This window comes from Aquarana catesbeiana, linkage group LG07 (assembly GCF_042186555.1).
Source record: "Aquarana catesbeiana isolate 2022-GZ linkage group LG07, ASM4218655v1, whole genome shotgun sequence".
Taxonomy (NCBI): Eukaryota; Metazoa; Chordata; class Amphibia; order Anura; family Ranidae; genus Aquarana; species Aquarana catesbeiana.
Genome location: NC_133330.1, coordinates 5,158,667 through 5,230,755, shown reverse-complemented (window position 1 = coordinate 5,230,755; position 72,089 = coordinate 5,158,667). Strand labels below are relative to the sequence as shown.

General features: G+C 43.5%; 3 protein-coding genes and 1 pseudogene across 3 annotated transcripts in view; all 4 read right to left on the bottom strand.

The window, feature by feature from the left end:
• Positions 1 to 14,477: 14,477 nt before the first annotated feature.
• LOC141102336 (olfactory receptor 1J21-like) lies at positions 14,478 to 16,538 on the bottom strand. The gene is made up of 2 exons (XM_073591293.1): positions 16,507 to 16,538; positions 14,478 to 15,455 (listed from the first exon to the last, which is right to left on the bottom strand). The coding sequence occupies exon 2, from the start codon at positions 15,423 to 15,425 to the stop codon at positions 14,478 to 14,480; it is 948 nt and encodes a 315-aa protein (XP_073447394.1). The 5' UTR covers positions 15,426 to 15,455; positions 16,507 to 16,538.
• A 17,791-nt stretch (positions 16,539 to 34,329) lies between these two features.
• Positions 34,330 to 35,652, bottom strand: LOC141102335 (olfactory receptor 1J2-like). The gene is made up of 2 exons (XM_073591292.1): positions 35,639 to 35,652; positions 34,330 to 35,304 (listed from the first exon to the last, which is right to left on the bottom strand). Exon 2 carries the CDS (start codon positions 35,278 to 35,280, stop codon positions 34,330 to 34,332), a length of 951 nt encoding a protein of 316 aa, XP_073447393.1. The 5' UTR covers positions 35,281 to 35,304; positions 35,639 to 35,652.
• Positions 35,653 to 48,571: 12,919 nt separating this feature from the next.
• Positions 48,572 to 49,528, bottom strand: LOC141102470 (olfactory receptor 5A2-like; annotated as a pseudogene).
• Positions 49,529 to 71,212: 21,684 nt separating this feature from the next.
• Positions 71,213 to 72,089, bottom strand: part of LOC141102334 (olfactory receptor 1G1-like) — a 954-nt gene continuing 77 nt past the window's right edge. The window contains exon 1 of the mRNA XM_073591290.1: positions 71,213 to 72,089. This exon is cut by the window's right edge and continues 77 nt beyond it. Coding sequence (XP_073447391.1) covers positions 71,213 to 72,089 — 877 coding nt within the window.

Sequence of the window (72,089 nt, the reverse complement as noted above, 5' to 3'; positions counted from 1 at the left end):
GCTTCAAAAATTGTAATTACACGCCCCTGTTAGACAGGGGCAGAAAAATTGGGCCTTAGGCACTGGTGCTGGTGCCACAACACTGCAACCCCTCACAGACACTCTAGTTGGAACGCAGGAACGAGCCCTGCTGCAAAGTATTGCATCAAAAATTGTAATTACACGCCCCTGTTAGACAGGGGCAGAAAAATTGGGCCTTAGGCACTGGTGCTGGTGCCACAACACTGCAACCCCTCACAGACACTCTAGTTGGAACGCAGGAACGAGCCCTGCTGCAAAGTATTGCATCAAAAATTGTAATTACACGCCCCTGTTAGACAGGGGCAGAAAAATTGGGCCCTAGGCACTGGTGCTGGTGCCACAACACTGCAACCCCTCACAGACACTCTAGTTGGAATGCAGGAACGAGCCCTGCTGCAAAGTATTACATCAAAAATTGTAATTACACGCCCCTGTTAAACAGGGGCTGAAAAATTGTGCCTTAGGCACTGGTGGTGGCGCCCAGAACCAAAAATGTTCTTACAAGCTATCAGCGTGATGATTGAGGAGGAAGAGGATAATTACTCAGGGATAGTCACTCAGCATCAGCATAGGCAGTCTTTGAAGGGATCTGAGATTTCAAAAAAAATTATTCGGTTACATCAGCATCAGGTGCTTGGTAGCTGGTGGTGATCCAAGACTCATTCATTTTTATGAAGGTCAGCCGATCGACCGAGTCGGTGGACAGACGCACCCTGTGATCGGTTACCACGCCTCCAGCAGCACTGAATGTGCGTTCCGAAAGAACGCTGGATGCAGGACAGGCCAGTAGCTCAATTGCATACTGTGCAAGCTCTGGCCAGTGATCCATCCTCAAGACCCAGTAACCCAGAGGATTTTCGGTGGGAAAGGTGTCCAAGTCTGATCTTGCCCCTAGGTATTCCTGCACCATGTAAAACAGACGCTGGCGATGGTTGCTGGAACCGATCATACCTTGGGGCTGCGGACCAAAAAATTGTCTGAACGCATCGGTCAGACGGCCACCTTCTCCACCGCTCCTTCTTTGACTGACCGAAGCCTCAGCAACACGTTGTCCAGAAACAGGAGTTTGTAACCTCCCAGTCTCTGGGAACGCGTTGCACAGACCTTTCTGCAAGGCCTCCCGAAGATGTTTCATCCTCTGCTCCCTCTGCGATGGCAAGATAAGGTCCGCAACCTTACCCTTGTAACGTGGATCAAGGAGGGTTGCCAGCCAGTATTGGTCCTTCTCCTTGATACCACGAATACGAGGATCCTTACGCAGGCTTTGCAGGATCAGGGAGGCCATGCAGCGTAGGTTTGCTGAGGCATTCGGTCCGGAGTCCTCTGGGTCACTAAGAACGACATGGTCCGCAGCCACCTCCTCCCAGCCACGTACAAGTCCATGTGTTTCTTGGGACTGATCCCTTAAAGACTGCTGCTGATGCTGAGTGCCAGGCTCCACCTCCATACTGACACAATCTTCCTCCTCCTCCTCTTCCTCCTCGTCCTCTTCCTGTGTGATCGGCGGGCACGCAGGAACACTGTCTGGATAAAGGGGGCCTTGAGAGCTAAGGAAGTCCTCCTCTTCCTGCCTCTGTTCTGCCTCAAGTGCCCTGTCCATTATTCCACGCAGCGTGTGCTCCAACAGGTGGACAAGGGGGACAGTGTCACTGATGCATGCACTGTCACTGCTCACCATCCTCGTGGCCTCCTCGAATGGTGACAGGACAGTGCATGCATCCCTGATCATGGCCCACTGGCGTGGGGAAAAAAAACCAAGCTCCCCTGACCCTGTCCTGGTGCCATAGTCGCACAGGTACTCATTGATGGCCCTCTGCTGCGTGTGCAGCCGCTGCAGCATGGCCAACGTTGAGTTCCACCTGGTGGGCATGTCACAGATTAGGCGGTTCTTGGGCAGGTTAAACTCCTTTTGGAGGTCCGTCAGCCGAGCACTGGCATTATATGACCGGCGGAAATGCACACAGACTTTCCTGGCCTGCCTCAGGACATCCTGTAAGCCCGGGTACCTGCCCAAGAACCGCTGCACCACCAAGTTAAGGACGTGAGCCAAACAGGGCACATGGGTCATTTGTCCCTGTCGGAGGGCAGAGAGGAGGTTGGTGCCATTGTCGCAAACCACCATTCCTGCCTTAAGTTGGCGTGGCGTCAACCACCTCTGAACCTGCCCCTGCAGAGCTGACAGAACCTCTGCCCCAGTGTGGCTCCTGTCCCCCAAGCACACCAGCTCAAGCACCGCATGGCATCTTTTGGCCTGCGTACTTGCGTAGCCCCTTGAACGCCTACGGAGCACCGCTGGTTCCGAGGAAGAGGCCATGGAGGAAGAAGAAGAGGAGGGGGTGGAGGAGAGAGGTGTGTCACAATCAGCATTTTGGAGGCGTGGTGGCGGAACAACCTCCAACACTACTGCACCTTGTCCTGCATCCTTCCCAGCTGCCAGCAGAGTCACCCAATGCGCCGTGAAACTTAGGTAACGTCCCTGTCCATGCCTGCTGGACCATGAGTCAGCGGTAATATGCACCTTACCGCTGACCGCCCTGTCCAGCGAGGCATGGACATTGCCTTCCACATGCCGGTAGAGAGCCGGAATCGCCTTCCGTGAGAAAAAGTGGCGTTTGGGTACCTGCCACTGAGGAACCGCACATTCCACAAACTCACGGAAGGGGGCAGAGTCTACCAACTGAAAAGGCAGCAGTTGAAGTGCTAGCAATTTTGCCAAGCTAGCATTCAACCGCTGGGCATGTGGATGGCTGGGAGCAAACTTCTTTCGGCGGTGCAGCAGCTGGGGCAGGGAAATTTGCCTGGTACAATCTGACGTCGGTGTACCAAAAGCAGATTGCCCACAAGTACTTGGCTGTGACACACCTAATTCTACACCTTCATTCCTCTCACTGCAGGTCTCAGAGAGGACTGAAGGTCTAGTGGGGTTGGAAATCTCAGCTGATGAGGAGCAAGGAGAGATCCTCTTTGTTCTTTGGTGTGGGTCTTTTAGATACGCTTGCCAACGAACTGCATGGCAGGTCAACATATGTCTGGTCAAGCATGTGGTACCCAAGCGGGAGATATTTTGGCCACGCGAGATACGCTTGAGACATATGTTGCAAATAGCAGCGGTGCGATCTGATGCACTCGTCTCAAAAAAGGCCCACACCAAAGAACTTTTTGAATAACGCGCAGAGACTGCAGCGCCCTGCACATGTGGAGCTTTGGGGTGTGATGCAGTCAATGTGCTGCCCTTAGGCTGGCCCCTGGAGGGCATCCTGCCTCGTTGGTGATGTGCTGCCGCCTCCTCCTCCTCCTCCTCCTCCTCCTCCTCCTCCTCCTCCTCCTCTCTCCTATCAGGCACCCACGTTGAGTCAGTGACCTCATCATCCCCTCCCTCCTCATCACTGGAGCAAACCTGGCAGTATGCTGCAGCAGGGGGAGCATGACTGCCAGATTGCTGTCCTTCTTGGGCACCCCCTCTGTCCGCGCTCATGTTACTGCCTTCATCGAGCTCAGTATCGTCATCAGAGCCTTCCAAACGCTGGGCATCCTCCTGGAGCATGTACCCAACACTGTGGTCAAACAGTTCGAGGGAATCCTCATGAGGACATGGTGGAGCTAGGGAAGGAGTCACTGATGACATTGAGCTGAGGGAAGAGGCCGCTGCTTTGCCAGACAAAGCACCCTGGGCATGGGTGAGAGAGGATGAGGAGGATGAGGACGGCTTGGTCATCCACTCGACCAAGTCTTCCGCATGTTGCGGCTCAACATGGCCAGCTGCCGAAAAAAAGGCCAAGCGTGTCCCATGGCCACGTGCTGATGAGGATGCACCGTCTCCACGACCAGCACTAGACACAGAGCCTGCTTGCCCTCTCTTATTGGCTTGTGACTGTCTGCCTCTCCTTCTTGGCCTTCCAGACATACTAATGGCCTGTAGCTGCACTAAGCTGGGATAGAACACCTGTAATTTTCTTCAAGTAGCTTTATATACTGTAACCAGACAAGCCTGCCTGTCAGTAGGAAGATAACAGGAACGGATCTAGCTGAACACTGTGAGCAGGACGCACTGTACTAAATGTAAATAGTCTAGCTGCCTGACCGTGGTACTAATAGGATCAAATAGAACACCTGTAATTTTCTTCAGGTAGCTTTATATACTGTAACCAGACAAGCCTGCCTGTCAGTAGGAAGATAACAGGAACGGATCTAGCTGTACACTGTGAGCAGGACGCACTGTACTAAATGTAAATAGTCTAGCTGCCTGACCGTGGTACTAATAGGATCAAATAGAACACCTGTAATTTTCTTCAGGTAGCTTTATATACTGTAACCAGACAAGCCTGCCTGTCAGTAGGAAGATAACAGGAACGGATCTAGCTGAACACTGTGAGCAGGACACACTGTACTAAATGTAAATAGTCTAGCTGCCTGACCGTGGTACTAATAGGATCAAATAGAACACCTGTAATTTTCTTCAGGTAGCTTTATATACTGTAACCAGACAAGCCTGCCGGTCAGTAGGAATTTAACAGGAACGGATCTAGCTGAACACTGTGAGCAGGACGCACTGCACTAAATGTAAATAGCAGGAACGGATCTAGCTGAACACTGTGAGCAGGACGCACTGCACTAAATGTAAATAGTCTAGAAGATAACAGGAACGGATCTAGCTGAACACTGTGAGCAGGACGCACTGCATTAAATGTAAATAGTCTAGATAGAAGATAACAGGAACGGATCTAGCTAAACTGAATACAGTGTATATATATATATGCAACACCTGGGATGCATATATATACACAATACACTGTAAGTGCAGCTAACTGACTGACTGTTCTGCCTAATCTATCTAACTCAAATCAAATGACACTGTCTCTCTCTCTCTCTATCTCTCAGCACACCGGAACACACACTACACAGGGCCGCCGTGCAGGCGGCCTTATATAGTGTGGGGTGTGTACTAAATGCCCTGAGCCGTAATTGGCCAAAGCCACCCTGGCTTTGGCCAATTACAGCTCTCTCTACTGACAGCGCTGTGATTGGCCAAGCATGCGGGTCATAGTGCATGCTTGGCCAATCATCAGCCAGCAATGCACTGCGATGCCGCAGTGAATTATGGGCCGTGACGCGCCACACGAATTTAGCGCGAACGGCCCATAACGTTCGCAATTCGGCGAACGATCGAACAGCCGATGTTCGAGTCGAACATGGGTTCGACTCGAACACGAAGCTCATCCCTAATCCTGAAGTATAAGTAAAGTCAACAAAGAAAGAGAGAAAGGGGGGGGGGGAGGAAAGTAAAACTGTTGTTAGAACTAGGAAACAGACATCCAGCAGTACACAACATGTTAGTAGTTGATACTGTAATGGAAAGTACCTGGATATAGTAGAAAGGAAGCCTGTGGCATATGATGTCCTCCTGGGGCTGGAGCGGAACGCACACTGTATTAGGACGCTGTCCTATTTGTGTGCCCGTCCCGTCCGTCGTCGTCCAATTGGCAACGCCGACGTGACGTCATCCGGACCGGCCGAATACTCACCGTGCGCATGCGCCCCGACCAGCCGGAAGAGCCGTCAATCCAGACGGTGCCTCCAGTAGGAAGGCGGCGCACGCCCACCGCGAGCTACATCAGCTGGCTGAAGTAGCCAGCTGATGCGCGCGTCACATCAGGAGAACCCGATGCGGCGCTGGGCGGCCGCATAGCAGTCAAGAGTGCACCACCAGGTGGCGCTGTCACAAACCGCACCTCCAGAGCTCAGCACACAAAGGGAATCATTTACATTAAAGAGGGTTTTTGTTTAAAAAACACACATTTTATACAATAAGGCAATACAGATATTTCTATTATTGCATGTAAATACCTCCATATCTATGTTGTTAGTATGTTTACTGTGTACAGAAGCATAAATGGACCTCAACTCCAGTCTGTGTATCTAAATGGACCTCTATATGAATACATAAATGGAAAAAAGGGGTTTGTGTGTGTCTTTGCCTTGGCCCATTGTTCCTAAAACACGTAGACCCACCTAGATTATCCTCAGAGCCTATACCTCTAGCCTATAGCCCAGTAGTTGTCACAGAAAAGGTTTATAGGACTGCGACTCATTGATGCCAGGGGCCCGAGTCGCATTCAACCGTTCTATCCAAAAAGTTTCCTGTCTTAAAATTTGTTTGTCCCAGTCGCCACCTCGGGGGCTCCTTGGAATAACCGCAAGGGCAAAAAAGGAGACCACCGAGGTGTCGAATCTGTGGTAAAGGTCCAAGTGTCTACTCACAGATGTGATCATTTTTCCTCCTCCAGAGTAATATACATGGTCCTTAATACGTGAACGGAAATGTCGGATGGTTTTTCCGATGTAGAAGGCTTGACACTCACATGTCATAAGGTAAACTAGGCCCTGAGTTTCACAGTCAGCATGAAAATGGGGAGTGAATATCTCACCATTGGGAAGTTTGAAGCGGGTCCCTGTATGGATCCAGGGGCAAAACGAACATCTTCCACATCTAGTCATTCCTTTCAGGTGGAACTGTGTTCTGGAGTCATTACAAAAATGACTAGATGTAAGTCTATCCCTAAGGGATCTGCTTCTCCGAAAGGTGATGGTAGGGGTAGGGGTTATATATTTGGCCAGGATCGGGTCTTCGCGTAGTAACGACCAGTGTGCAGTTAGAATATCACGTAATTCTAAATGATGTTGGGAGTATTTCGTGATGTATCTAACCGTCGTGTTTGATTTAGGAGCTTTATTTTGGTATAACAGTGTATTCCGTGACTGACGTAATGCTTTATTGTATGCGCGGCGAAGAAGTGATTTACTGTATCCTCTTGCCTTCAAACGTTCGCGAAGTGCTTTAGCTTGTAGTTTGAAGTCCTCCGTAAAGGTGCAATTTCTACGGAGTCTAAGGTACTGAGCGTATGGTATACTACGTATGAGGGTGTATGGGTGGGCACTTTCCGCATGTAGCAGAGTGTTGCCTGCTGTCTCTTTGCGGAACAGAGAGGTGGCCAGTTTGCCATCTCTATCTTTGCAGATTGTAAGGTCAAGGAAAGTGATGGTTGAATAATCGCTGCATACTGTAAATTTCAAATTAAATGAATTGCAGTTGAGTCTATTGACAAAAGTATTTAAATTTTCCATAGACCCTGACCATACGATGAAGATGTCATCGATAAAGCGCATCCAACACATCACCTGGCTGGTCAAATGTGATATACTGTCATCCGAAAAAACTGAACGCTCCCACCCCCCCAGGTACAGGTTGGCGTAGGTGGGTGCACAACAAGTGCCCATAGCCACGCCCTGTACCTGGAGGAAGTGGGACCCATCAAACGTAAAACAATTATGTGTAAGAATAAAGTATAACAGTTTTAGAATGAATTCACAATACTCCCAACGATGGTACGTTTGTTCACGAAGGAAGGTACGTGCTATCCCGACGCCCTGCTCGTGAGGGATGCTCGAGTATAAAGCCTCGACATCCAGAGTCACGAGCAGGGCATCAGGAGGCACGACCATCCCCTCGATCTGTTTTAATAGGTCCATTGTGTCTCTAATATATGAAGGTAAAGACAGTACATGTGGTAAAAGTATTGAGTCCACTAATCGACTGGCATTTTCTGTTAGAGACCCTATACCTAACACTATCGGTCTTCCCGGGGGTGTGGTCTGATTTTTATGCACTTTGGGAAGTGCATAGAATGTGGCCATCCTGGGATGGCGCACATTCAAAAAATTGTAGAGGTCCTGATCAATAAGGCCCTCCTGATGGGCAGAACCAATGACGCTCAAGAATTCTGCTTTGTATTGGTCGATTTCCATCGAATCAATGCGTTTGTACCATGTCTTGTTACATAAGATATTCATGACCATCTGTTTGTAATCAGCTTTGGTCATGAGAACAATATTTCCGCCTTTGTCGGCGGGTTTTATCACCAAATCAGGGTGATTTTGTAGTTGCGTAATTGCTAATGTTTGGGCTTGAGTTAGGTTCTTATGTTTAGGTGTTACATTCATATTCTTGATGTCATTGATCGTGCCCATCAGGAAGGCCCAGATACTGGGGTTGATCTTCAGGTCAGGGAAACGTTGAGATTTAGTTTTAAACAGGTTGATTGGGGGAGCCTCTGTAGGAGTAGAGTTAGAGGCCGCAGGAGTCTCTCCATGGCTCGTTTGGTCATTTTCATCAAGTAGTAGCATTAAATCTCGGAGGGCTCGAAAGTCCTCCATAGTAAAATGTTTGACTTGTTCGGAGATCTGTTTGTCCTGTATGGATCGCGCCCGATCCCTATCGAACAAAAATTTGTATGTGAGATTCCGAGAGAATAAGTATAGGTCCTTAATGGTTTCATACTTATCTATTACAGCAGATGGACAGAAACTCAGACCGAGCTGAAGGACCTCTACTTGCTGAGTATTAAGGGAGTAGGGGGTTAGATTGCAAATATCCAGATTCGCATTCACGTGAGTGGTAGTTTGTGCTCTGACACTTGAAAATTTTGTGACGGATTCCTGATCTGTGAGACGTGTGAATCTAGTGTACTCTGCCTAAGGTGTGTGCCTTGTGTGTTGTTACCAGGAGTGTTTGGGAGTGTAAGCAATGTACTCTCAGCGGTAGTGGTCCCCTGTATCAGGGGTCTGCCCGTATCACTGATTGTAGAAGATGGAGTCGCGGTCATCGACAGAACATGTGATTGTGATTGTGAATTGAGAAGCTGGATCGCCTGTAAGGCCGTAGCTCCCAGGTATTTACCGGGTGGGTGTCCATTCGTGTCAGTATTAAAGGAGGTGTCTAGTGAAGATTTGTTGTGAAAGGAAGAGTTATCAGGAGGAGGAAGTTTTTTGAAATACGGAGTAAAAGACCCACCACCAAGATCCCGCTTACGTGCTCCTAGATGTGAGTGATGAGTCGTGGGGTTGGTTTTCCTGGAAGGAGGCTGTGAAGAAAACAGAGAAGAATCAGATTCAGTATCATCGTCTGTTGTGTATGGTATATTTCCTTGATGTTTCACAGTGCGATTTCTGGTTCTAGACCCTCTGTTTTGAGCAGGTAGCTGCCAATGATACGCAAAACCATCCATGAAAGCCAATCTATCTTTAGAAAGTTTATTTTGTTTTTTATATATAATATCTTTAGTGATTTTAGTGACAAAATCTTTAATATCCTGCCATCGTTTGGTGTATAAGGCATGGGTTTTTATGCTTTCGTTGGAAGATTGTAATGTTACAATCTCTTGGTCAAGTGTGACCAATTCAGATTGGTATTGGGAGATAAGTAATTTCATCAAGTTAATACTGCAGGTTGTAAGTGCACCTTCCCACGCTACCTTAAACTCAGGAGTTGTAGTCTGAAATGAGGGATATACTTGTACCCTTAGTCCCAGCGGACTGATGTTTTCCCTGACATACTTGTTAAGGAATTCTATATGCCAATAGAGGTTGGCCTTCTTTTTCAAAAGGCGTTTCATTTTAGCCATAAATTGATTGATCCCAATTTCTTGTTCCGTATCGACATTGCAATTGGTCTGGATTTCAGACATATATCCCGTCCATGCTGTACCTACAAAGTCCATGGGTCAGTTCCCTTTAAATGTTAAGCCCGATCAACTGAGAAAGAAAAAACAACAAATATAGATTTATAGAGGTAAATAGAAAAATATTTACTAGTACAGATAAAGGGGTCTATGATATAAACCACTAATTGGTTCCCAAAATATGGTCACCAAGGGCTCGGGTGTTCCCACCCAATTCAATCAATTAAGAAAAATGTGAAAAAAGTGTATCGTCACACGGAGTGGTGCCGTGGATACACATAAAATAATACTGTGCCACGTCCTAGCAATTACATATACCAAAAAAGAAGAAGAGAAGGGACTTTTGGACTTTTTAGGCACAACAAAATTGTAGATAAAAATTCTTATTTTATTAATATCGAAAGACACGTAACAAAAAAGACGAAAATATTATTAAAAACACAACATATGCCTATGTTTAGATAATTGCTATACAACACCATCTACAGTATATGGTTCTTCGGACATCTGAAGAGTGGCTTCAAATATGGATCAGTCCGAAGAGGTGGCTAGATAGCAATTCCATAATCAGTTCATATGTTGAAATTGTTCGATGCTCGACATGTTTCGCGTATGGACTGCGCTTCCTCAAGAGCGATAACAATATATGTTGTAACTATCAAAGTATATAACATTACAGTTAATGGTTAGTATATACATACATATAAAGAACAGGCGTCTACAATGGCGCCACATATATTGTACAGAAAAAACAGTTGTGTGCTTGCTCAAACAGGGTGGCAGTGGGCGTCAGTACCCAAGCGGTGCTGGAGGACTGCTATGGGGGCGTGCACAACATAGTTTCAAATAGTATTTAAGTAACAATAAGACGGATTTGTGACCCAAATCGGATTTTAGTAGCCTTAACGTGTGAAAAAATTCTTGAGCGTAATTGGTTCTGCCCATCAGGAGGGCCTTATTGATCAGGACCTCTACAATTTTTTGAATGTGCGCCATCCCAGGATGGCCACATTCTATGCACTTCCCAAAGTGCATAAAAATCAGACCACACCCCCGGGAAGACCGATAGTGTTAGGTATAGGGTCTCTAACAGAAAATGCCAGTCGATTAGTGGACTCAATACTTTTACCACATGTACTGTCTTTACCTTCATATATTAGAGACACAATGGACCTATTAAAACAGATCGAGGGGATGGTCGTGCCTCCTGATGCCCTGCTCGTGACTCTGGATGTCGAGGCTTTATACTCGAGCATCCCTCACGAGCAGGGCGTCGGGATAGCACGTACCTTCCTTCGTGAACAAACGTACCATCGTTGGGAGTATTGTGAATTCATTCTAAAACTGTTATACTTTATTCTTACACATAATTGTTTTACGTTTGATGGGTCCCACTTCCTCCAGGTACAGGGCGTGGCTATGGGCACTTGTTGTGCACCCACCTACGCCAACCTGTACCTGGGGGGGTGGGAGCGTTCAGTTTTTTCGGATGACAGTATATCACATTTGACCAGCCAGGTGATGTGTTGGATGCGCTTTATCGATGACATCTTCATCGTATGGTCAGGGTCTATGGAAAATTTAAATACTTTTGTCAATAGACTCAACTGCAATTCATTTAATTTGAAATTTACAGTATGCAGCGATTATTCAACCATCACTTTCCTTGACCTTACAATCTGCAAAGATAGAGATGGCAAACTGGCCACCTCTCTGTTCCACAAAGAGACAGCAGGCAACACTCTGCTACATGCGGAAAGTGCCCACCCATACACCCTCATACGTAGTATACCATACGCTCAGTACCTTAGACTCCGTAGAAATTGCACCTTTACGGAGGACTTCAAACTACAAGCTAAAGCACTTCGCGAACGTTTGAAGGCAAGAGGATACGGTAAATCACTTCTTCGCCGCGCATACAATAAAGCATTACGTCAGTCACGGAATACACTGTTATACCAAAATAAAGCTCCTAAATCAAACACGACGGTTAGATACATCACGAAATACTCCCAACATCATTTAGAATTACGTGATATTCTAACTGCACACTGGTCGTTACTACGCGAAGACCCGATCCTGGCCAAATATATAACCCCTACCATCACCTTTCGGAGAAGCAGATCCCTTAGGGATAGACTTACATCTAGTCATTTTTGTAATGACTCCAGAACACAGTTCCACCTGAAAGGAATGACTAGATGTGGAAGATGTTCGTTTTGCCCCTGGATCCATACAGGGACCCGCTTCAAACTTCCCAATGGTGAGATATTCACTCCCCATTTTCATGCTGACTGTGAAACTCAGGGCCTAGTTTACCTTATGACATGTGAGTGTCAAGCCTTCTACGTCGGAAAAACCATCCGACATTTCCGTTCACGTATTAAGGACCATGTATATTACTCTGGAGGAGGAAAAATGATCACATCTGTGAGTAGACACTTGGACCTTTACCACAGATTCGACACCTCGGTGGTCTCCTTTTTTGCCCTTGCGGTTATTCCAAGGAGCCCCCGAGGTGGCGACTGGGACAAACAAATTTTAAGACAGGAAACTTTTTGGATAGAACGGTTGAATGCGACTCGGGCCCCTGGCATCAATGAGTCGCAGTCCTATAAACCTTTTCTGTGACAACTACTGGGCTATAGGCTAGAGGTATAGGCTCTGAGGATAATCTAGGTGGGTCTACGTGTTTTAGGAACAATGGGCCAAGGCAAAGACACACACAAACCCCTTTTTTCCATTTATGTATTCATATAGAGGTCCATTTAGATACACAGACTGGAGTTGAGGTCCATTTATGCTTCTGTACACAGTAAACATACTAACAACATAGATATGGAGGTATTTACATGCAATAATAGAAATATCTGTATTGCCTTATTGTATAAAATGTGTGTTTTTTAAACAAAAACCCTCTTTAATGTAAATGATTCCCTTTGTGTGCTGAGCTCTGGAGGTGCGGTTTGTGAAAGCGCCACCTGGTGGTGCACTCTTGACTGCTATGCAGCCGCCCAGCGCCGAATCGGGTTCTCCTGATGTGACGCGCGCATCAGCTGGCTACTTCAGCCAGCTGATGTAGCTCGCGGTGGGCGTGCGCCGCCTTCCTACTGGAGGCACCGTCTGGATTGACGGCTCTTCCGGCTGGTCGGGGCGCATGCGCACGGTGAGTATTCGGCCGGTCCGGATGACGTCACGTCGGCGTTGCCGTTTGGACGACGACGGACGGGACGGGCACACAAATAGGACAGCGTCCTAATACAGTGTGCGTTCCGCTCCAGCCCCAGGAGGACATCATATGCCACAGGCTTCCTTTCTACTATACCCAGGTACTTTCCATTACAGTATCAACTACTAACATGTTGTGTACTGCTGGATGTCTGTTTCCTAGTTCTAACAACAGTTTTACTTTCCTCCCCCCCCCCTTTCTCTCTTTCTTTGTTGACTTTACTTATACTTCAGGATAAATCGCCTGAAGTCCATCTTGGATAACACAACACTTGTGCTACGGTCTATGTCTGCCTGCATCCCATGGTGGAACTCAGAGGCACATAGACTATAAATCCCTACCTGTAAGATAAATAGTGGTGAGTGTCCCAGACTATAGCAAGGAATAGGACTACCTAAAACCCATATGTTTTATGTTCAAAAAACTTTCCCTTTTCCCTCTTCCCTTTAAATTTTATCATTTCTTTTTTTAGGAACAGGTCCATATATATATATGAAAATAGTTAATACCAAGAATATACCTACCCTGATGCGCATATTTATTATATTGCCAGCCATCTGGTTCCTCCTCACTGGCGGACTATTACCTTTTTCCATGGTTTTATAATTGTTCTAAATGTGAGTATCCTTCCCTGTATTATGCTTCCACCGTTTCCTTCTTATCTGGGTGTTTTCCTTGTTTCTTTTACTTCCTTCTCCCCCCCTTCCCCCCCCCTTCCCCCCCCTCCCTCTTCCCCTTCCCCTTCCTCCCTCTTCCCCTTCCCCTTCTCCCCTCCTTTTCCTTCCCCCCCCCTCACCCCTCCCTTTTCCCCTTCCCCTTCCCCTTCTCCCCTCCTTCTCCTTCCCCCCCCTCCTCCCTCTTCCCCTTCTCCTTCTCCCCTCCTTCTCCTCCCCCCCCCACCTTCCCCCGCTTCCCTTTTCCCCTTCCCCTTCTCCCCTCCTTCCCCCCTCCCCCCCCTCACCTTCCCCTATTTTTTCCTCCTCTTTCCCCTTCCCCCTTTCCTTTCCTTTTCTTTTCTTATCTCCCCCCCCCTCCCTCCTCTTTTCCTCCTTTTCCCCCCCTCCCCTCCCCCTCTCTCCCCCCCCTTTTTTTCACACGTTAAGGCTACTAAAATCCGATTTGGGTCACAAATCCGTCTTATTGTTACTTAAATACTATTTGAAACTATGTTGTGCACGCCCCCATAGCAGTCCTCCAGCACCGCTTGGGTACTGACGCCCACTGCCGCCCTGTTTGAGCAAGCACACAACTGTTTTTTCTGTACAATATATGTGGCGCCATTGTAGACGCCTGTTCTTTATATGTATGTATATACTAACCATTAACTGTAATGTTATATACTTTGATAGTTACAACATATATTGTTATCGCTCTTGAGGAAGCGTAGTCCATACGCGAAACATGTCGAGCATCGAACAATTTCAACATATGAACTGATTATGGAATTGCTATCTAGCCACCTCTTCGGACTGATCCATATTTGAAGCCACTCTTCAGATGTCCGAAGAACCATATACTGTAGATGGTGTTGTATAGCAATTATCTAAACATAGGCATATGTTGTGTTTTTAATAATATTTTCGTCTTTTTTTTTACGTGTCTTTCGATATTAATAAAATAAGAATTTTTATCTACAATTTTGTTGTGCCTAAAAAGTCCAAAAGTCCCTTCTCTTCTTCTTTTTTGGTATAACGTTTACAATGATATTTTCATCATGACGCCTGGATCAACTTTAAGTGATAATAAGACCTCATAAGTGCCTCATTGAGATCTTTGTTCCTCAGGCTGTAGATCAGAGGATTCAGCAATGGGTTAATGAGGGAAGATATGACTGTAAACAGTTTGTTTAAATTGACCATATTGCTGGAGGAGAGAACAAAATAAATAAAAAGTATGGAGCCATAAAAGATGAAGACCACGGTGAGGTGTGATGTGCAGGTGGAGAATGCTTTCCTCTTTCCAGTCTTGCTACAGATTCTAAGGATGGTACTGAAAATAAAGACATAGGGAAGAAATGTCAAAAGAAAGACTCCCAATAAAATACTACCACTTAATAAGAATACGGCCATTATGTTTATGAAGGGGTCAGTACATGTAATTTGATATAGGTGTGGAAGGTCACAAAAGAAGTTGTGGATGGAAGATGTTCTGCAGAAGGACAACCTGAGCAAAAGTAAAGTATGAACCAAAGGGAGAGAACATCCTCCAACCCAGACCAGAGAGGCCATATGAGTACAGACCCTCCAAGACATAATTAGTTTGTAGTGTAGAGGGTGGCAGATGGCAATGTAGCGGTCGTAGGACATAGCCGAGAGCAAGAAAATTTCTGAGCAAGCAAAGGAGGGGTAGAAGAAGACTTGGGCTATACAGGCAGGAATGGATATTGATCGGCTTTTTGTGACCAAATCAAAGAGCATCCTTGGTGCCGTCACTGATGAATAAGACATGTCCAGAAATGCCAAGTTGGCAAGAAAAAAATACATTGGGTTGTGCAGATGGTAGTCAGTGAGGACCAAGAAAAAAATAACTAGGTTTGTGATAAGAGTCATCAGATAGATCAGAAGAAAGAGCACAAAAAGTGCATTCATGGTCTGTGGATGGTCTGATAGACCCACAAGAGTGAAAAAGGAAATCTTTGTCAGATTCCTCATATTACACATTTTTTTCTTTGTTTAAATATATCACTATAGAACGATAATAAATTTATAGATCTGAGGATTTAATAATGGGAAAACCTGTATGGTGTGTTCACACATTATACCCAGATTTATATGTAAGTATTTGTATCAATTAATATTTTATTCTTATATAAAATGTTGGCATTCCTTCAGGACCATCTGCTGTGTTGTAAAAACACAAAGCTGAAAGTTTCATTAAAGGTCTCTTAAGATATAATTTATAACACCTCGAGAGAGTCTTTTTCTATAATTGTGTACCGTCTTTAACATCGAATTGAAGATACACTGAAAGTGTTTTTATATTTTTTCTCAACTCTATTACTGATTGGTTAGTGGACAGAGTGACCTAAAATACAATAAAAGGAACATTGCTTTCCTTTTAGCTTCCATCATTTTATAGTTACATTTTTATAAATCAATAAATGGTAATAAAGTGATCAGTTGGGCTTACATTAACCTCATTTACCCATTAAAATAGTGAAAGAAGAAAATAAAATACTAAAAAGTGCCTCCAAATAATCTTAATCTACAAATGCTTTCAAAATTAAGTTAAAATAAATAAATAAATAAATAGATGAATAAATTAATCAATCTAATCCCATCATTATGCATATAATTAACTCATAAAGTGCATTAGTGATAAAACTTGCTCAAATGTGCATGTGCTTTTCAACATATCTATTATTCATATTAAATACATGGCATGTGTCTGATTAAATATATAAAATCGTGCTGCTTCAACTTCCAAAAATACAATAAATATAAATGTGCCAAGACTGTGCAAGAAATCTTACTTTTATCTGAAAAACCTTCCTGTGAGTTCTGGCCAATACAACAGTATTATGTAACCAAAACCTCCTTAGTATCAGATATAGTGTGAATTTGAAACAAATTATATAAACTGAGTGAAAACAAAATGTGTTACTTTCCTTTTTTTTCCCTTTTTCTTAAATCGCTCCTCCACTCAGATTGCGGGCATGTAAAAAAAGAAGAAATTAAAAATCCATTGCGCAGAGATCAACCACTGGTTTAAATACCATTTATCAGATAAGGTTGTTCCACTCACATAACCACTTAATGGGGATCGCTTTCATTGATCAGCTGCAGAGAACCGAAGCACAGCGGTGAGACACTTCATTCACCGCTGCTGCTTCTCACACACTGCAAATACAAGGGACTTCCAAGGGTTCCTCCTACATGTTATGTCACTGCCACGTGACTTTTTCAAGGATGCCCGTCCACTTCATCTGCTAGGTATTTATAGTGTGTGTGTGATGGTTGCGCTATTGAAGTGATGATTGCTATGGCAACCATCACACACACACTATAAATACCTAGCAGATGAAGTGGACGGGCATCCTTGAAAAAGTCACGTGGCAGTGACGTAACATGTAGGAGGAACCCTTGGAAGTCCCTTGTATTTGCAGTGTGTGAGAAGCAGCAGCGGTGAATGAAGTGTCTCACCGCTGTGCTTCGGTTCTCTGCAGCTGATCAATGAAAGCGATCCCCATTAAGTGGTTATGTGAGTGGAACAACCTTATCTAATAAATGGTATTTAAACCAGTGGTTGATCTCTGCGCAATGGATTTTTAATTTCTTCTTTTTTTACATGCCCGCAATCTGAGTGGAGGAGCGATTTAAGAAAAAGGGAAAAAAAAGGAAAGTAACACATTTTGTTTTCACTCAGTTTATATAATTTGTTTCAAATTCACACTATATCTGATACTAAGGAGGTTTTGGTTACATAATACTGTTGTATTGGCCAGAACTCACAGGAAGGTTTTTCAGATAAAAGTAAGATTTCTTGCACAGTCTTGGCACATTTATATTTATTGTATTTTTGGAAGTTGAAGCAGCACGATTTTATATATTTAATCAGACACATGCCATGTATTTAATATGAATAATAAATATGTTGAAAAGCACATGCACATTTGAGCAAGTTTTATCACTAATGCACTTTATGAGTTAATTATATGCATAATGATGGGATTAGATTGATTAATTTATTCATCTATTTATTTATTTATTTATTTATTTTAACTTAATTTTGAAAGCATTTGTAGATTAAGATTATTTGGAGGCACTTTTTAGTATTTTATTTTCTTCTTTCACTATTTTAATGGGTGGATGAGGTTAATGTAAGCGCAACTGATCACTTTATTACCATTTATTGATTTATTACCTATTTAGTTGCAGCTATATTATTTGATCATCTTATCTTATCCATTCGGTTTCCATATCAGTATTTTAGTAGCAATCTTTAACCACGTCAGCGCTTGAGCCTTTGTATATACATTTTTATAAAGGTTGTTCATTTAAAACTTTTTTGGATTGCCCAGTTTATAGCCAGTAAGGAGCTATAACCTTTAGGATTGGGTGGGTACAAATTTTCCAGGGTCACCACAGTTTGGTAGCTAAACTGACCAAAATACAAAAACACAAAACGCAGGTAGCTGTCTTCCTGTAGAACATTGGATCTTCAGCTCTTAGATTTTGGTGGCTAAAAATTTGCCAGTGACACTATAATTTGACTGCACCACCAACAGGTCCTAAAGGAGAGACACAAGTCACAGGGAGGTGTCTATCTAAAAATACATAGAATGTAGTCCTTAGGTATGGAGGGGTAAAAATTGGCCAATGGCACCATAATTTGAAGGCCGCACTGGCAGATCCAAATGTTTAGCCAGAGGTCATAGTCAGCAATCTTCCTAAACATACTTTAAAGAAGAATTGGCATAGTATATTTTTACAAAGTTACATCGGTCCAACTGTCAGGACACTACCTAGAACAGAGACTCACAAGTGCCAATATGAAGGCCAAGCACTTCTGCCATTATCCTTTGTAATCATGGTAGTTTTCACAAAAACATGCACAGGTGCAATCTGTCTGTGCAAGTGGGTGCGCGTGCACACCTATCCGATTCCAGAACTGGTGCCAAACACCCTTTTTAAAGAAAGAAGCAGTGACAAATGGTTGCCGGATGATCTTTAGCTTGTCGATGACCCTCGCCTCTGGCACATCTTTGTAAATATTCTCACTTCCTGTTACTGATTCAGCTTATCTCTGAATTGCCCCTCTACCTAACCTCTGATTGTGACCTCATCTCATTAAAGGATTCTGCTTCTTCTGATCAGCCATCCATGATCCAAGCTTGGTTCCTGACTACTCTGCTGTCCTCACCTATCTGTTTCATCATGTATGACCCTGGCTCTGGCTCCTGACCATGCTGCCATCTCTTATTCTACTGATTAGTGTATGACCTCAGTCTGGATCCTGACCTCAACAATGCCACTCCAGTTCCTCCCCTGCTGGTGATATTCTGCACCACCTTCACCTCCTGCGGGTGTCAGCACTCCGTCAGCTGCCTCGCCTGACCTGCTCTTCCACAGTGTGCCTTGTGTTTCAGCTGAGGTCCACACCGTCCTACCTTAAAACTATACAGCTGATCACCTCCTGGAGCAGCTACCAGTGAACTGGTCTATCGGCACCTGTGCCCATTTGAGCCTTGCACTCCCTGTCATCACCACTGAGGGATAACATGTGCTTGTACCATAGCCACAAGGAAAGCCCGCTAGTCATTTCTTTTCTACCAACCAGGTACATGACAGTATCATCCAGCCACATGGCAGCTACTTCCCACTGGAGGGTTGACTTCAAACTCTAACTGCTACCTCTGCATCACCTGTTCAGAGTCCACCAAGATCTTCCACTACAGCAGCCTCAACCTCCCAGGGCAATTAGCCAGTAACCCCTACTTTGCTGATTCGATCGTAATGCAGAGTTACAACCCCTGAGTGGTATGTGGGAGATGACTGGAAGTTCAGGGATTTGCATGCCAGCTGTACTGCCAGACTTTCTCGCTTGAATTGTACAGGTGGGGTTTATCATATCCCTTCTATTGGATGAACCAATATTCTGGCTACGGTTTGTACCAGTCTCACTTAACCTTTGGGTGACAGAATTCTTGCCGCTCAGATCCATTCTCGAAAAACCTTGTGACCGCTGCTTTGTCCCTGAGAATCTCCGCACTGCCGTGCTTCAGACCATTTTCCCAAGGCTGCTGGCCACCCAGGAAAGAATCAACTCAGTTGGGCTATTTCCCAACAATTCTGGTAGCCCAGTCTACGCGCCGATGTAGCCACCTTCGTAGCTGCTTGATCCATGTGTGCTCAAAGTAAGATACCACGACACCTTCCAGTGGGCCTCCTACAATCCATACCCACTGCAGAGAGGCCTTGGACTCACCTGTCTATGGATTTTATTGTGGAGTTACCCAACTCTCAGGGCAACACAGTTATCCTTATGGTGGTTAATCGGTTCTCGAAAATGTATTCCACTCAAGAAGTTGACCACATCCAAAGAACTTGCTTCCATTTTTGCTCGGGAGATTTTTGGCTTACATGGGCTACCCAAGGTTATCATCTCGGACAGGGGTAGCCAGTTTGTGTCCAGGTTTTGGCGAGCCTTTTGTGCACAGTTGGAAATTCAGCTTTCCTTCTCCTCTGCGTATCACCGGCAGTCCAATGGGGCCGCAGAACAAGCCGATCAGTCCTTGAAGCAGTTTTTTCATTGCTACAGTTCTGACGACCATAACAACTGGTCAGACCTATTACCTTGAATGGAGTTTGCTCACAATAGTGCTGTCAATACCGCTTCCCAATTGTCTCTATTCATGGCGAATTATGGTTTCCCACCATCCATGTTGCCTGACTCATTTGTTCCTCAGAGTATTCCTGTGCTGGAGGAGCATCTCCATGGTCTTCGTTTTACTTGGGTACAGGTCCAAGAGTCCTTGCAACATACCAATGATAGGTACAGACTCCATACTGACCGTGGATGCCTACCTGCCCCTTCCCACCAAGTTGGGGTCAGGCTCTGGCTGTCATCTTGCAACCTCCGACTCAGTGTTCCCTCACTGAAACTGGCACCATGGTTTATTGGGCCTTTCTGTATTCTCCGTAGGATCAACCCAGTGGCTTACACTTTAGACCTTCCTTCTAATATGCGTATTTCTAATGTATTTCATTTCTCCTTACTAAAACCTTTGGTATGCAACTGCTTCACCACCTCAGTACCATGTCCTCACCCAGTTCAAGTTGTGAACCATGAGGAGTATGAAATACAATCTATCATTGATTCCCGTAGGTTCCGTGGGTGCATACAGTGCCTGGTTCATTGGAAAGGGTACAGTCAGGAGGAAAGCTCTTGGGTCTCATCCTTGGACATACATGCTCCTGTCGTCCTCCTTGCTTTCCATAGACATTTTCCCCTCAAACCTGGTGGTCCTCTCAGGGGGAAGGGTAGTTGAGGAGGGGGTACTGTCAGGGATGGGCTCAGCACTTTCTTCTCAGTGCTCTGTGCTCAGCTGTTGGTACACTCTTCATTCCACAGTGAATCACCTGGTCTTGATTTTCTGCTCGTCAGCTAGCCCTTTTTGGCTACTTAAACTAAAATAAATCATAAAGCCTGGATATACCGCTAAACTGATTTTCAATAGTACACTAAAATAATTACACAACCAATCACCATATGTATACACATATGGCGCAGTCCATGTGGCCAAAAACTACATGCACAAAAGGAAGGAGAAAGATCCTGCCAAGAAGGTCACATCTGCGGAACACCACGGTTGATTAAAAATATATTAATGTAGAAAAAGCACCATAATTGATAAACAGCAAAAACTCAACAAAAATTCCAGTTAGGATAGCCTCCAAACCTAAATAAATTAAAAAGAAAACGTTGTCTAGGGAAAGGTCGCTGTCATAAACCAGATGTGACCAGAACCGTGTGACTGCGACAGAGTGAACCAAACATAAGTAGATGAAAGTAACTGATTTTATTAACATAAATGCATATAAATGTGAATACACCACTAATACAAAACAGAGTGAGAAAACCAAATACGGTAACTAAAATGGTGACAACAAACCAACCAGTATATATATAACAAAAGGGGATACCAGAATCGTAGTCAAGCCAGGCCAGGGTCATAAACAGGAGGTCAGCAGATGGGGGGACAAGGAGAAAGGGATCAGATTGCAGGACAAGGTTCCAGGGATGCAGGAATAGACAGGATCAGGTACAACAGGTTCAGGATACAGAAATCAGGGATCAAGTTCAGGATCAGGATAACAGGTAACAGGATGCAGGTCAGGGCTCCAAGACAATACCAGGGCCAGGTGTGTGTGCACCTGCCGGGTATTTATACTATTACCTGCTATCAAGCTCAGGTGATGCCTGACTGCAGAAGGTAATATCTGCTCCACACTGCCAGGATCCATCCGCTGGTGGACGCCAGTACTGCGGCCCAAAAATGTCATAATACCAGCAGGGGAAAGCTCTCCTGACAGTTCCAAACTGCCAAGAGACATCTGCTGGTGGACCTCAGTACTGCATGCCAAATGATAGATATTACCAGCCATGGAACCTTTCCTGACAGTCGCAGCTGCACTTGCATCCATTCAAACCAGCAGTCACACTTAAAACTGATCTTCAGAACTCAATGAACTAAATGCAATTTTCACACTGCACAGTCCAAAGGAGATTCCATGAGACCACTAATAATGGTGTGTAAATCCACTGGTATGGATGCAGGTGCTAAAAATGCGGTTTCCTTGTTACAGGACTGCCCAGCATGGATGTATATTAGGTAATTAGTTCATACAAATACTTCCTACAGTCCTGGAGCTATGCTCATTGAAGACGTTTAGGCTGTGACTGCAGGCAATGCCTGATGGATCAGGCTGGTAATCACCAGAGTCAAGCACGGGAAGATCACCCTGGTACTTGAACGTTCCTTGAGGATAGTTCATCAAAAGGGAGGATGATGGGAAATTGGGAGGGCTTGGTACATGAGGAGGAGAAGAAAACAAAGCCGTTCTGTGTTACAGCATAATAGCTTCTAATGACATCCTAGATTGTGCATATCCACTTGACCATCCACCTATCGCTCCCAGCTCCTTTATGCAGATAGACACTGAAGCGGTTCCGTACCATTGTACCAGATTTTTTTTTACTATACAGGTTTACTATATTGGATTTACCAGTTTTATAACCTGTTAATCTTAAAGAATAACTCTAGCCTCTTTACCTACTTTATATAAGCCAGGAATCACCTCCACTAGCTCAGGCAACTCCATTCCTTTTTACTGAGCCAACAGGCCTTGGAATATTGTACATGTGTAGTTGTTTTTTTAAAGAACAACAAGAAAGCCTTCTCCTTTCATTCTCTCGTAAATGTAGCATGAAGGCATCTCAAATAGTTTCCCCCCTTAAAGAATTCTATGACTTGCCTTAGAACAGCTTCCCTTAAGAATGTATGGGAAGTCTACTGTGCAATTCTGGCCTTGCAAGGGAATTTTCTGTGAGGATGCTGCGTGGTACCCAGTTGCCCAAGAGCAAATATTTCCATGGATCTCAGACAGGTAAGTTGACAATTTGGAGGATTTGAAGGGGGCCTTCAGTTGAATGGTAACTTTTCTAAAAGTACATTATCCTTTAATCAAGAAACATCTTCTAACTTGTAACTAGGGATGAGCTGAACGTACCTGGGTTCAATTACGATGAGGTCTGCTAAACTGTGCTGAAGTTCTGATCATTAATCCGAACCCCAAAAAAGTCAATGGGAGCTGAATCCTTAAAATCAGTTCTGGCAATTCATTGTAAAAAATGTGAATTACCGGCAAATTTGTTTTGGCACTTTTGCTCTAGTACATTCAACAGCAAGAATGCAAACAATTCATGCCAGAACTCTTAATCTTGTTGAAGGTCTGTTATGGGTTTTAAGGGGGATCGCTACCCTAAAAAAAAAAAAAAAAAATCACAGAGTGGGCTCCCTAAAATCTATAGCAGACCCTTGAGGTCTGGTATGGAGTTTAAGGGGGTACCCCATGAAAAAAACAAGAAAATATGACATGGCGTCGCCCCCATATCCTTACTAATATCTTATCTTTGAAAGCAGTCCTACTAACCAGGAAAGCGGGTTGTAACGAGCCCCTTGCTCGCTCGATTCCACTCTCCCGACACTCCTCTGCAGCTATAGATTTAGATTGCAGATTGCAACGTCTGATGGTTCAGTCATCCGATGCTCCGGGATTTGAACTACAGCTATGTGCCGTTCGAATCCAGTTGTGATAGCTCAGAACAAACACCAGGCAGGCTGTATGTAAGTTCAAACAGGAATCTCCTTTTATTGAAAGGAATACAGGCTCTTTTATACAGTAAAAGAGGAGGTGCATACCTCCTGCTCATATTACTCTGAACATACACCTGTGACCAGAAACCTAATTAACATGGGCTAATTAATTAATCCCTTTAGACAGCCTAAATGACTCAGTCAGGATCTTTAGGCCAGACTGGCCGTCTTGTAGCTCAGAAAACCCAATCAACATTGTCACAAATCAACACAGAACTCTTCTTAACACATTAGCAGAGTTAATTAACACAAACAACAATGGGGATCTAATGACTCTTAGATCCCATACTAGACTTATTTACAATAAACACATTCTAGCAGGCAACAGACAGACAGGTGGCTGGAATTGACATCAGCATCTCCTAACAGTATTTGTCCCAGCATTATGAATCAGCCACTATTTCTCTCTTTTTTTTTTTTCTTTGTTACCACGTCAGAGAATAGTGTCTGGAAACGTATTCAGCTTGGCGTTCATTTACAGACCTCTTAAATTCACATCATAGTGGCAAAATTTTATTATCCCCATTACCCCCCCCCCCCCTTCCCCTCAACATGTTTCCTGAGCCTTAAGCTGAAATTACACAGGAACATAAATTAGAAATTAATTCACAGCCACTTGATATGGACCTGTATAGTCTCGATGCGGGTACCATGTAGCCAGTCCAAAGCCAATAATAACAGGGACTAAGGCGCATCCCGCGTCCGCTCCTCTATATATACTTAGTTCCATCACTCTTTCCCCTTACCTTCTCATCCCCCCCTCCCACGTCCCCCTCCCCTCTACAGAGTACTCAGGGTTAGACTTACAACACCTTTAGTTAACAAACACAGCTTCTATTAACTATTATTTGTCAGATATAGACGAGCACCCAGCAGGTTATATGCTGATAGACCCAATCCCTGGCTGCCTAGGGCTTTCGTTGTTAAATCCCACACTGATATATTCTTCACTTCCTATTAAGAGCCTCCTACTTTCTCCAGCCATGGTCTCCACATTTTATTAAATTCCTTAAGATTGTCTCTCTTAATATACTCTGTTCTTTCCCTACACAGGGTTTCCTTTAATATAACCATCCAATCTCTCACTGTGGGGGGTTCCTTTGATTGCCATCTTAATGCGATAGTTTTCCTTGCTTGGAATAGACCTCTCAGAATTGCCAGTGTGGTACTCTTCCTCTCCCCCTGTATCTGTCTATACCCCAAGATGCATACTTTAGCCTCTTTCTCCAGTACGATCCCAAATATATCTCTCAAACTATCAATCACCCCCTCCCAATAGCGAAACAACTTGGGACATCTCCACATCATGTGAATGAGGTCTCCCGTCCCCCAACATCTAGGACATCTATCATCAGATCTTCTTCCAAACTTAAAGAGATGTTTAGGTGTATAATAAGCTCTGTTTAACAACATCAAGTGTGATATCTTCTGTGGGGGGGAGACTGATATCAACGATCCCATCTCTAAGATTCTCTTCCACTGAGCCTGTGTTATAACCCCCACATCCTCTTCCCACCTGGCTTTTACACCGTTTAGTAAGTCTTCACTGTTGGCTTCTTCACTCAGTTGATTGTATATCTTGGATATTAACCCCTTATTCGGGGCTACCTGCAATATACTATGGAGTAGGGGCGTTTCATTCCATACTAAACTATAGTTCCTAAATTGAGTTTTAAGAGCGTGTTCTAGCCGAAGGTACGTATAGAAGGAGCCCGGGGATAGGTTGAATTCACTTTCCAACTCTGAGAATTTCTTCAGAGTATTACCATTATACAGTTGTCTCAACTTTTTAATACCTCGGTCTTCCCACTCTCTTGCTTTTCCTATCTTATGGATTTCCTGCAAATTTCGGTTGTTCCAAATGGGAGTATATTCATTACACCCATTATATCTCATCTGGTTCTTAACTGTTTTCCATACTTTAGTTAACATTATAATTGTTGGATAGGTGTCGTAGAACAAGTTTGCTTCTAGAGCTTCTATTAATGTATTATGTGAGGCTCCCATTAATACGATTCTACCATTTGGGGTACCCCCTTCCAGGGCTCCGCACCCCATTACCTGCTGCAGTTGGGAAGATAAAAAATATCGCTGAGGATGAGGGAGAGCAAATCCACCCTCCCGTAGCGGGAGCTGAAGTACCCGTAGACGTATTCTAGCTTGTTTCCCTCTCCATATCAGTTCCCTGAACAGGCTCTCGATTTTGTTGAACCACTTCTTGCAAATCCACACTGGAGAATTATGCAAGACATACAGCAATTGTGGCAGCCAAATCATTTTTATCAAAGTGCATCTTCCTGCCACTGATAAAGGAAACCGTTTCCATATCCCTATCTTTTGTTTGAATTTCGACAAGAGTGGGAGAAGGTTTTTACTAATGTATTGGTTAGGATCCCTAGTCATGACGATTCCCAGATATTTCAATTTCACTACTACCAGCTGGCGCATTTCTTGCACTGTTATCAAATCAATGGGGTCTATGGGTAATAACTCAGACTTTTCCCAATTTATCTTGAGTCCTGAAAAGCTGCCGAACAACTCCATCATTCTCATTGCCTTTAACAGTGATTTGCTCGTATCCCCCAGAAAAAGCAAGATATCGTCCGCGTACAGCACGATTTTATCCTCACCCGTCCCTCTCTGGAAGCCGACTATCTCAGAACTCGCTCTTATAGAAATAGCCAGGGGTTCCATCACCAAGGCAAAGAGCAGGGGGGATAATGGGCACCCCTGTCTGGTTCCCCTCTCTAGTTCAAACCAGTCTGATAGGTCGTTATTAACTTTTAGTCTTGCCTTGGGTCTATCATAAAGCATTTTAATCCATGCAATACAAAACGAGGCCAAAACCAAATTTCTCCAACACTCGCCAGATGTAACCCCATTCCACACTGTTGAATGCTTTAGTCACATCTAACGTCAATATCGCTCTTGAGCCTTCATTATCCGTTGGGGACTGTAAGTTTAAGAAGGCCTTTCTAATATTCAAGCTTGTGGATCTGCTGGCAATAAAACCCGCTTGATCTATATGGACCAGCTTAGAGATAACTTTATTTAGTCTAGATGCCAAAACCTTAGCTAAGATCTTGGCATCAGAGCACAAAAGAGAAATTGGCCTATAGGAGGACACATCAAGGGGATCCTTCCCCTCTTTCTGAATTACTATGATAGTTGCCTCCAACATTGACGCCGCCATGTGGCCCTCCCTAATCGCCCCTCCCAGGGCTTTTAATAGCTCTAGGATTAACACTTCGCCATACTCTTTAACCTCAATCCTCAATTGGGAGCCCATCAGGGCCAGGGGATTTTTGGTTTGCCATACTGGCTATTGCTTGCTGGAGTTCTACAAGTGTAATTGGCATTTCCAATAAGTCCCTTTCTGCTTGCGAGATGGTCGGTATTACCAGGCCCTCCAAAAACTTCTCCATCACCCCGTCCATACCTTTTTTCTGAGTGGAATAAAGATTTCTATAATAATCCCTGAATACTTGCAATAATTTTGAAGTCTTTGCTAATATATCTCCACCTAAGGACCTGACAGCAAGAACCGTCGACGGGGCAGAATTGGACTTTACCAACTGTGCCAGCAGCTTTCCCACTCTTTCTCCCTCAACCCAAGAGACCTGTCATTGTAGGAGGCACCTGGTCTCTGCTTTCTGCATAACAACTACCTTGTAGCCTTGCTGTTTGTCTAGCCATGTTTTTTCCCTCTCAGGAGTTGGATCCATTATATACTTGCTTTCTGCCTCAAACACTTCTTTCTGAATTTTTTCTTCCTCGTTCATAGCCTCTTTATTAAATTTGGCCACCTGCTGAATTAGTACCCCCCTAAGGAAGGCCTTCAGGGCATCCCACAGCACTATAGGTGACACTGTTCCTTCATTGATTTCTATAAAATCTCTCAATTTAGGGAGAACCCCGTTCTTTTCTTTGATTAATTCAAACCAGTACGGGTTAATTTTCCACTCCTTCCGAAGTTTGTTCCCTCCTAATTTCAGTGTCACCACAACCGGAGAGTGATCTGATATACCTCTTGGGAGATATGATATTCTATCAGTAATCTGTAGTGCTCTATTATTTCCCAGAACCAGGTCTATTCTGGATAGCACGGAGTGCAAGGCAGAATAGCATGAATATTGCAAGGCTTCCGGGTTCCTCACCCTCCACAGGTCTACTAGCCCCACTTCATCCAGAAATTGCCGCAGGCGGCTCTTCACATTAAGCTCAATAGGAGACCGAACGGGAAATCTATCCAACCTTCTATCCAGTATCTCATTGAAATCACCCACTACTATAATCGGCACCCCTACTTTATCTAGCAGAAATTCGTTCAATCTAAACATTACATCTAAATTAAAGGGGGGAGGAATATATATATTTGCCACTACATACATATTACTATCAATTGAACAATGAAGTTCAGCCACTATTTCTAATATGACAAATCCAGGGTCCCCAGAGTCTGTGTGTCCTGGGGGACCAGGACCCGAATCCACAGTAATACCACCTCAAGGGTCCCCAGGCATACAGCTCACAAAGAGCACCGTTCCCCCAAATGCCAGGGCCCATAATCAGTCGGCAAGAGGCTTGCATTCAGTCCCCTCCTCTCTTCCCTGTTGCCAGTGATTCAGCTGGGAGTAGCAGCTTTACTACATGAGCTTGTCGCTGGAGAGAGGGTCTGACTGCCCCGGCTCCCTGGAACTCCACAGTTGTTGCCGGTGCTGGGCAGAGGTTGGTAGCACTCTGCCCTGTTGCCAGCACTTCTGCTGGGGACTCCGCATCCCCCGCTCTGGCTAACCGTTGGGGCAAGAGGCTGGCTTCCTCCACTCCCAAACTGTGTAGCTGCCATTGGGGAGGTGAGCCGGCTGCTTCCTTTTCCATTCCCTCATCTGGCTGCTTGGACGACATGTCTATGGTACTGACTCCCAGGTGCACGGATCTTTGCTGGGTAGGAAAGGCCACTTCCTCCACCCTGGCCAACTATTGGGGAGGGACAACACACACCTCCTCTCCCTTCTCCCCCTGTATCTGCTGCTGGGAAGTGATTGCCACCTTCTCACCCTGAGCCTCCGAAACTGCCACAGGTGTGGGGCAGAAGTCTTAGACCCTCTGTCCGGTTGCCAGCACTTCTGCTCGGGGTTTGCTAGGTGGTTCCTCCTCTACAGAAACGTCTATTAAATCCCCAGTCTCTGGAATTGCTAAAAGTGTGGGACAGAGGTCTTGGACCCTCTGTTCAGTTACCAGATCTTCAGCTGGAGAAGTTTGTTGTAACTTCACAGATACTGCTGTTGGTGCTGGGCAGAGCACAGTGAAGTTTGGCCCTAATAACAGCTCTTCTTCTGCTGGAAGCTCATCAGGTTGTTCTTCCTCAGCAGAAAAGTCTATCAAATCCCCTGTCTCTGCAACTGGTGTCTGGGGATAAAGGTTCACCATCTCCTGTCCCTGGAACCCAGAAGATGCTATCAGTGCTGGGCAGAGGTTAGCAGAGCTCTGCCCCATTGTCAGCACTTCAGCTTTGGGGATAGCGATCTCCAGATTTTCCACTGCCGATTCTCTGGCATTCTGCTGGACAGGCACATTCCTCCATCCAAGATCATCCAATGCAGAAACAGGTTCATCAAGGTCAGTCAGCACTTGCTGCATCCGCCATAAGACCTCCGCCTCCATAGCTGCGGGGGCAGGTTGGCAAAGCACACTGTTACTCTGCCATATTGTCAACTCTTCAGCCAGGATTTCAGAGTTGTCAACTGGTATTTCCTGATAGTCCCAGGCAAAGGGAGCACCACCCTGCTGCTGAGCAGAGTCTAACAGCTGTCTGTAGGCGATCTCCAGCTCCCATTCCTGAACGGCCAGAAACTCCAAATTTTCCTGTGCCCAATGCACTTCTGAGACATTCAGTCTTCGCTCTCTGTGCTCCATTATTTCCTCCAAACGCCACTCCCGATCACTCCCAAAGTCAGGGTCCCTGGACAGCCTCCAGTATAACAATCCCAGGCCACTGTAGTCAAAGTCTTCTGCGGGGCTGTCATCCGCTGTCCACGGGCACACTTGGGCTACATACCCCTGGAGGGCTCTGTAGCTCTCGTCCAACCGCATTCCTGCCCGGATCAGCCTGCTTAACTCAGCTGTCCACTCCTGGTTCGGCTGTTCCCCCAATAACAGCATTTGCACTTCATACTGCAACCAGTACCTTACATGGATGGAGGGGAGAACTTTTCCCTGGTTTCGCTGCTCACGGGCTAGCGCTTCCTTCCAGAGTTCACAGCAGATAGAATCAAACCATCCCAGCAGGACCTGCTCTGATACTGGTCCTCTATGCTGTATCCGCATCTATCGCAACCTCCATCTGAATTCCTCTTCCATGGTGGCTGATATCTGTACCTCTCCTCTCCTGCTATCTGGACCTTGGATCCAGGTGATGGTTTGGATATGTTCACGGCAAGGAAGCATGATCCCACCGGTCCCTCCCGGCTCTCAAGTAAGTCTTTCAGTGTGGCTCTCCTACAGGCTGGTTTGGAGTGTCCCAGTAACTGGAGAGCAAATCCCACGGCTACCAACCAATGTAACGAGCCCCTGCTCGCTCGATTCCACTCTCCCGACACTCCTCTGCAGCTATAGAATCAGATTGCAGATCGCAACGTCTGATGGTTCAGTCATCCGATGCTCTGGGATTTGAACTACAGCTATGTGCCGTTCAAATCCAGTTGTGATAGCTCAGAACAAACACCAGGCAGGCTGTATGTAAGTTCAAACAGGAATCTCCTTTTATTGAAAGGAATACAGGCTCTTTTATACAGTAAAAGAGGAGGTGCATACCTCCTGCTCATATTACTCTGAACATACACCTGTGACCAGAAACCTAATTACCATGGGCTAATTAACTAATCCCTTTAGACAGCCTAGATGACTCAGTCATGACCTTTAGGCCAGACTGGCCGTCTTGTAGCTCAGAAAACCCAATCAACATTGTCACAAATGAACACAGAACTCTTCTTCACACAATAGCAGAGTTAATTAACACAAACAACAATGGGGATCTAATGACTCTTAATGATTCTAGCAGGCAACAGACAGACAGGTGGCTGGAATTGACATCAGTATCTCCTAACAGTATTTGTCCCAGCATTATGAATCAGCCACTATTTCTAATATGGCAAATCCAGGGTCCCCAGAGTCTGTGTGTCCTGGGGGACAAGGACCCGAATCCACAGTAATACCACCTCAAGTGTCCCCAGGCATACGGCTCACAAAGAGCACCGTTCCCCCAAATGCCAGGGCCCATAATCGGTCAGCAAGAAGCTTGCATTCAGTCCCCTCCAAAAGCCTCTATCCCGGGTGAGTCTGTCACAGGGTGTGTCCTGCCCCCTCCTAAACAATACCAGGCCAAATGCCTCAACATGGGGAGGATACCTTGCCAGGGGGAAACCCCCTGGTAAAGCACTTTGTCCCCATGTGTATGAGGACAGGGACCTCTTTCCTACAACCCTGCGATGGGGGTCCGGGTACCGCCCCAAGGGAAATGTATCAATGAAAAAAAATTTGTAAAAAAACATCATTTTTAAATGAGCAGTGATTTACTGTTGCTTAACCACTTACGGACCCCCGCCGTCATTTTACATCGCTACTTTGAAGATTAATATCGTTGTTATGGCAGCAGCTAGCTACCATAGCACCAGTATCCTCTTCTTCATCGAGTGGTACACTTTCAGATAAAAGTGGTCTCTGCAGTGAATCACTTTTATCGGCGGCGGGAGAGGGCCCCCCTCCCTCCATGCTCCAGTGCCCTCCGCCGCTTACCGGAGCCGTCGGTAGGGGCAGAGTCGATCTGGTTCTTCTCCCTGTTAGGCATGGAGATGAGTTAGGGGAAGATGGCCCCCACCCGTCTCCATATCATTGCAGGGCGGAAGCGACTTCAAAATGTCACTTCCACCCATAGCTCCTAAAGAGACATTTTTTTTTTCAAATGACATTTAATTATTATTATATATTTTTTTATTTTAGTGTAAATATGAGATCTGAAGTCTTTTTGACCCCAGATCTCATATTTAAGAGGTATTGTCATGCCTTTTTTCGATTACAAGGGATGTTTACATTCCTTGTAATAGGAAAAAAGAGGCACACTTTTTTTTAAAAAAAGAACAGTGTAAAAATAAAAAATAAAAGGTAAAATAAATAAGAAAAAAAATTTAAAAATGTTAATCGCTCCCCCATCCCGCCGACCTCGTGTGCAGAAGCGAACGCATAGGTGAGTAGCGCCTGCATATGAAAGTGTTCAAACCACACATGTGAGGTATCGCCGCAATCGCTAGAGCGAGAGCAATAATTCTAGCCCTAGACCTCCTCTGTAACTCAAAACAATAGAATTTTATAAACGTCGCCTATGGAGATTTTTAAGGGTAAAAGTTTGTCGCCATTCCACGAGCGAGCGCAATTTTGAAGCGTTACATGTTGGATATCAATTTACTCGGCGTAACATTATCTTTCACAATATAAAAAAAAATTGGATAACTTTACTGATGTCTTCATTTTTAACTCAAAAAAGTGTATTTTTCCAAAAAAAATGTGCTTGTAAGACCGCTGCGCAAATACGATGCGACAGAAAGTGTTGCAACGACCGCCATTTTATTTTCTAGGGTGTTAGAAAAAAATATATAATATTTGAGGGTTCTAAGTAATTTTCTAGCAAAAAAAAAATGTTTTTAACTTGTAAACACCAAATCGCAGAAAGAGGCTCAGTCCTTAAGTGGTTAAAGTGAAACCATAAAAATGAGAAATAACAATAAAAATGAAAAATTCCTTTAAATATAGTGCCTGGGGGGGTCCCATTAGTCGGCCTGTAATGTGGTACATCTGTTCCATGTATAGAGAATGCTGCAGCAATAATAACATTTATAAAGCCAAAAAAATTAAATTTTTCATTCAAGCTACATTTATTTGATAAACAATGGCTTGGGGAGCCAGTCTGGATTATGAGGCCACAATGTAGTGCACGGGGAACAAAATTAGAGATTTATTTTTTTGGATAAATTCTGGTGTCTCTTTTTCAGACTTTGGAGAGAAGTAACAGGTGCGGAAAAATTGGTCTTTGGGTATCGGTGGCGCCTTCACACCATAACCTATAGAGGTACTCTTGATGAAAGCAAAAATTGGCCTTGCTGTCAAAAATTGCAATGATACGCACCTGTCAAACAGGTGCGGAAAAATTGGACTTTGGGTGTCAGTGGCGCTTTCACATCGTATACCTATATAGGTACTTTTGATGAAAGCAAGAATTGGCCTTGCTGTCAAAAATTGCAATGATTTGGACCAGTAAAATTAGTTTTTGGGTGTCGGTGGTGCCTTCACACCATAACCCTATGCAGGTACTCTTGATGAAAGCAAGAATTTTCCTTGCTGTCAAAAATTGAAATGATATGCACCTGTCAAACAGGTGCACAAAAATTGGTCCTACAACAAAAGATTTCTTCCAGAACATCCACAAAGCTAGGCAGCCTAGACAGTCTTTCAGAGATTCAGGATCCAGGGAGCACTTAATCAGTGACATTGGCATCAGGGGCTTAATAGCTGCTGCCAATCCTGGACTGATTCATTTTGATAAATGTCAGCCGGTCCACGAAGTCTCTTATCTGTCACAAAACCTCCAGCAGTACTGAATGCCTGTTCGAAAAGCATGCTGGATGCAGGGCAGCCCAGCAGCTCTATTGCATACTGGGCAAGTTCTGGCCAGCTGTCTATTCTCATGACCCAGTGACCCATTGAATTATCAACTGGAAAGCTCTCCATATCTGTTTTTGCCCCTAGATAATCTCCCACCATATGATGAAGATGCTGCCAATGGGATGTGGTAGCTGACAGTCCCGAGGACTAAAAAAATTTTGAAAGGCATCACTGAGGTGGCCCCCTTCCCCACTGCTCGCTCCTCTCTTGACCAACAGAAGCCTCAAAACAAAGTTTTCCACCAAGCTGTAACCTACCAGAGTCGGGAAAGGCATTACATAAACTCCTCTTTAAGCCATCCTCAAGAGATTTCATCTTCTGCTTCCTCTGTGGAGATGGGATGAGTTCTGAGACTTTCCCCTTGTAACGGTGGTCAAGGAGGGTTGCCAACCAATAGTGATCCTTCTCCTTGATGCCACGTATTCTTGGGTCCTTTTGCAGGCTTTAAAGAATGAGGGAGCCCATGCTTCACAAGTTGTACATGCCATATGGAAGAATGATTTCATACCCCTGATGGAAACTTTGATATATTCCTTGCAATTTGGATTGAGTGGATGACGTTCAAAAAATCAGGTGTTTATGTGGACCTCCTCATTTCAAACTGCTCTCAGTAAACTTGGGTGAAATGCTCAGTAGATAATGACCTCCTAATTACAGATGGGTATGGTTGTATTTTTAGATTATTGTGTATTAGAATTGCAAAAATACCCCCCACCCCCCACATATCGTATTAACCCCCCTTCGTTTCCCCCCTTCTTCATGTCTCTTGCCTATTGAGTTACTTATTACTTACTTCTGATGCTTAATTTACTATAAGTCTGGTCTTCTTTGCAGCAGTAGGATTTATGTCTGTACTCGATTTTATGGACCGCAATTACCTGTCTTATCGTAATACACTCTTACCTTTACAATAAAAAAAAATAATTAAAAAAAAGAAATGCAAAAAAGTTTCAAACTTCCAAATGATGTTTTCAGCATGAATTCTGTATAAACTTTAAGTGATAATAAGACCTAATAAGTGCCTCGATGAGATCTTTGTTCCTCAGGCTGTAGATCAGAGGATTCAGCAAGGGGTTAATGAGTGCAGATATGACTGTGAACAGTTTGTTTAAATTGACCATATTGCTGGAATTTGGAACCAAATAAATAAAAATTAAAGATCCATAAAAGATGAAGACCACGGTGAGGTGTGATGAGCAGGTGGAGAATGCTTTCCGCTTTCCAGTCTTGCTATGGATTCTGAGGATGGTAATTAAAATATAGACATAGGGAAGAAAGGTCAAAATAACTACTCCTGATCCAAGACCAACACCGATTAGGAATACGGCCACTATGTTTATGAAGGGGTCAGTACATGTAATTTGATATAAGTGTGGAAGGTCACAAAAGAAGTTGTGGATAGAAGATGTTCTGCAGAAGGACAACCTGAGCAAAAATAAAGTATGAACCAAAGAGACAGAACATGCTACAACCCAGACCAGAGAGGCCACATGAACACGGACTCTCCAAGACATAATTAGCTTGTAATGTAAAGGGTGGCAGATGGCAAGGTAGCGGTCGTAGGACATAGCTGAGAGCAAGAAAAGTTCTGACCAACCAAAGGAGATGTAGAAAAAGACTTGGGATATACAGGCAGGAATGGATATTGATTGGCTTTTTGTGACCAAATCAAAGAGCATCCTTGGTGCCGTCACTGATGAATAGCAGATGTCCAGAAATGCCAAGTTTGCAAGAAAAAAATACATGGGGTTGTGCAGATGGTAGTCAGTGAGGACCAAGAAAAAAATAATAAGGTTTGTGATAAGAGTCATCAGATAGATCAGAAGAAAGAGCACAAAAAGTCCATTCATGGTCAGTGGATGGTCTGATAGACCCACAAGAATAAAAGAGGAAATCTTTGTCAAATTCCTCATATTACACATTTTTTTCTTTGTTTAAATATATCACTATAGAACTGTAATAAAATCATAGATCTGAGGATTTAATAATAGGAAAACATGTACGGTGTGTTCACACATTCTACTCAGATTTACATGTAAGTATTTTTAGCAATTCATATTTTATTCTTATATAAAATGTTGGTATTCCCTCAGGACCATCTGCTGTGTTGTAAAAACACAAAGCTGAAAGTCTCATTAAAGGTCTCTTAATTTGTAACACCTCGAGAGAGTCTTTTTCTATAATTGTGTACCGCCTTTAACATCTGAATTGAAGATACACTGAAAGTGTTTTTATATTTTTTGTCACCTCTTTTGCTTATTGGTTAGTGGACAGAGTGACCTAAAACACAATAAAAAGAACATTGCTTTCCTTTTAGCTTCCATCATTTTATAGTTACATTTTTATAAAGGTTGTTCATTTAAAACTTTTTTGGATTGCACAGTTTATAGCCCGTAAGGAGCTATAACCTTTAGGCTTGGGTGGGTACAAATTGTCCAGGGTCACCACAGTTTGCTAGCTAAACTGACCAAAATACAAAAACACAAAACGCAGGTAGCTGTCTTCCTGTAGAACATTGGATCTTCAGCTCTTTTTGGTGGCTAAAAATTTGCCAGTGGCACTTTAACTTGACTGCAGCACCAACAGGCCTTAAAGGAGAGACACAAGTCACAGGGAGGTGTCTATATAAAAATACATAGAATGTAGTCCTTAGGTATGGAGGGGTAAAAATTGGCAAGTGGCACCATAGTTTCAAGGCCGCACTGGCAGATCCAAATGTTTAGCCAGAGGTCATAGTCAGCAATCTTCCTAAACATACTTTAAAGAAGAATTGGCATAGTATATTTTTACAAAGTTACATCGGTCCAACTGTCAGGACACTACCTAGAACAGAGACTCACAAGTGCCAATATAAAGGCCAAGCACTTCTGCCAATATCCTTTGTAGTCATGGTAGTTTTCACAAAAACATGCACAGGTGCAATCTGTCTGTGCGAGTCGGTGCACGTGCATACCTATCCAATTCCAGAACTGGTGCCAAACACCCTTTTTAAAGAAAGAAGCAGTGACAAATGGTTGCCGGATGATCTTCAGCTTGTCGATGACCCTTGCCTCTGGCGCATCTTTGTAAATATTCTCACTTCCTGTTACTGACTCAGCTTGTCTCTGAATTGCCCCTCTACCTAACCTCTGATTGTGACCTCATCTCATTAAAGGATTCTGCTTCTTTTGATCAACCATCCATGACCCTAGCTTGGTTCCTGACTACTCTGCTGTCCTCACCTATCTGTCTCATCATGTATGACCCTGGCTCTGGCTCCTGACCATGCTGTCATCTCTTATTCTACTGATTAGTGTATGACCTCAGTCTGGATCCTGACCTTGACAATGCCACTCCAGTTCCTTCCCTGCTGGTGATATTCTGCACCACCTTCACCTCCTGTGTGGGTCAGCACTCCGTCAGCTGCCTCGCCTGACCTGCTCTTTCACAGTTTCCCTTACGTTTCAGCTGAGGTCCACACCCTCCTCCCTTAGAACAATACAGCTGATCACCTCCTGGAGCAGCTACCAGTGAACTGGTCTATCAGCACCTGTGTCCATTTGAGCCTTGCACTCCCTGTCATCACCACTGAGGGATAACATGTGCTTGTACCATAGCCACAAGGAAAGCTCGCTATTCATTTCTTTTCTACCAACCAGGTACATGACAGTATCATCCAGCCACATGGCAGCTACTTCCAACTGGAGGGTTGACTTCAAACTCTAACTGCTACCTCTGCATCACCTGTTCAGAGTCCACCAAGATCTTCCACTACAACAGCCTCAACCTCCCAGGGCAATTAGCCAGTAACCCCTACTTTGCTGATTCCATCGTAATGCAGAGTTACAACCCCTGAGTGGTATGTGGGAGATGAGTGGAAGTTCAGGGATTTTCATGCCAGCTGTACTCTGCATCCCCAGACTTTCTCGCTTGAATTGTACAGGTGGGGTTTATCATATCCCTTCTATTGGATGAACCAATATTGTGGCTACGGTTTGTACCAGTCTCACTTAACCTTTGGGTGACAGAATTCTTGCCGCTCAGATCCATTCTCGTGAAACCTTGTGACCGCTGCTTTGTCCCTGAGAATCTCCGCACTACCGTGCTCAGACTTACCATTTTCCCAAGGCTGCTGGCCACCCAGGGAAGAATCAACTCAGTTGGGCTATTTCCCAACAATTCTGGTGGCCCAGTCTATGCGCCGATGTAGCCACCTTCATAGCTGATTGCTCGGTGTGTGCTCAAAGTAAGATACCATGACACCTTCCAGTGGGCATCCTACAATCCATACCCAATGCAGAGAGGCCTTGGACTCACCTGTATATGGATTTTATTGTGGAGTTACCCAACTCTCAGGGCAACACAGTTATCCTTATGGTGGTTGATCGGTTCTCGAAAATGTCTCATTGTATTCCACTCAAGAAGTTGCCCACATCCAAAGAACTTGCTTCCATTTTTGCTCGGGAGATTTTTCGCTTACATGGGCTACCGAAGGTCATCATCTCGGACAGGGGTAGCCAGTTTGTGTCCAGGTTTTGGCGAGCCTTTTGTGCACAGTTGGAAATTCAGTTTTCCTTCTCCTCTGCGTATCACTGGCAGTCCAATGGGGCCGCAGAACAAGCCAATCAGTCCTTGGAGCAGTTTTTACATTGCTACAGTTCTGACCACCATAACAACTGGTCAGACCTATTACCTTGAACGGAGTTTGCTCACAATAGTGCTGTCAATACCGCTTCCCAATTGTCTCTATTCATGGCGAATTATGGTTTCCAACCATCCATGTTGCCTGACTCATTTGTTCCTCAGAGTATTCCTGTGCTGGAGGAGCATCTCTGTGGTCTTCGTTCCACTTGCGTACAGGTCCAAGAGTCCTTGCAAGATACTAATGATAGGTACAGACACCTTACTTACCGTGGATGCCTACCTGCCCCTTCCCACCAAGTTGGGGTCAGGCTCTGGCTGTCATCTTGCAACCTCCGACTCTGTGTTACCTCACTGAAGCGGGCACCATGGTTTATTGGGCCTTTCTGTATTCTCCGTAGGATCAACCCAGTGGTTTACACTTTAGACCTTCCTTCTAATATGCGTATTTCTAATGTATTTCATGTCTCCTTATTAAAACCTTTGGTATGCAACCGTTTCACCACCTCAGTACCACGTCCTCACCCAGTTTAAGTTGTGAACCATGAGGAGTGTGAAATACAATCTATCATTGATTCCCGTAGGTTCCGTGGGTGCATACAGTACCTGGTTCATTGGAAAGGGTACAGTCAGGAGGAAAGCTCTTGGGTCTCATCCTTGGACATACATGCTCCTGTCCTCCTCCTTGCTTTCCATAGACATTTTCCCCTCAAACCCAGTGGTCCTCTGAGGGGGAGGGGTAGTTGAGGAGGGGGTACTGTCAGGGATGGGCTCAGCCCTTTCTTCTCAGTGCTCTGTGCTCAGCTGTTGGTACTCTCTTCATTCCACAGTGACTCACCTGGTCTTCATTTCCCGCTCATCAGCTAGCCCTGCTGGCTATTTAAACTGAAATAAATCATAAAGCCTGTATCTACCGCTAAACTGATATTCAATAATTCACTAAAATAATTACACAACCAATCACCATATGAATACACATATGGCGCAGCCCACGTGGCCAAAAACTGCATGCACAAAAGGAAGGAGAAAGATCCTGCCAAGAAGGTCACATCTGCGGAACACCACGGTTGATTAAAAATATATTTTAATGTAGAAAAAGCACCATAATTGACAAACAGCAAAAACTCTACAAAAATTCCAGAGAAGATAGCCTTCAAACCTAAATAAATTAAAAAGACAAAGTTGCCTAGGGAAAGGTCGCAGCTGCGCTTGCATCCATTCAACCCAGCAGTCACACTTAAAACTGAACTTCAGAACTCAATGAACTAAATGCAATTTTCACACTGTACAGTCCAAAGGAGATTCCATGAGACCACTAATAATGGTGTGTAAATCCACTGGTATGGATGCAGGTGCTAAAAATGCAGATTCCGTGTTACAGGACTGCCCAGCATGGATGTATATTGGGTAATTAGTTCATACAAATACTTCCTACAGTCCTGGAGCTATGCTCATTGAAGGCATTTAGGCTGTGACTGCAGGCAATGCCTGATGGATCAGGCTGGTAATCACCAGAGTCAAGCACGGGAAGATCACCCTGGTACTTGAACGTTCCTTGAGGATAGTTCATCAAAAGGGAGGATGATGGGAAATTGGGAGGGCTTGGTACATGAGGAGGAGAAGAAAACAAAGCCGTTCTGTGTTACAGCATAGTAGCTTCTAATGACATCCTAGATTGTGCATATAGGAATACACTGACATCTCATCACCTCTGCCGTCTCCACTTGACCATCCACCTATCGCTCCCAGCTCCTTTATGCAGATTGCAGATAGACACTGAAGCGGTTCCAGAACATTGTACCAGATTTTTTTTATTATACAGGTTTACTTCTTTGGATTTACCAGTTTTATAACCTGGTAATCTTAAAGAATAACTCTAGCCTCTTTATCTACTTTATATAAGCCAGGAATCACCTCCACTAGCTCAGGTAACTCCATTCCTTTTTTTACTGAGCCAACAGGCTTTGGTATATTGTACATGTGTATTTGTTTTTGTATAGAACTTAAAGGAGAAGCCTTCTCCTTTCATTCTCTGGTAAATGTAGCATAAAGGCATCTCAAATAGTTTCCCCCATTAAAGAATTCTATGACTTGCCGTAGAACGGGATTCCCATAAGAATGTATGGTAAGTCTACTGTGCAATGCTGGCCTTGCAAGGGAATTTTCTGAGAGGATGCGGTGTGGTACCCAGTTGCCCAAGAGCAAATATTTCCATGGATCTCAGACAGGTAAGTGGAAAATTTGGAGGGCTTGCTGGTGAAGGGGGCCTTCAGTTAAACTTCATCTTTTCTAAAAGTACATTATCCTTTAATTAACATCTTCTAACTTGTAACTATGGATGAGCTGAATGTACCTGGGTTCAATTACGATGAGGTCTGATAAACTGTGCTGAAGTTCTGATCATTAATCCAAACCCAAAAAAAGTCAATGGGAGTGTCCTGGCCTTTTTTAATAGATAGGCATCCTCATATTGATTAGTGGTTCCAAATTAATAACTACTGCAGTAGGGAACAGACACAAAAGATACACTCCACATCTTTCCAAATAACTATTCTGCTTTATTATGATGCAATTGAAGGTTTTTATATACATGATTACGTAGGTATCACATTATTATTACAATTCTATGTTTATGGTAACAAGGGGCGTAACATAGGCAGGCTAATTCTAATCAGGACTTGAAAGAATGTAAATATTTACTGAAAACATTATTAGTGCTGTTTGCACAGTGAGGGCAGAGTGCAATACATACAAAATAGAATACAATAATATGCAGAACTTACAAATTTCCATTACAGTCTCCTCTCTCATCTTAATCTTTTTTTTTTCACTCAATAAATGTAAAATTACAAAATTGTTATCTTAATCTAAACTAATCCATTTTACAATTTTCCCAAAAACCTGGATTTCATTTCCAACCAAAGGTTGTCTAAACCAGTTACAATATATCTTTTTTAATAAATTGTTAAACTCATATCAGAAATGAATACTCAAATGATAATCTCAATATCACACCCTAATTATAATATCTATCCAGAGATATATGTCCTTAAATTAGGACATTTTACTTAATTTTACTTAACTTATCTTTTTTAAATGCACTGTTTCCACTATCAAAGGATATTCAATTTGTGTAATACACGGTTAAATGAAACCTTCATTTTTCCATGTTTGGAAAACAGATTCAAAAATAATTGTGATCACATTGTTTATCATTAGATTCATTAACCCGGCACATTTTGTTATAAATAAATTGGCATAGTGTCCTTCCAGCTTATCACTGATCTCTCATCCCAGCTACATTCTTTCATGAGAACACAAAGGAGGGGGTCACATCTGCATACATAACACACACAAGAGATAGAAGTAAAGGTTCCAGCATTCAAACACATACACAAATATCTCTCTAAAATCTTTTAAATTTTTCCCATTTGTAAACAACACATGCATATCATTTTCTCACTTTCTTTTAACTCTCTTTAATATATCCCTGCTTTAATTCTGCTTTCCTTATTTTGTTCTGATATCCTTTGCATCCCATGTATTGTAATCCCATACTTCACATACTCTAGCTTCTATGATTCTATGATCAGACGGGCAGCCATAGTGCTCATCCCATCTTCCCACTCTGACAACATATAAAGTATTCTGTATTAACTCTTTTTTCTTTGTTTTGACTTTACTAGTTGTAGTGCCTGACCCCAAATTCACCCCACAACTTAACATCAGAATGTCTCTTTCTGTCTAGTGTTAATTGTCACCCTTCATCCATCCTGCTCACATAGATAGCTCTTTCTCTAGCTGTTTACTCTGCATGATTCTTAGTCCCTGTGGATTTTAGTAACCCAGTTACCCATTGTGGATCCCTGTCCACTTTAATCATTAATCTAGGGGCTCAGTATAGGCGGAACGGCACCTTCGGTTCATATATAGCGCTCTTCTTGCACTGGGCATTTTTGAGGGTCTCTTACCCTTCATTCCCTTACTTAATTTATTGCCCATCATGACTGGTCAGTCTTCTCTACGTGTGCCTATACCCTCTTGCCTCTAAACTACTTGATCTAGTAGATGTACTACATATACCAGTGAACAGCACTATTCTTCCCTTTCTTATCTATAACACTCCGATGGACAATAGACAGTGACAACATAACATATAACCACCAATCAATACAGTTCGATTAAGGGGAGTAAAATAGGTACCCTTTGTCCCGAAAATGCCTTACCGATCAAGGAAGTCTGATAACTCAAATGTAAGCAAAAGGCTTACCTCAGCCGGCTGATTATCAGAAATTTCCAGATCATCTCAAGCTCTTTGTTTCGGATTCTCAGGGTCACCTGTAAATCCTCTCCTATGCAAAGCTCGCCATCTGTCCTGGCCATTTTATATATAGGCAACTCCTATCCTCATATTGATTAGTGGTTCCAAATTAATAACTACTGCAGTAGGGAACAGACACAAAAGATGCACTCCATACCTTTCCAAATAACTGTCCTGCTTTATTATGACGCAATTGAAGGTTTTTATACACATGATTACGTAGGTATCTCATTAATATTGCAATTGTACGTTGATGGTAACAAGGGGCGTTACATAGGCAGACTAATGCCCCGTACACACGGTCGGAAAATGTGTGATAGGACCTTGTTGTCGGAAATTCCGACCGTGTGTAGGCTCCATCACACATTTTCCATCGGATTTTCCGACACACAAAGTTTGAGAGCAGGATATAAAATTTTCCGACAACAAAATCCGTTGTCGGAATTTCCGATCGTGTGTACACAAATCCGATGCACAACATGCCACGCATGCTCAGAATAAATAGAGAGATGAAAGCTATTGGCTACTGCCCCGTTTATAGTCCCGACTTACATGTTTTACGTCACCGCGTTCAGAATGATCGGATTTTCCCACAATTTTGTGTGACCGTGTGTATGCAAGACAAGTTTGAGCCAACATCCGTCGGAAAAAATCCTAGGATTTTGTTGTCAGAATGTCCGAACAAAGTCCGACCGTGTGTACGGGGCATAATTCTAATCAGGATTAGAAAGAATGTAAACATGTACTGAAAACATTATTAGTGCCGTGTGCACAGTGAGGGCAGAGTGCAATACATACAAAATAGAATACAATTATATACAGAACTTACAAACTTCCATTACAGGAGCTGAATCCTTAAAATCAGTTCTGGCAATTTTCAAGGCGAATAGGCAAGTGTTTGTCAAACAAACAGGGGGGGACAAAAAAATGAACCAAAAAAAATTACTGTGTAGCAGGGAGTAGCCATTTTAGTAATAAAGTGGATTTCTAACAATCCCCAATTCCTTTAAAAAACATGTTTGGGGGATGCCCTAAATCTGACTATGACATAGCGCACATATACGATCTTTACAAGTACAGTATGTACTACAGCAAAATGGACATTTACAAAGTAAAGAAATACCATTTAAATTGCCAATAAATTTAATTTCCCCCCAGCCTGGTTTTCTTTGTATAAAATGTGAATTACCAGTAAATTTGTTTTGGCACTTTTGCTCTAGTACATTCAACAGCAAGAATGCAAACAATTCATACCAGAACCCTTAATCTTGTTGAAGGTCTGTTATGGGTTTTAACCACTTCGCGCCCGCACTATAGCCGAAAGACGGCTGCAGCGCGGACACTATCTGCCGGTGGGCCGTCCCTGGACATCCTCCTGATTACTTCCGCGTTGCACGCTCCCGCGGGCGCGCATCGAGGAGGTTCTGTGCTGGCCATGTCCCTTGGACACAGCCAGTCACAGATCGCTGAAAACGGCCAATCATAGGGGCCCTTTTCAGCACGATCGGCGGTGCCAATGAGAGACGATCCCATATGTTTACATATGAGATCATCACTCATCGCAGGTGTTCTGCGGCTCTCCCTCCTCACACAGAGACAGCATGTGAGGAGGGAAAGCGAACCGCTGCGGCGGTAAGTAAAAAAAAAAAATGAAAATAAAGTGTCAAACTGCCATCTGTCCCTGCCATCTGTCCCTGCCATCTGTCCCAACTGTCATGTCCCAGCCATCTATCCCCAGTGCCATCTGTCCCCACTGTCATCTGTCATCAGTGCCACATAGTGCCATCTGTCATCAGTGCCACATAGTGCCATCTGTCATCAGTGCCACATAGTGCCATCTGTTATCAGTGCCATCTGTCATCAGTGCCATCTGTCATCAGTGCCACATAGTGCCATCTGTCATCAGTGCCACGTATCAGTGCCATCTGTCATCAGTGTCATCAGTGCCACGTATTAGTGCCATCTGTCATCAGTGCCACGTATTAGTGCCATCTGTCATCAGTGCCACGTGTCATCAGTGCCACGTATTAGTGCCATCTGTCATCAGTGCCATCTGTCATCAGTGCCACTTGTCATCAGTGCCACGTGTCAGTGCCACATATTAGTGCCATCTGTCATCAGTGTCACGTGTCATCAGTGCCACGTATTAGTGCCATCTGTCATCAGTGCCACATCAGTGTCAGTGCCACATCAGTGCCATCTGTCATCAGTGCCACGTATCAGTGCCACGTATCAGTGCCATCTGTCATCAGTGCCATGTCAGTGTTACGTGTCATTGTCCTGGTGCTCCAGGGCCTTCAAAAGTGTAATAGGTAATCAACAAGTTAGATATGTAATTTATGCTCCTTAAACACCTGATAGTGCTCCCTGCATGTTGGGCCTCTCTATGTGGCCACGCTGCGAAAAAGTCCCACACATGTGGTATTGTAATACTCAGGAGGAGTAGCAGCATGTATTTTGGGGTGTTATTTGTGGTATATACATGCCATGTGAGAGAAATAACCTATTACAATGACAATTTTGTGGGGGAAAAAACAAAATCTTCATTTTGCAAAGAATTGTGGGAAAAAATTACAACATCAAAAAGCTCACCATGCATCTTACTAAACACCTTGGAATGTCTACTTTCAAAAAAGGGGTCATTTGGGGGGTGTTTGTACTTTCCTGGCTTGTTCGGGTCGCAAGAAATGAGATAGGCCGTCAGTACATCAGGTGTGATCAATTTTTTATGATTTGCACCATAACTTGTAGACTCTCTAACTTTCACAAAGACCAAATAATATCCACTAATTTGGGTTATTTTTACCAAAGATATGTAGCATTATAAATTGTGGCCAAAATTTATGAAGAAAAAATACTAATTGCAAAATTTTATCACAGAAACTAAGAAAAATGTGTTTTTTTTCCAAATTTTTGGTCTTTTTTCATTTATAGCGCAAAAAATAAAAAACCCAGCGGTGATCAAATACCATCAAAAGAAAGCTCTATTTGTATGAAAAAAAGGACAAAAAATTAATTTGGGTACAGTATTACATGACTGAGTAATTGTCATTCAAAGTGTGACAGCGCTGAAAGCTGAAAATTGGTCTGGGCAGGAGGGGGGTTTAAGTGCCCAGTAGGCAAGTGGTTAAGGGGGATCCCTACGCAAAAAACAAAACAAAAATCACAGAGTGGGCTCCCTAAAATTTATAGCAGACCCTTCAGGTCTGGTATGGAGTTTAAGGGGGTACCCCATGCAAAAAAACAAGAAAATAGGACATGGCATCGCCCCAATATCCTTACCAATATCTTATCTATGAAAGCGGTCCTGCTAGCCAGGAAAGGGGATAACCTGGATGTGCCCTGCCCCCTCCTAAACAATACCAGGCCAAATGCCTTAAGATGGGGAGGATACCTTGCCAGGGGGAAACCCCCCTGGTAAAGCACTTTGTCCCCATGTGTATGAGGACAGGGACCTCTTCCCTACAACCCTGCCATGGGAGTCCGGGTACTGCCACGAGGGACATGTATCAATAAAAAAAAAGTTAGTAAAAAACATAATTTTTAAATGAGCAGTGATTTACTGATGCTTAACCACTTAAGGACCGCCCGCCATCATTTTACGTTGCTACTTTGAAGAGGAATATCGTTGTTATGACAGCAGCTTTTCCATTCAAGCTACCTTTATTTTATAAACAATGGCTTGGGGAACCAGTCTGTATGATTTGGCCACAATGTAGTGTACTGAGAACAAGATTAGAGATTTATTTTTTGGATAAATTCTGGTGTCTCTTTTTCAGACTTTGGACCGAAGTAACAGGTGCGGAAAAATTGGTCTTTGGGTGTCGGTGGCGCCTTCACACCGTATTCCTATAGAGATAATCTTGATGAAAGCAAAAATTGGCCTTGCTGTCAAAAATTGCAATGATATGCACCTGTCAAACAGGTGCCGAAAAATTGGGCTTTGGGTGTCGGTGGCGCTTTCACACCGTATCCCTGTACAGGTACTTTTATTGAAAGCAAGAATTGGCCTTGCTGTCAAAAATTGCAATGTTATGCACCAGTCAAATTAGTTTTTGGGTGTCGGTGGCGCCTTTATACCATAACCCTATGCAGGTACTCTTGATGAAAGCAAGAATTGGCCTTGCTGTCAAAAATAGAAATGATATGCACCTGTCAAACAGTTGCGGAAAAATTGTTCCTTGGGTGTTAATTGTGCCCATGAAACCTACACCAAAATATTTCTTCCAGATGAAATCAACACCCACAAAGCTAAGCAGCCTAGACAGTCTTTCAGAGATTCAAGATCCAGGAAGCACTTAATCGGTGACATCGGCATCAGGGGATTAATAGCTGCTGCCAATCCAGGACTGATTCATTTTGATAAATGTCAGCCGGTCCACTGTATCTGTGGACAGACGCACTCTCTTATGTGTCACAAAACCTCCAGCAGCACTGAATGCCTGTTCGGAAAGCATGCTGGATGCAGGGCAGCCCAGTAGCTCTATTGCATACTGGGCAAGTTCTGGCCAGCGGTCTATTCTCATGACCCTGTAACCCAGTGAATTGTCGACTGGAAAGCTCTCTATATCTGTTTTCGCCCCTAGATAATCTCCCACCACATGATGAAGACGCTGCCAATGGGTTGTGGAAGCTGACAGTCCTGGGAGCCGAGGACTAGAAAATTTTGAAAAGGCATCACTGAGGCACCCCCCTTCCCCACCGCTCCTCTCTTGACCAACAGAAGCCTCAAAACGAAGTTTTCCACTAGACTGTAACCTACCAGAGTCAGGAAAGGCATTACATAAACTTCTCTTTAAGGCATCCTCAAGAGATTTCATCTTCTGCTCCCTCTGTGGCGATGGGATGAGTTACAAGATTTTCCCCTTGTAACGGTAGTCAAGGAGGGTTGCCAACCAATAGTGATCCTTCTCCTTGATGCCACGTATTCCTGGGTCCTTTTTCAGACTTTGAAGAATGAGGGAGCCCATGCTCCACAAGTTGTACATGCCATAAGGAAAAATGACTCCATGTCCCTAAAGGAAACTTTGATTTGCAACTTGGAACAAGTGGATGACTTTCAAAAAATAAGGTGTTTATGTGGACCTCCTCATTTCAAACTGCTCTCAGTAAACTTGGGTGAAATGCTCAGTAGATAATGACCTCCTTATTACAGATGGTTATGGTTGTATTTTTAGATTATTGTATATTAGGATTGCAAAAATACCCCCCACATATCGTATCAACCCCCCTTCTTTTTCCTCCTTATTCATTTCTCTTGCTTATTGACTTACTTATTACTTACTTCTGATGCTTGTTAATTTATTATAATGCCCTGTACACATAGAATTTTGTGATAGGACCCTGTTGTCGGAAATTCCGACCGTGTGTAATCTCCATCACACATTTTCCCATTGGAATTTCCGACACACAAAGTTTGAGAGCTTGCTATAAAATTTTCCGACAACAAAATCCGTTGCCGGAAATTCCGATCGTGTGTACACAAATCTGAAACACAAAGTGCCATGCATGCTCAGAATAAATTAGGAAATGAAAGCTATTGGCTACTGCCCCGTTTATAGTCCCGATGTACGTGTTTTACGTCACCACGTTCAGAACGATCGGATTTTCCGACAACTTTGTGTGACCGTGTGTATGCAAGACAAGTTCGAGCCAACATCCGTCGGAAAAAATCCATGGTGCGATCAATGTCCAACCGTGTGTACAGGGCATTAGTCTAGTCTTCTTTGCACAAGTAGTATTTATGTCTGTACTCGATTTTATGGACCGCAATTACCTGTCTTATTGTAATACCCTCTTACCTTTACAATAAAAATAAAATAATAAAAAAAAAGAAATGCAAAAAGTGCCAAACTTCCAAATGATGTTTTAAGCATGAATTCTGGATAAGCTTTAAGTGATAATAAGACATAATAATGCCTCAATGAGATCTTTGTTCCTCAGGCTGTAGATCAGAGGATTCAGCAATGGGTTAATGAGGGCAGATGTGACTGAAAACAGTTTGTTCGAAGTGTGCATATTGCTGGAGGAGGGAAAAAAGTAAATAAAAATCATATTATGGAAGGTAAAATAGTAATTTTAAGGTTAACCAAAACATAATGGAACTGCTACATTTGGTCTGTGGGTTGCAATGACTCCTGACCATGCAAGTATAAGTACATGTGTGACCCCCTGACATGTTTACATTTTATAAAAGACATTACTGAATTTTTTTAGTCAACTGAAAATGGCCCAGAAATACGAAAAAAATTTCAAATTTCACAATGATATTTTCAGAGGGATGCCCGGATTAACTTCAAGTGATAATAGGACCTCATAAGTGCCTCCATAAGGTCTTTGTTCCTCAGGCTGTAGATCAGAGGATTCAGCAATGGGTTAATGAGGGCAGATATGACTGTGAACAGTTTGTTTAAACTGACCATATTGCTGGAAGTTGGAACCAAGTAAATAAAAATTAAAGATCCATAAAAGATGAAGACCACAGTGAGGTGTGATGAGCAGGTGGAGAATGCTTTCCTCTTTCCAGTCTTGCTACGGATTCTGAGGATGGTACTTAAAATATAGACATAGGGAAGAAAGGTCAAAATAACTACTCCTGATCCAAGACCAACACCTATTAAGAATACGGCCACCATGTTTATGAAGGGGTCAGTACATGTAATTTGATATAAGTGTGGAAGGTCACAAAAGAAGTTGTGGATGGAAGTTGTTCTGCAGAAGGACAACCTGAGCAAAAATAAAGTATATACCAAAGAGATGGTACATGAGGCAACCCAGATCAAAGAGGCCACGCGAACACGGACTCTCCAAGACATAATTAGCTTGTAATGTAAAGGGTGTCAGATGGCAAGGTAGCGGTCGTAGGACATAGCCGAGAGCAAGAAAAGTTCTGACCAACCAAAGGAAATGTAGAAAAACACTTGGGATATACAGGCAGGAATGGAAATTGATTGGCCTTTTGTGACCAAATCAAAGAGCATCCTTGGTGCGGTCACTGATGAATAGCACATGTCCAGAAATGCCAAGTTTGCAAGAAAAAAATACATCGGGTTGTGCAGATGGTAGTCAGTGAGGACCAAGAAAAAAATAAGAAGGTTTATGGTAAGAGTCATTAGATAGATCAGAAGGAAGAGCACAAAAAGTACATTCATGGTTGGTGGATGGTCTGATAGACCCACAAGAGTAAGATAGGTAAGCTCTGTCATATTCCTCATAATATAATTTTTTTGTTTGTTTAAATTATTCAATATAAAACAGTAATACAATTTTGGATCTGAGGATTTAATAATTGGAAAACCTGTCTGTGGTGTTCACACATTCTACTCAGATTTACATGTAAGCATTTCTACCAGCTAATGATTTATTCTTATATAAAATGTTGGAAGTCCTTCAGGACAGTCTGCTGTGTTGTAAAAACACAAACCTGAAGGCTTATTACAGATCTCCTAAGATATAATTGGTATAATTGGTATCACCTTGAGATAACCTTTTTTCTATAATTTAGTAAAGTCTTTAACAATTAAATTTAAAATCCACTGTAAGTATTTTTTTAACCACTTCCCGCCCGCCCTATAGCGGATTGATGTCCGGGAAGTGGTTCTGTTATCCTGACTGGACGTCATATTACGTCCAGCAGGATAACAGTCTGACACACCGCTACACTGATCTTGGTAAAAAGCCTCCGGCGGAGGCTCTTTACCACGTGATCAGCCGTGTCCAATCACGGCTGATCACGCTGTCAATAGGAAGAGCCGTTGATCGGCTCTTCCTCACTCGCGTCTGACAGACGCAAGTAGAGAAGAGCCGATCGGCGGCTCTCCTGGCAGGGGGGGTCTGCGCTGATTGTTTATCAGCGCAGCCCCCCCTCAGATCACCCCACTGGACTACCAGGCATGCCACTAGGACCACCAGGGAAGGGGCAACGTGGATGGCCAGGTATGTATCCCATGGCCATCCACATGTGCCCAATCTGTGCCAATCAGTGCCCACAAATGGGCACTGATTGGCACTATTATGTCAATGATCTGCCCAGCAATGCCCAGATCTGCCCAGCAATGCTTTATCAGTGCCACCTGTCATTGCCCATCTGTGCAACCTGTCATTGCCCATCGGTGCCACCTGTCAGTGCTCATCTGTGCCCATCTGTGCCCATCAGTGCCCACCTATCAGTGCCCATCAGTGCCACACATCAGTGCCACACATAAGTACCCATCAGTGCCACCCATATATACCAATCAATGCCACCTACGAGTGCCCATCAGTGCCGCCTATGTGTGCCCATCGGTGCCACCTATGAGTGCCCATCAGTGCCGCATACCAGTGCCACCTATCAGTGCCCATCAGTGCCACCTATCAGTGCCCATCAGTGCCGCCTATCAGTGCCCATCATCAGTGCCCGTTAGTGCCACCTCATCAGTGCCACCTCATTGGTGCCACCTCATCGGTGCCCATCAGTGCCGCCGTATCAGTGCCCATCAGTGCAGCCATATCAGTGCCCATTATTGAAGGAGAAAGCGTACTTATTTACAAAAAAATTTAACAGAAACAACGAAAAACTTGTTTTTTTTCGAAATTTTCAGTCTTTTTTTATTTGTTGCGCAAAAAATAAAAACCGCAGAGGTGATCAAATACCACCAAAAGAAAGCTCTATTTGTGGGAACAAAATGATAAAAAATTTGTTTGGGTACAGTGTATCATGATCGCGCAATTGTCATTCAAATTGCAACAGCGCTGAAAGGTGAAAATTGGGCTGGGCGGGAAGGTGTCTAAGTGCCTGGTATTGAAGTGGTTAATCATTTTATCATTTTATCACCTCTATTACTTATTGGTTAGTGGACAGAGTGACCCAAAACACAATAAAAGGAACATTGCTTTCCTTTTAGCTTCCATCATTTTATAGTTACATTTTTATAAAGGTTGTTCATTTAAAACTTTTTTGGATTGCACAGTTTAAAGCCCGTAAGGAGCTATAACCTTTAGACTTGGGTGGGTACAAATTGTCCAGGGTCACCACAGTTTGGTAGCTAAACTGACCAAAATACAGAAACACAAAACGCAGGTAGCTGTCTTCCTGTAGAACATTGGATCTTCAGCTCTTAGATTTTGGTGGCTAAAAATTTGCCAGTGGCACTATAATTTGACTGCAGCACCAACAGGCCTTAAAGGAGAGACAAAAGTCACAGGGAGATGTCTATATAAAAATACATAGAATGTAGTCCTTAGGTATGGAGGGGTAAAAATTGGCCAGTGGCATCATAGTTTGAAGGCCGCACTGGCAGATCCAAATGTTTAGACGGAGGTCATAGTCAGCAATCTTCCTAAACATGCTTTAAAGAAGAATTGGCATGGTATATTTTTACAAAGTTACATCGTCCAGCTTGGACCAATGTAACTGTCAGGACACTACCTAGAAAAGAGACTCACAAGTGCCAATATGAAGGCCAAGCACTTCTGCCAGTATCATTTGTAGCATGGTAGTTTTCACAAAAACATGCACAGGTGCAATCTGTCTGTGCGAGTCGGTGCGCGTGCATACCTATCCAATTCCAGAACTGGTGCCAAACACCCTTTTTAAAGAAAGAAGCAGTGACAAATGGTTACCGGATGATCTTCAGCTTGTCGGTGACCCTCGCCTCTGGTGCATCTTTGTAAATATTCTCACTTCCTGTTACTGACTCAGCTTATCTCTGAATTGCCTGTCTACCTAACCTCTGATTGTGACCTCAGCTCATTTAAGGATTCTGCTTCTCCCGTCAACCATCCATGACCCTAGCTTGGTTCCTGACTACTCTGCTGTCCTCCTCACCTATCTGTTTCACCATGTATGATCCTGGCTCTGGCTTCTGATCATGCTGTCATCTCTTATTCTCTGATTAGTCTATGACCTCAATCGGGATCCTGACCTCGACAATGCCACTCCAGTTCCTTCCCTGCTGGTGATATTCTCCACCACCTTCACCTTCTGCAGGTGTCAGCACTCCATCAACTGCCTTGCCTGACCTGCTCTTCCACAGTGAGCCTTGTGTTTCAGCTGAGGTCCACACCCTCCTCCCTTAGAACTATCCAGCTGATCACCTCCTGGAGCAGCTACCAGTGAACTGGTCTATCGGCAACTGTGCTCATTAGGGCCTTGTACTCCCTGTCATCACCACTGAGGGATAACATGTGCTTGTACCATAGCCACAAGGAAAGCCCGCTAGTCATTTCTTTTCTACCAACCAGGTACATGACAGTATCATCCAGCCAATATGTCAGAGGCTGAAGGAGGTGATTCCCTGTTAGAGGCCTTGTGCCAACTCATTTTCACACTCAAGCAATCTATGGAAAGCTTACAGGGCAGCTACTTCCCACTGGAAGGTTGACTTAAAAATCTAACTGCTACCTCTGCATCGCCTGTTCAGAGTCCACCAAGAGCTTCCACTAAAGCAGCCTCAACCTCCCAGGGCCATTAGCCAGTAACCCCTACTTTGCTGATTCCAACGGAATGCAGAGTTACAACCCCTGAGTGGTATGTGGGAGATCTGTGGAAGTCCAGGGCTTTGCATGCTAGCTGTACTCTGCTGCCCCCGGACTTTCTCACATGAATTGTAAAGGTGGGATTTATCATATCCCTTCTGTTGGATGAACCTCTATATTGAGCAGAAAACCTCATCAAACTGAGTAGCTCTGCCCTCAATACAGGTATGAAATTGAGGCAATGGCACAACTGTACGATAACCCCCAATGAACTGCAACAGCTGAAGCTGCCCTTTTTACGCTCTTCAGCAAGGCTGTCAACCTGTGGAGAACAATACAGTTGAGTTTCACAAGTGGATGGCAGATGCAGGTTTTAACAATGCTGCCTTGAAGTGCCGATATTAACTAGGTCTGTCTGAGATGCTCAAGGATGAACTCAGCCGAGTTGACGCACCTGACTCCCTAGAGGGCTTTGTACACTTATCCCTCCAGTTGGATGACTGTTTACAGAGACAACATACTGCACATAAGCACATAAATTTAAAGTCTTGAAGAAACAGAAAACAGAAACCATTTGTTGACTCTGGCATTGTTCTCTTTTTTCAGAGCCATCCACTGTGGACAAGTTTGTCCTGTAATCAATTGGAACCATCTGCTTAAAAAGGTAAGTGTAAGAGTCCAGGGCTTACTACGCATGCACCAATGGCGCAATGCCGCAAGAGGAAATCCGTGCCAACTGAGCATGCGCCAAAGACGCCTCAGGGTGCCAACCCGCACCTGCGCAGAAGACTTGATGGAAAAGGGCAGGAAAATGCCCAGGACGCTCACAGGAAGTGACGTCAACCTGATGGAAAAAGGCGGGAAAATACCCAGGAGGCGCACAGGAAGTGACATTAACCAGATGGAGAAAGGCGGGAAAATCCTCAGGAGGCGCACAGGAAGTGACCTAAAACTTCCCTATATAAGCCCAGCCCAGACACTGCCAAATTGCTGGATTATCTTCAGTCCCCCTTGTTCCTGTGCTAGTGTGTGATCTGTCTGAACCTGTTGTGACCTGGAAACCTGACTACTCTTGATTGCTGCTTACCTTTGACCTCGGATTTGTACCTTAACCATTCTACTTCTTTGCCCCTTTTTGTACTTAGCTGCCAGAACCGACCCCAGCTTGGATCTCGAACATTCTTCTTCTGCTTAAACCTTTTATGCTTCATTGCCCAACTGGACTTGACCTCAGCTCGGATCCCGGACTAAGGCTTGCACGGTGCTCCGCACCCTTGGCACCCCTGCCACTCGGTGTCCCTACCAAGTCTCTGTCTCCATCTCCAGAGGCTTTAATGACCTGAGGTACAAAGGAGACCTCCCCACTACTTCAGTCTCACATCAGGTACGTGGCCTTTGCGACAGTAAGACCTCATTGACTCTAGTGCCTACTTGATGATCATACACTCTTTTCCCAATATTGACTTGTTTCCACTGACCAAATTTTAGCTATTAGATCTCATTTCCATTAAGGGATATTATTATTTATAAGAAATTCCAAAATGTTGAGCCAGGAAGCATCCAATTGGCTTTGGGGATCAAGAAGAAATTTCTTGTTTGTTGTAGCAAATTGCCTTTTCTTGCCTTCATCTATATCAACTGCATGTTCTAATTACTGAATAAATTGGGGGAAGGAATGGGACTTTGTATGAAGCATGCAGCCCAGGAGGTATCACGAAAAGAATGTGTCTGGCAGGTACATTCCATAAAAAACCATATATGCGTTGCATAGTAATATAATGTATGACAAAAAAAATATACAGTAGAATTTATTTCATGCAGGAAGTACAGTAACATGATTGTATGATAGCATGGCAACATATTGGTTCGAATTGTAAACATTATTATAAACCAGAATCATTATGACGTGTCTCCACAATAAAAAACATAAACTTGATAAGTTGGTATACTTCAGTAAGGCATATTCAGTAACATGTTGGTAACAGTCTTGGGATATAAAGAGGGGGCGTCTAATAGCTCGACGTGTTTCGTGGCTACTAACACTCATCAGGAGCAAATGTAAGGTGGGTGTCTAAGAAAAATATTATAATAAATATTAGAAGTAAACATTGTTGACTGAGTCTATAGGAAGAGGAGGAAAAAAGCAAAAAGAAAATGAAAACAAATTGTACTTAATGCTACTTACACTTGTGAATCTGGGCATAAGTGTGGAGAGCTGGCCGCTGGCCGCAAAGGTCATTAAGAAGAAATGTCTTGTTTGTTGTAGCAAATTGCCTTCTCTTGCCTTCATCTCTATCAACTGCATGTTTAGGGGTCTCAGGTTCCAAAGTGTTTTTATTTTATTTATGTATTTATTTATTTATTGGTGCTTTTGACAGACAGGTGCCTTTTTTTCAACCTATGTAACATTCGTTTGCAAGTTAATTTTCTTTCTGTAGCCTATTTGTTTGTACTGGTTCTCTATACATACAACTATGAGCCCTTAACATTTCACATTTAAATAAGAAGTTACTGAAACTCCTAGTCAGTATTGAAAAAAATACAAAAAAGCCACATTTCCAAAAATGACTTTGTGTAGCGATGTACCGGTCATTGAACATAGTGAGAGTAAGAAGAGTTTTGAGCTAGTAAAGTAGAGAAAGAAGAAGACTTGAGCTGTACAGACAGGGAAGGCAATTGATCGGCTTTTGGTGACCAAGTCAAAAAAACACCTTTGGTGCAGTCATTATCGAATAGGACATGTCCAGAAAAGCCAAGTTGCCAAGAAAAAAATACATCAGTGTGTGCAAATGATGATCGGTAAGGAAAAAAATAAAGAGATCTATGATAAGAGTCAACAGGTAGATTAGAAGGAAGAATACAAAAAGTCCATTTATGGTTGGTGCATGGCCTAATAGCCCCCCCAAGAGTAATGCCGCGTACACACGGTCGGACTTTTCGTCTACAAAAGTCCAACGGACGCCGACGGACTAAAGCTGGCTGGTAATCCGATCGTGTGTGGGCTTCTTCGGACTTTCAGCAGACTTTTTCAGCCTCAAATCCGACGGACTTTAGATTTGAAACATGCTTCAAATCTTTACGTCGTAACTACGACGGACCCCGAAATCCGCTCGTCTGTGTGCTAGTCCGACGGACAAAAAGCCATGCTAGGGCAGCTGTTGGCTACTGGCTATGAACTTCCTTATTTTAGTCCGGTGTACGTCATCACGTACGAATCCGTCGGACTTTTGTGTGGTCGTGTGTAGGCAAGTCCGTTCGTTAGAAAGTCTGCTGCAAGTCCGCCGAAAGTCCGCCGGAAGTCTGTCGGACAGGCTGTCGGACTTTTGTAGACGAAAAGTCCGACCGTGTGTACGCGGCATTAGAGTAACCTTTATGAGAATCAACATATTATTTATTTCTTTTCAGTGTAATTTTATCATTCTGAGGAATTGTTAATAGGAAAGCATGTCCACACATTATGCTCAGGTTTTCATGTAGACTGGTTACTCAAATAATGACTTATATAAATTGTACAGGGTGCCAAGGATGGGTCTTGGAAGGGTGCTATGTGGCACCAATATTTGGGTTGTGGTTCCTTTAAGAGAAATGGTTTGTGTACTCAGGGGTCTCACCCGTGATGGGTGAGGAATCCAGGGCTAGTCAAGTAAAGTAGAGGACTGACTCGCAGTGGATGAGTGAGCTTGGGGTGGACTTAACAGACTGCTGACCTCAACCTTTGGGATGAATTAGAGTGGAGACTGAGAGCCAGGCCTTCTCAACCAACATCAGTGCCTGACCTCACAAAAGCGCTTCTGGAAGAATGGTCAAACGTTCCCATAGACACACTCCTAAACCTTGTGGACAGCCTTCCCAGAAGAGGTGAAGCTGTTATAGCCGCAAAGGGCAGAGCCAACTCAATGTTGAACCCTACGGTCCAAGACTGGGATGCCATTAAAGTTCATGTGCGTGTAAAGTTAGGCGTCCCAATACTTTTGGTAATATAGTGTATGCTTCTTTGGATATTATCTGTACATTGTAGGTAAGACATATATGCTTAAAACATAAACTGAAATGTATCACCCTGATGAAGTGTCATGTCAAGAATTGAAACACGTTGGGGTCTTCACATACAATATACATGTTCATGTGTTTCTTTGTGGTTTACCATGACCATGGAGCTACCTATGCCACGCACACCAGAGAATAATTGTAATTATAGTTATTTTAGTGCCATGATTTTAGTTTATTTCTAAATTAATAGCCTGTAACAGTTTTTAATGTTTTGTCTGTTTGCAATTTTGGGTATCTTCAGTTTTTCCTGATTTGCAAGAACACATTTTTTTAACCTAGAAAAATGTGTTATCTAATAATTCAACACAGTCTAATACTCTTTATTTATCTTGTTTGCGAATGACTTGATTGTGAACGGATACAGGTCCTTTTGTGCAATAGATAAAGAAGCAGCTAAATGTTGACGCGTTTCGCAATTCGCTTCCTCAGAAAATGACACAAAACACGAGTTTTGCATACAGCTTTTATAATAGCCTTGTTGGGTACCTAAAAAGTCCCAGTGATCTAATACCTAAAAAGTCCCAATGATCTAATAAAAAATTTTTTTTCTTTAATATTGTAAGGAATAGACATGTGGACGCCGGGGATTTTTGTTTCGGATACATTTGTTCATTTAAGAATTATGTTTTGCCATATTCATTATGTTGAACTGATTTGTTTAATATCTTCGGCATTCTGTTTCTATATCTTCGTATATTTTGTGTATTTGTATACTCATTGGTTCAGGCGGATTCCAAAAATTTTGCAGTTTTTTCAGAAGACTGCCACAGTATATATTCGATACATTATTGAATCGAATGGATTTGAATTGGAAGGATTCAATATTTTCAGACGCTAGTCCGACTCTCCAAGAGAAATGGCATGAGCTGATTGGACAATATCTACTGTGTCATGTGCATCTGAATTGAGGAATGAAGTGAAATTCAGGATCCATTCCTTATCCAAATTATCTAATGAATTTGAAAATGTAATTTATTTCCCCATGGGACCGAACTACTATCACATCATGTGATGTCATCTGAATTAAACAAGTGCATTTGTTAATTTTGTTATTGTATACATATCAACACTTACACTCATCTGGGGTCCTTGTAGTTGGGATAAAATGAAGAAAATCATTTAGTGAAAATATTTGAAATAGTATAAATTATGCAAAATATTTTGATCAATTATGAAATCAAGACTGCTCCATCATAACTCCGTCGTCAGTAGGGATGAGCCGAACACCCCCTGTTCGGTTCGCACCAGAACATGCGAACAGGAAAAAAGTTCGTTCGAACATGCGAACACCGTTAAAGTCTATGGGACACGAACATGAATAATCAAAAGTGCTCATTTTAAAGGCTTATATGAAAGTTATTGTCATAAAAAGTGTTTGGGGACCTGGGTCCTGCCCCAGGGGACATGGATCAATGCAAAAAAAAGTTTTAAAAACGGCCGTTTTTTCAGGAGCAGTGATTTTAATAATGCTTAAAGTCAAACAATAAAAGTGTAATATCCCTTTAAATTTCGTACCTGGGGGGTGTCTATAGTATGCCTGTAAAGGGGCGCATGTTTCCTGTGTTTAGAACAGTCTGACAGCAAAATGACATTTTGAAGGAAAAAACTCATTTAAAACTACCCGCGGCTATTGCATTGCCGACAATACACATAGAAGTTCATTGATAAAAACGGCATGGGAATTCCCCAAAGGGGAACCCCGAACCAAAATTAAAAAAAAAAAAATGACGTGGGAGTCCTCCTAAATTCCATACCAGGCCCTTCAGGTCTGGTATGGATATTAAGGGGAACCCCGGCCAAAATTAAAAAAAAAAATGACATGGGGTTCCCCCTAAATTCCATACCAGACCCTTCAGGTCTGGTATGGATTTTAAGGGGAACCCCGCGCCAAAAAAAAAAAAAAAAACGGCGTGGGGTCCCCCCAAAAATCCATACCAGACCCTTATCCGAGCACGCAACCTGGCAGGCCGCAGGAAAAGAGGGGGGGACGAGAGTGCGGCCCCCCCTCCCTCCTGAACCGTACCAGGCCACATGCCCTCAACATTGGGAGGGTGCTTTGGGGTAGCCCCCCAAAACACCTTGTCCCCATGTTGATGAGGACAAGGGCCTCATCCCCACAACCCTGGCCGGTGGTTGTGGGGGTCTGCGGGCGGGGGGCTTATCAGAATCTGGAAGCCCCCTTTAACAAGGTGACCCCCAGATCCCGGCCCCCCCCTGTGTGAAATGGTAAGGGGGTACATAAGTACCCCTACCATTTCACGAAGAAAGTGTCAAAAATGTTAAAAATGACAAGAGACAGTTTTTGAAAATTCCTTTATTTAAATGCTTCTTCTTTCTTCTATCTTCCTTCATCTTCTGGTTCTTCTGGTTCTTCTGGCTCTTCTGGTTCTTCCTCCGGCGTTCTCGTCCAGCATCTCCTCCGCGGCGTCTTCTGTCTTCTTCTCCTCGGGCCGCTCCGCACCCATGGCATGGGGGGGAGGCTCCCGCTCTTCTCTTTTTCTTTTCTTCTCTTCTTCTCTTCTTCATTTTCTTCTCCGGGCCGCTCCGCAATCCATGCTGGCATGGAGGGAGGCTCCCGCTGTGTGACGGCGCTCCTCGTCTGACAGTTCTTAAATAACGGGGGGGCGGGGCCACCCGGTGACCCCGCCCCCCTCTGACGCACGGTGACTTGACGGGACTTCCCTGTGGCATTCCCCCGTGACGTCACAGGGAAGTCCCGTCAAGTCACCGTGCGTCAGAGGGGGGCGGGGTCACCGGGTGGCCCCGCCCCCCCGTTATTTAAGAACTGTCAGACGAGGAGCGCCGTCACACAGCGGGAGCCTCCCTCCATGCCAGCATGGATTGCGGAGCGGCCCGGAGAAGAAAAGAAGAAAAGAAGAAGAGAAGAAGAGAAGAAAAGAAGAAGAGAAGAGCGGGAGCCTCCCCCCCATGCCATGGGTGCGGAGCGGCCCGAGGAGAAGAAGATAGAAGACGCCGCGGAGGAGATGCTGGACGAGAACGCCGGAGGAAGAACCAGAAGAGCCAGAAGAACCAGAAGATGAAGGAAGATAGAAGAAAGAAGAAGCATTTAAATAAAGGAATTGTCAAAAACTGTCTCTTGTCATTTTTAACATTTTTGACACTTTTTTCGTGAAATGGTAGGGGTACTTATGTACCCCCTTACCATTTCACACAGGGGGGGCCGGGATCTGGGGGTCACCTTGTTAAAGGGGGCTTCCAGATTCCGATAAGCCCTCCGCCCGCAGACCCCCACAACCACCGGCCAGGGTTGTGGGGATGAGGCCCTTGTCCTCATCAACATGGGGACAAGGTGTTTTGGGGGGCTACCCCAAAGCACCCTCCCAATGTTGAGGGCATGTGGCCTAGTACGGTTCAGGAGGGAGGGGGGGCCGCACTCTCGTCCCCCCCTCTTTTCCTGCGGCCTGCCAGGTTGCGTGCTCGGATAAGGGTCTGGTATGGATTTTTGGGGGGACCCCACGCCGTTTTTTTTTTTGGCGCGGGGTTCCCCTTAAAATCCATACCAGACCTGAAGGGTCTGGTATGGAATTTAGGGGGAACCCCACGTCATTTTTTTTTTTTAAATTTTGGCCGGGGTTCCCCTTAATATCCATACCAGACCTGAAGGGCCTGGTATGGAATTTAGGGGGACTCCCACGTCATTTTTTTTTTTTAATTTTGGTTCGGGGTTCCCCTTTGGGGAATTCCCATGCCGTTTTTATCAATGAACTTCTATGTGTATTGTCGGCAATGCAATAGCCGCGAGTAGTTTTAAATGAGTTTTTTCCTTCAAAATGTCATTTTGCTGTCAGACTGTTCTAAACACAGGAAACATGCGCCCCTTTACAGGCACACTATAGACACCCCCCAGGTACGAAATTTAAAGGGATATTACACTTTTATTGATTGACTTTAAGCATTATTAAAATCACTGCTCCTGAAAAAACGTCCGTTTTTAAAACTTTTTTTTGCATTGATCCATGTCCCCTGGGGCAGGACCCAGGTCCCCAAACACTTTTTATGACAATAACTTGCATATTAGCCTTTAAAATTAGCACTTTTGATTTCTCCCATAGACTTTTAAAGGGTGTTCCGCGGCATTTGAATTTGCCGCGAACACCCCAAATTGTTCGCTGTTCGGTGAACTTGCGAACAGCCAATGTTCGAGTCGAACATGAGTTCGACTCGAACTCGAAGCTCATCCCTAGTCGTCAGAACTATCTGTCAGGGTGCTGCTGCTGTCTACCGGTTCATATACTGAGCCTGAATCTGCCAGTGAGGCGGCTTCCCCTTCACTCTCATCTGTCATGCTCAGCAACATGTAGTCCTCTTCACTAGTGTACCTCTGTTTGGACATTTTGGCCTCTAAATTTATAGGCACAACTAGTGCGACTCACAGGCAAAAAGAGCACTTGACTGTCAGAGCCTGCTTCAATCGCTACCAAAAAAAGCTGTTAGCGTTCGCAGGGATCAGGCCTGATGTGACACGCTGCAGTTATGTGTGTTGTGTTTTATAAGTGACAGTGATCGATTGATACTGCACTTGGGTGGGCTGGGTGGCTAAACGCAGGTGCTAGCAGGTATCTGGGCTGATCCCGCTAACGCTGCGTTTTTGGGAACCCTAAACTGGGGACGCTAATATAGATCTGATCAGATCAGATATCGATCCGTTCAGACACTATACTAGTAAGGGAGGTGTATGGTGCGTGCGTGGGTGTTAGCGCTACTGGCACTAATCTGACACTGCCTGGGGCTGACGCGGACCATAACTGATGCTAAAACCTAACTGATATCACCCGCCGGGTGATCAAGGGGTTAATCCTTTATTAGGTAATATACGGCGCGTACCCTGATGCTATAAAAAACTAAATAACTAACCAGCGTCAACCTTGACACTAATACAGCGATGACCGGTGACATGGGGTGAAAGGGTTAACTAGGGGGCAATCAGGGGGTTAAAACCTTTATTAGGTATTATATGGGGGTACCCTGATGCTATACAAACCTGACAGTGAAATGAACCAACTAACTGGCTAACCCTGGCACTAATACAGTGATCAGAAAATAGCTCTACTAGTGACACTCGTGACAGGGGGTGAAAGGGTTAACTGGGGGGTGATCAAGGGGTTAAACCTTTATTAGGGGCCTACTACTAGCTGCCTTAATGCTGATTAGCGTCACAAGTGACACCAATGCAGTGATCAGTGAAAAATCTGAAAACTGCAATTGGTGACACAGTGACAGGAAGTGAAGGGGTTATCTGGTGAATGATCAAGGGGTGATCGGGCGGGGGGGTGAAAAGTGTGCCTACATGTACTGTGTCAGTGTAGTGTTGGTGCAACTCACAGTTAGATGTCCTCTCTCGTCTCACTGGAACCAAAAAGGATTCCACAAGGGGAGATGACATCACTCTCCCTGCATGTGTTTACATTTACAGGCAAGGGAAGCATTTCATTCGCCAGAACCGATCAGCAGGTCCAGGCCAGAAATCATTGGCCTGGACCTGAAGACTGATTGTTTCTGCAATGACTCTAATTGCTGCGTGCACGTCAGGGGCGCGCGTGTGCGCCCCCCTGGCCGAGGGCGTGAGTGACATATGGTTACGCCGTTTTGCGCAGCCGTGCCATACTGCCAACGTATATCGGCGTGAGCCGGTTGGCAAGTGGTTAATTCAAACCCCAATAAAGCCAATGGGAGCTGAATCCTTAAAATCAGTTCTAGCAATTTTTAAGGCAAATAGGCAAGTGTTTATATAACAATTAGGGGACTGGGCACAGCTGTAAGGGGCAAGTACCAAAAAAAAAAAAATAAATAAATTACAAAAAAATTACTGTTTAGCAGGGAGCAGCGATTTTAATAATAAAGTGGAACATTAACAATGCACAGTTCCTAACATGTTTGGGGGATGCCTTAAACCTGCCTGTGACGCGGCGCATCTATACGATTGGACCAAGTACAGTATGTACTACAGCAAAAGGGGCATTTACAAAGTGAAAAATACCGTTAAAGTTACCAGCAAATTTCCCTCCCAGCTTTGATTTTTTTTCTAAAAAAAACCTCATGGGGGTCTGGTGTCTATTTTGGGGTCCCCATGGTGTTTTTTTTTACAAAGCAAAAAAACTGGCAGGGAAAAGTGAATTACCAGCAATTTTTTTGTCCCTTTTATTGTAGTTCTGTACATCCAACAGCAAGAATGGCAAACACTTCACACCAGAACCCTTATTCTTGATGAAGGTCTGTTATGGGTTTTAAAGGGGAACCCCACACAAAAAACAAGACAAAAAAACCCACAGAGTGGGTTTTCTAAAACCCATAGCAGACCCTTTAGACCTGGTATAGAGTTTAAGAGGGTACCCCATGCAAAAAACAAGAAAAGAAATGACATTACATAGTGTCTCCCCAAATCCGTACTACTCTCCTATCTATGAATGCAATCCTGCTAACCAGGAAAGGCAGTAACCTCGGTGAGCCCTGCCCCCTCCTAAACAATACCGGCCCAAATGCCACAACATGGGAAGGGGGGTACCTTGTCAGGGGGAACCCCCTGGCAATGCACTTTGTCCCTATAAGTATGAGGACAGGGGCCTCTTCCCCACAACCCTGGCCTAATGGTTGTGGTGGACTTTAGACCAGAAGCTTATCAGAGTCTGTTTGCCCTCTTTAAAAAAGAAGTGGGTCCCAGATACCACCCTCTATGTGAAAAATAATTTAAAAAGTAAAGAAACACAGCAAGTCTGAACAAAAAAAAAATTAATGTCCCATGATGTAAATCCAGTGTCAATTACATTGTTAGGCGTTGCAGATCTTCATCAATAGGGATGAGCTTCGAGTTCGAATCAAACTCATGTTCGACTCGAACATTGGCTGTTCGCCAGTTCGCTAAACAGGGGGTGCAATTTCGAAAGCTGCGGAACACCCTTTAAAAGTCTATGGGAGAAATCAAAAGTGCTGATTTTAAAGGCTTATATGCAAGTTATTGTCATAAAAAGTGTTTGGGGACCTGGGTCCTGTCCCAGGGGACATGGATCAATGCAAAAAAAGTTTTAAAAACGGCAGTTTTTTCAGGAGCAGTTATTTTAATAATGCTTAAAGTGAAACAATAAAGTGCAATATCCCTTTAAATTTCATACCTGGGGGGTGTCTATAGTATGCCTGTAAAGGGGCGCATGTTTCCTGTGTTTAGAACAGTCTGACAGCAAAATTACATTTCAAAGGAAAAAATCATTTAAACTACTCGCGGCTATTAATGAATTGCCGGTCTGACAATACACATAAAAGTTCATTGATAAAAACGGCATGGGAATTCCCCACAGGGGAACCCCGAAACAAAATGTAAAAAAAAATGATGTGGGGGTCCCCCTAAATTCCATACCAGGCCCTTCAGGTCTGGTATGGATATTAAGAGGAACCCCAGACAAAATTTAAAAAAAAAAATGGCGTGGGGTCCCCCTCAAAATCTATACCAGACCCTTCAGGTCTGGTATGGATTTTAAGGCAAACCCCGTGCCAAAATTGAAAAAAAAAATGGCGTGGGGTCTCCCCAAAAATCCATACCAGACCCTTATTCGAGCACGCAACCAGGCAGGCCGCAGGAAAAGAGGGGGGGACGAGAGAGCGCCCACCCTCCTGAACTGTACCAGGCCACATGCCCTCAACATTGGGAGGGTGCTTTGGGGTAGCCCCCCCAAAACACCTTGTCCCCATGTTGATGGGGAAAAGGGCCTCATCCCCATAACCCTTGCCCGGTGATTGTGGGGGTCTGCGGGTGGGGGGCTTATCGGAATCTGGAAGCCCTCTTTAACAAGGGGACCCCCAGATCCCGGCCCTCCCCCCTGTGCGAAATGGTAAGGGGGTACAAAAGTACCCCTACCATTTCACAAAAAAAGTGTCAAAATGTTAAAAATGACAAGAGACAGTTTTTAACAATTCCTTTATTTAAATGCTTCTTCTTTCTCCTATCTTCTTTCTTCTATCTTCCTTCGGTTTCTTCCTCCATCTTCTTCTGGTTCTTCTGGTTCTTCTGGTTCTTCCTCCAATGTTCTCATCCGGTATCTTCCTCCGTGGTGCCGGCATCTTCTTCCCTTCGTCTTCTGGGCCACTCCGCAACCAGCATGATGGGATGGGAGGCTCCCGCTGTGTGATGCTTCTCCTCTTCTGTGGACAGGGAAGTCACCGTGCGTCAGAGGGGGCGGGGTCACCGGTGGCCCCACCCTCCGTTATTTAAGAACCGTCAGAAGAGGAGAAGCGTCACACAGTGGGAGCCTCCCTCCATGCTGGATGCGGAGCGGCGCAGAAGACATAGGGAAGAAGGTGCCAGCGCCGCAGAGGAAGATGCCGGACGAGAACACCGGAGGAAAGACCAGAAGAACCAGAAGAAGATGGAGGAAGAAACCGAAGGAAGATAGAAGATAGAAGAAAGGAGAAAGAAGATAAATTTAAATTTTGGCGCGGGGTTCACCTTAAAATGTTGAGGGGGACCCCACACCTTTTTTTTTTTAATTTTGCCCGGGATGCCCCTTAATATCCATACCAGACCTGAAGGGCCTGGTATGGAATTTAGGGGGACACCCCCACGTCATTTTTTTTTAAATTTTGGTTCGGGGTTCCGCTGTGGGGAATTCCCATTCCATTTTTATCAATGAACTTTTATGTGTATTGTCGGACCGGCAATTCATTAATAGCCGCGAGTAGTTTTAAATGACTTTTTTTCCTTTGAAATGTCATTTTGCTGTCAGACTGTTCTAAACACGGAAAGGATGCACCCCTTTATAGACATACTATAGACACCCCCCAGGTACGAAATTGAAAGGAATATTACACTTTTATTGTTTCACTTTAAGCATTATTAAAATCACTGCTCCTAAAAAAACGGCCCTTTTTAAAACTTTTTTTTGCATTGATCCATGTCCCCTGGGGCAGGACCCGGGTCCCCAAACACTTTTTATAACAATAACTTGCATATAAGTCTTTAAAATTAGCACTTTTGATTATTCATGTTCGTGTCCCATAGACTTTAACGGTGTTTGCGTGTTCGAACAAATTTTTTGCCTGTTCGCATGTTCTGGTGCGAACCGAACAGGGGGGTGTTCGGCTCATCCCTATTCATCAATCACAACGAATGACTCCCACAGGCCAACAGAAAGAAAAGACATACTGGCAGGCTGGTGCTAATCCTCACTGATTACCAGAAGGCAGATGGTTTGTAAACACAGGGGTGGGAATGGATGCTGAAATAATTGATATTGACCAGTTGGGTTTCAAAGACTGCTTCTAGATGTTGCTCCCAACTGGGCCTTATGACCCATATTTGGTGGCCCTGCCCTAAATTATCTAAATTTTGTATCACATATACAACTTAATTTGCCCTCTTCTCCATATAACCCTTCACAGAGATCCTTTTGAGGCTTTACTCAACAATTCCATCAATCCTATCAAAGCCCTATTCTGTTCTGTATACTTACTTGTCAAAGTCTATTAACATCAAATAAACTCGTGATATTCAGAGCTCTGAAATCCCAGTCTTTAGGTTTTGAAACCATTATTAACAGATTGAACTAAATTATGTCAAATAATTGCCTTCTTCTGGATCGATTGTGTATATGGAGGTTTTCTATTTAATTAATATGTACAACTGCACCTCCAAAGTGCATAGTCTATTTCCCTTGAGTAAATCCACCCCATAATGTAATTTACTGTAATAATTCACCAGTCCAGTAGACATGTGCAATTTGCTTCGTTACAATTTTTTTTTTTCGAATTTCGACAAATTCATTCACTCAAATATATCCAAATTAACGAAAACCCGTTTAACTAATTTTTCAGAATATTTGAAAATTCTAAAATTTGTAAATTCAAAAAATTTGAAAACCCAAAAATTGGAAAATCTGAAATAATACCTAACTAATAATAACTAACTATTAAATTATAGGTATTGGAATTTCCTTTCAAAATTGGCTGTTAGTGAATGTAACGAATACGAATTTATCCGAAGTTACAAATGATCCGAAATAACGAATGCCGCATCTAAACGAATGGAAAATAATGACTTAAAAATAATAAATAACAATAATAATAATAATAATAATAATAAAACCTTTTTATTATTCATATCATTATTATTTATTAATAATTAATTCCGTTCCATTTGTTTAGATGCATCATTCGTTATTTCGGATAATTCGTAACTTCCGATAAATTTGTATCCGTTACGTTATCTAACAGCCAAATTTGAAAGGAAATTCCAATACCTATAATTTAATAGTTAGTTATTATTAGTTAGTACGTTAGTTATTCTTTCGAATTTTCAGATTTTCTTTCTTATTTTCGAATTTACAAATTTTCTAATTTACGAATTTACGAATTGCAATCATAGCAAATGACCCGAAATACAAACAAAAAAACAAAACAAATGAAATTGTTTGACTATTTTATTTGGAATTTTTTTCACATCTTGATGATCAGTATTTGAGCACTAAGCACTTTAGTTGGACTATTTTTGATTACTAATACACCTCTGATACTCCATATATTTGCTGTGTTTTGCACATTTTGCACATTTTTGTATCATTATTGCTGTTTTGCACATTTAGCCATCTTTTTTGGCATTTAATCATCTCGGCATTATTTTTTATTGCTGATTTTTGCTACAATTGTACTGGTTGTCCTACTGTATATTGCACGTTTTTTAGCTCTTCTAGCTGTATTTGCAATTTTATCTTGTTTTTGCACTTTTTGCGGTTTTTGCACATTATTTTTAATTTTTGCCCTTTTGCACTTATGGTTGCACTTAGATGGGACATTCAATGTTAATGATTTATCACATTACTCTGTTGCATTTTTTAGGATTGTTTAGCCCATTTTTTATTTTCTTTGCCTTTGGATTTTTAGATTAGTCATCTATTAGGATTTTATTCATTCTTTCAGCAAGTATTATTTAATATTTTCTTCATATACTTTTTTCATTCATTATCATTTAGAGTGGTTTTATTTCTACACTTATTTTATTATTGATGACCTTCCTTTGATCCTCTTATCCTTTACTGCCTTGCTGCATTATTGTCTCACCTTCTTATTGCATTTGTCTTGATCCAGCTGAGAATTGGTTTGTGTGTGAGAGTGGCTGGTTAGTCTTTCGGGCTTTGTGGTTACTGTTACAGAGTTTTTTGGGATGGTCATTCATTTATTGTCATAGCATTGGTTCACTAATCTCTGGCTATACAATCTGATGAGAGATTAATTCAAGGACGCATCATTCCTTTGGATTTATCCTTTTGGAACTTCCAAACATGCAATATTGTTTTTTAGTATGGTTGTTTTGCCATTTTGAGTAAGCGCCACATTACTACCTATTTTTTTACTTCTATCCAGTGTGAGAACACTTTTATGTTGGCAGCTACTTTACTAGGTTTTAGATTATTTATTGTCCCTTGTGGTTTGCACATTAGTTCCCCTTTTCCCTTAAAGAAAATATGAGTTTTATTCAAGTTTTTCAGATCTTTTTGCCTTCCCTTCCCTACCTCCATCAATGAGCCTTCTCTCCCCACCTCCATCTATGAGCCTTCCCTCCTCACCTCCCCACCTCCATCAATGAGCCTTCCCTCCCTACCTCCATCAATGAGCCTTCTCCCCCACCTTCATCAATGAGCCTTCCCTCCCTACCTCCATCAATGAGCCTTCTCCCCCACCTTCATCAATGAGCCTTCCCTCCCTACCTCCATCAATGAGCCTTCCCTCCCTACCTTCATCAATGAGCCTTCTCCCCTACCTTCATCAATGAGCCTTCTTTCCCGACCTCCATCAATAATCCCCCCACCTCCATCAATGAGCCTTCTCTCCCACATCCATCAATGAGCCTTCTCTCCCACCTCCATCGATGAGCCTTTTCTCCCCACTTCCATCAATAAACCTCCCCACCTCCATCAATGAGCCTTCCCTCCCCCACCTCCATCAATGAGCCTTCCCTCCCCCACCTCCATCAATAAGCCTCCCCCCCACCTCCACCAATGAGTCTTCCCTCCCCACCTCCACCAATGAGCCTTCCCTCCCAACACTTCCATCAAAGAGCCTTCCCCCCACCTCCATCAATGAGCTTTGCTGCCCCACCTCCATCAATGAGCCTCCCCCCACCTCCATCAATGAACCTTACCTCCCAACCTCCATCAATGAGCCTTCCCTCCTTACATTCATCAATGAGCCTTCTCCCCCATCTCCATCAATGAGTCTTCTTTCCGGACCTCAATGAATAATATGATCTCCATGTATAAATACATAAGAGGGGATATGATCTCCATGTATAAATACATAAGGGGGGATATGATCTCCATGTATAAATACATAAGGGGGGATATGATCTCCATGTATAAATACATAAGGGGGGGATATGATCTCCATGTATAAATACATAAGGGGGGATATGATCTCCATGTATAAATACATAAGGGGGGATATGATCTCCATGAATAAATACATAAGGGGGGATATGATCTCCATGTATAAATACATAAGGGGGGATATGAGCACCATGTATAATACATAAGGGGGGGCATGATCTCCATGTATAAATATATAAGGGGGGATATGATCTCCATGTATATATAGTGAACTTGGTGGTGAGTTATTCTTTTTACGGTCATCACAGAGGACACGGGGACACTCTTTACATCTGGAGGAAAAGAGATTTCATCTCCAAATACGGAAAGGTTTCTTCACAGTAAGAGGTGTGAAAATGTGGAATAGACTCCCTCCAGAGGTGGTCCTGGCCATCTCGGTAGATTACTATAAGAAAGTCCTGGATTCTTTCCTAAATGTACAGAATATAACTGGATGACATTTATAGGTAAAGTTGATCCCGGGAACATTCGATCGCCTCTCAGGGGGATCAAGAAGGAATTTTTTTCCCTGCTGTAGCAAATTGGAATCTTACTTTTCTGGGGTTTTTTGGCTTCCTCTGGATAAACCATGGGTATAGGATTGTGTATATGGGATTGCACGATATTATTTTATTTTATATTTTTTTTTTTTATGGTTGAACTGGATGGACTTGTGTCTTTTTTCAACCTGACTATGTACCTATGTACCTAATAAGCCCCCCCAACTCTATCAATGAGCCTTCTCTCCCGCTTCCATCAATGAGCCTTCTCTCCCCACTTCCATCAATAAACCCCCCCACCTCTATCAATGAGCCTTCCCTCCCCCACCTCCATCAAGGAGCCTTCCCTCCCCACCTCCATCAATGAGCCTCCCCCCACCTCCATCAATGAACTTTCCCTCCCAACCTCCATAAATGAGCCTTCCCTCCTTACATTCATCAATGAGCCTTCTCCCCCATCTCCATCAATGAGCCTTCTTTCCAGACCTCAATGAATAAGCTTCCATCAATAAACCCCCCCACCTCTATCAATGAGCCTTCCCTCCCCCACCTCCATCAAGGAGCCTTTCCTCCCCACCTCCATCAATGAGCCTTCCCTCGCTACACCTCCATCAATGATCCTTCCCTCACCCACCTCCATCAATGAGCCTTCCCCTTTCCCTTAAAGAAAATATGAGTTTTATTCAAGTTTTTCAGATCTTTTTGCCTTCCCTTCCCCCACCACCATCAATGAGCCTTCCCTCTCCACCTCCATCAATGAGCCTTCCCTCCTCACCTCCATCAATGTGCCTCCCCCACCTCCATTAATAAGCCTTCCCTCCCCACCTCCATCAATGAGCCTTGACCACTGCAGACCAGGAACATCCCACAAGAGCTGTAGTTTTGGAGTTGCTCTGACCCAGCTGTCTAGCCAATTCCGTTTTGGCCCTTGACAAAGTCCCTCAAATCCCTCAAATCCTTACACTTCCCCATTTTTCTGCTTTCATCAAATCAACTTTGGGGACAACATGTTCACTTGCTGCCTAATATATCCCACCCACTTTGAGATGCCATTGTAACCAGATATTCCACGTTATGCACTTTACCTGTCAGTGGTCATGATGTTATGGCTAATTGGTGTATATATCAAAACTTCGCTTATTGGGGTCGCTTTCCTTGGGATAAAAAGCAGAAAATTATTTAAAATAGTATTATTATGCAAAATATGTTGCTAATTAATCAAACTAAAACTAAATATCTTCACTTTTTTGTGCTTTCGTCAGTTTTAAAAAAAACGGGGCATTAATGAAAACTTAAAACAAAAGCCTTATAGATGCATACAAATCTATGTAAACATTATGGTAGGCAAAATAGTAATTTCAAGGTTAACCAACGCATACTGAAACTGCTACATTTGGTCTGTGGGTTACAATGACCCCTGGTCATGCAAGGGTAAGTACAACTATGAGTACCTGACATGTTTCTATTTTATGAAAGACATTACTGAAATTTTTAGTCAACTGAAAATAACACAGAAATAAAAACAAAGTTCGCAATGCTATTTTCAGCATGACAGCTGGATCAACTTTAATTGATAATAAGACCTCATAAGTGCCTTCATAAGGTCCTTGTTCCTCAGGCTGTAGATCAGAGGATTCAGCAAGGGGTTAATGATGGCAGATATGACTGTAAACAGTTTGTTTAAATCAACCAAATCGCTGGAAGAGGGAACCAAGTAAATAAATATTAATGAGCCATAAAAGATGAAGACCACGGTGATGTGTGATGTGCAGGTGGAGAATGCTTTCCTCTTTCCAGTCTTGCTATGGATTCTGAGGATGGTAATGAAAATATAGCCATAAGGAAGAAAAATCATAATGACAATTCCTACTCCAAAACTAGCCCCTGTTAAGAATGCGACCACCATGTTTATGAAGGTGTCAGTACATGTAATTTTGATCAAGCGTGGAAGGTCACAAAAGAAGTTGTGGATGGAAGCTGTTCTGCAGAAGGACAACCTGAGCAAAAGTAAAGTATGAACTAAAGAGACAGAACATGCTGCACCCCAGACCAGAGAGGCCATATGAGCACAGACCCTCCAAGACATAATTAGTTTGTAATGTAGGGGGTGGCAGATGGCAATGTAGCGGTCGTAGGACATAGCCGAGAGCAAGAAAAGTTCTGACCAAGCAAAGAAGAGGTAGAAAAAGACTTGGGCTACGCAGGCAGGAATTGATATTGATCGACCCTTTGTGACCAAGTCAAAAAGCATCCTTGGTGCCGTCACTGATGAATAGCACATGTCCAGAAATGCCAAGTTGGCAAGAAAAAAGTACATTGGGTTGTGCAGATGGTAGTCAGTGAGGACCAAGAAAAAAATAAGAAGATTTGTGATAAGAGTCATCAGATAGATCAGAAGGAAGAGCACAAAAAGTACATTC

Bases quoted from the DNA above. Each gene is read 5' to 3' on its own strand.
- LOC141102336 (XM_073591293.1), bottom strand. From the start codon at position 15,425: ATGTGTAATATGAGGAATCTGACAAAGATTTCCTTTTTCACTCTTGTG.
- LOC141102335 (XM_073591292.1), bottom strand. From the start codon at position 35,280: ATGTGTAATATGAGGAATTTGACAAAGATTTCCTCTTTTATTCTTGTG.